At 36.5% G+C, this 72,089-nt stretch overlaps 2 protein-coding genes and 2 pseudogenes across 2 annotated transcripts; all 4 read right to left on the minus strand.

The window, feature by feature from the left end:
- Positions 1 to 132: 132 nt before the first annotated feature.
- LOC131166491 (uncharacterized mitochondrial protein AtMg00810-like) lies at positions 133 to 4,414 on the minus strand. The gene is made up of 2 exons (XM_058125093.1): positions 4,336 to 4,414; positions 133 to 1,064 (listed from the first exon to the last, which is right to left on the minus strand). The coding sequence occupies exons 1-2, from the start codon at positions 4,412 to 4,414 to the stop codon at positions 133 to 135; spliced, it is 1,011 nt and encodes a 336-aa protein (XP_057981076.1).
- Positions 4,415 to 20,728: 16,314 nt separating this feature from the next.
- Positions 20,729 to 38,465, minus strand: LOC131166492 (scarecrow-like protein 14; annotated as a pseudogene).
- Positions 38,466 to 54,368: 15,903 nt separating this feature from the next.
- Positions 54,369 to 55,886, minus strand: LOC131165307 (uncharacterized). Its single transcript, XM_058122967.1, has 2 exons — positions 54,777 to 55,886; positions 54,369 to 54,643 (listed from the first exon to the last, which is right to left on the minus strand). Exons 1-2 carry the CDS (start codon positions 55,106 to 55,108, stop codon positions 54,622 to 54,624), a joined length of 354 nt encoding a protein of 117 aa, XP_057978950.1. The 5' UTR covers positions 55,109 to 55,886; the 3' UTR covers positions 54,369 to 54,621.
- An 8,832-nt stretch (positions 55,887 to 64,718) lies between these two features.
- LOC131166493 (scarecrow-like protein 14) lies at positions 64,719 to 66,806 on the minus strand (annotated as a pseudogene).
- Between the last annotated feature and the right edge of the window lie 5,283 nt (positions 66,807 to 72,089).

Consider the following 72,089-nt stretch of genomic DNA (forward strand, 5'->3'; position numbering starts at 1 on the left):
AAGAAGAAACAGAAGGGGAAATAGAAAACAGAATACCAGAAAAATAAAACTAACAAACTAACTAAACTAATTAAGGTTTTGTAATAGTACCCCTCAAGATGATGTGTAGATATTTTGCACATTCATCTTGGATCAAAGAACTTCAAAAATCTTAGAGCCTAAGGGCTTGGTCATTAAATCTGCAACCTGATGAGCAGAAGGAACATGTAGAGTGGTAATATCGCGAACCAAATGGCAGTCAATTTCGATATGTTTCGTACGTTCATGGTAGACTGGACTGGCTGCTATGTGAAGAGTTGCTTGGTTATCACAGAATAAGAGAGCTGGTTGATGATGTTGGTGATGCAAGTCAACAAATAAAGCTTTGATCCAGATGATTTCGCAGACTGTGAATGCCATGGATCTATATTCAGCCTCTGCTGAAGATTGTGAGATCTTGTGTTGCTTCTTAGATTTCCAAGATACAAGAGAATCCCTAAAAAAAATGCAATAGCCACTTATTGATCTTCGAGTATCAAGACAGCTTACCCAGTTTGAATCTGAAAAAGCTTTAATATGAACCTTTGATGAATAAGGAAAAAATAAACCTTGTCTAGGAGCAGATTTGAGATATCTCAAAATTCTCATAGCAACTTCTAAATGAGGCATGCGAGGGTTATCTAGGAATTGAATAAGATGATTAACAGAAAAAGTAATGTCATGTCTGGTGTGAGTCAAGTACAATGATCTACCAATGAGTCTTCTATAAGCAGAAACATCATCTACTAATTCACCATCATCTTTAGATAGCTTTGTATGAGTATCCATAGAAAATAAAACTGATTTAGTAGCAAGTAAACCAGACTCTAAAATGAGCTCCAAGCAATATTTTCTTTGAGATAAAGAAATACCCTTCTGTGATCGAGCTATCTCCAAACCAAGAAAAAACTTCAAAGGCCCCAAATCCTTCAACTTGAACTTGACACTTAGAGAACTTTTAACCTTCTCAAGAGCAGTTGTATCACTACCAGCAAGTAGGATATCATCAACATAAAGCAACAAGACAACATAGAACCTCCTTCTTGCTTGGTAAACAAAGAATAATCAACCTTTGATTATGAGAAGCCCATTGTAAACAACACAGAAGTGAATTTTGAGTTCCATTGTCTTGAAGCTTACTTCAAGCCATATAAAGATGTTTGCAATTTACATACTCTTTTGTCCCCCTTGCTGAGATGACCTAGAGAAGGCTTCATAAAAACTTCCTCATCTAATTCCCCATATAAGAATGCATTATTAACATCTAGATGAAAGATATGTCAATCATATATTGCAGCAAGTGATAAAACACACCTCACAATGACCATCTTTGCAACAGGTGAGAAAGTCTCAAATAATCTAAGCCTTCCATTTGAGTATAACCAACAAGTCTAGCCTTCTGTCTTTCTATTGAACCATTAGAGTTATATTTAGTTTTATATACCCACTTACAACCTATAGGAGTTTTATTAGGACACAATGTAGTAAGAACCCAAGTTTTATTCATTTCTAAAGCAGATAATTCTACAGACATAACAGCTCTCCAATGAGCATGCTGAATAGCTTGGTGATAAAACGAAGGTTCAAAATCAAAAGAAATAGCAATAGAAAAAACTCTATGTGATTCAGATAATTTGAAGTAAGAAAGGACATCAGATATACTATGTTTATTACCTTAAACAGGAGTAGGATCCCTGGTAGATGATTGAGAAGTAGAAGTAGCTAGGTTGCAATGATAGGATTGCAGATAACCAGGCATTCTGTGTTGTCGAGTTGATTTTCTCAAGGGTGGAAATTGATTTTCATCATGTAAAGGTAAATATGTATTAGGTGGAACAATTGGAATAGGAGGAGAAATTACTGAGTGCAATGGTTCAGGATGAATTATATTCTCACTATAATCTAAAACTGGTTTTGGAATAACTAAAGAACTCTCTAAAGTGGTATTTGACTGAGAAGAAATTTCATGTCCAAAAATCTTATTGAAACTAGATGCAAAAGGAAATACTGATTCCTGAAAAAATGACATCTCTAGAAACAAAGAATGTTTTCTGTTCCAAATCATAAAGTTTGTAGCCCTTTATGCCAAATGGATATCCTATAAACATACATCTTCTTGCCCTTGGAGGAAATTTTGATGTGTTTGGCAAGTGTTGATGCATAACATAAACACCCAAAAACTTTTAAATGATTATATGCAGGAACTGAGTTGTATAAAATTTCATGTGGAAATTTGTTATTCAAAATGAAAGATGGAATTTTATTAATAAGATAAGTTGCAGCTAGTATACACTCTCCCTAGAAAATTAAAGGTATGTTTGATTGAAATTTTAATGACATTTAATATATGCTGATGTTTTCTCTCAACTATAGAATTTTGTTGAGGAGTTTCTACACATGATACTTGATGCAAAATTCCTTTTGATTTAGAAAAAATTTGTCATTTTGAATTTTAAACTATTGTCTGATCTTACACATTTATTTTTTGTCTAAAATTGTGTTTCAACGTGATTGTAAAAGGCAATAAAAATATTTTGGACTTCAAATTTTGTTTTCATTAAGTAGATCCAGTTAAATCTAGAATGATCATCCACTAAGGTAAGAAAATATCTAGAACCATTATGAGTTGGAATAGAAAAAGGCCCCCATATATCAACATGCACAAGATTGAAAGAAAAACTTTTATTATACGAATGAATCTCAAAAGGAAGCCTTTTCTATTTGGCTAGAGGACAAAATGTACAATGATCATCAAGTTTGTCTGAAAAACTAATATCTAATACATTTCTTAAAAGAAAAAACAATTGAGACATAGAAGGATGTCCTAATGTACTATGTCAGATTTTAGAATTTGTGATAGAATTCACAATGTTTGATTTTGGTGAAAACTCAATAGCATGAACACTTGATTGTTGTAATATGTATAACCCAACAAATTTCCTAGCAATCCCAATCATCTTCCATGGGGTAAATTTCTGAATAAAACAAACATCAGGTAAGAAAATAACAATGCATTTCTGAGATGAAACAAGCTTGCTAACTGAAAGAAAATTATATGAGAAAGATGGAATGCAAAGTACATATTTGAGGATTAAATTTTCAGATAATTTGACTGTGCCAAGATGAGTGACTAGTACAGTATTTTCATTTGGAAGTATAACAGTCGTATTTAAATATTTTGTTATGGAAGTAAAAATATCAATGGAATGAACAATGTAATGTAGCACCTGTGTCTACAATCCAATGATTCTAAGGTATTGATGAAGACACTTTACAACTTGAAGAAAAACTTGAAAAAACCATACCTTGGGTGTTGTTTTGTGAAGGAATATTAGAAACAACATTGGCTACTTGATGATGGATGATATCATTAGATTGTGAGTGGATTAAGGCTAACAATTTCTGACAATCCTCTTGAGAGAAAGGCAACTCATTATGAGATTCAAAGGTTGTATCAGTAGGTTGGCTTGTGACTTGGTTAATTGATGGAGACTTTCCTTTCTGCCGAGAAGTGAATTTAAAACTTGGAGGATAGCCATGTATTTTGTATCAACCGTATGATTGTTCAATCCACAATGAGTGCAAAATAATTTGGCTCTCCTTTGCTGTTGATTTCCACGAACAAATTTGTGGCCTGATAAAAATGCTTCTTGCATTTTACTCATGATAGCAACTAATCAATTGCTCTAGTTTTGTTGATTTCTCTTTGTTTCACTTCTTGAACCATTAAGGAAAAAACTTTGTTTATTCCTGATAAAGGTTCCGTCATCAAAATCTGCCCTCTAACATGAGAAAAACCTTTATTCAATCTTATCAAGAATTGAATAACATGTTGTTTATCTTGATACTTCAAAAACTCTCGAATGGCGTCACAAGTACAGGTTCTTAAAACACCACAAGAGCAAGTGGGAATTTGATTATAATCAGCCAATTTAGCCCATAAAGACTTGAATTTTGTACAGTAATCTCTTACTGACATATCTTCTTGAGTCAATATTAATAAATCTTTCAGAAGTTGGAAAATTCTTGGCCCATTTCCCTGTGTAAATCTGTTCTTGAGATCTTGCCACTTATCTTTGGTTGTTCTGAAGCAAATGATGTTGGCTCCAATTTCTCTTGACACTGAGCTGATGATCCAAGAAGACACCATATTATTGCATCTTTCTCATAGAGCAATCGAAGCATCTATTGTGGATGGTTGAGTTATTGTACAATTCACAAACCCAATTTTATTTTTTGCCTTCAAGGCCATCATCATGGATCTGCTCCATGTATGATAATTCTCCCCAGTGAGGACATTTGAAACTAACATTATACCTGATGAATCACCACTCTGCAAGTGGTATGGATTATTTTCCTCAATTGTATTATTCATTGAAATAGAAGAAGTGGACATGGCAGTGGCCCTTTTCAATTTTCTTGCTCTGATACCATGAAATAGAGTTCTGGCAGAAAATGAGACTTAAGCAAGAAAATGAGAATCCTTCTTCTTATTCCACACACGAATAGAAAGCTATACATGTTGTATTTATAACCAGAGAAAGAAGAAATAAAAAAGAAACAGAAGAAGAAGAAGAGAGAAAGAAGAAATAGAAGAAGAAATAGAAAATAGAATACCAAAAAAATAAAACTAACAAACTAACTAAGGTTCTATAATAAAGAGAGGGTGTCAATAAAAATTTGGAGAGTTTAGTGGAATAATTAAAGGAGACTAATGGAGTTGAGACTTTAAATGGTCAATGTATCAATGAACCAAAAAATAAATAAATAAATATAAGACGAAGCCAATCTCTAGAAAATCTAGAAAAAACAAGAAAGAAATAAAAGTATACTGAACTAGTCTTTCAAAACATATCACAAAGTGTAGCTATGAGAACTTGAAAAACTCTCAAGATAAATGGAACAAAAGTTGTCTTCTTTTATAGAAGAGGGTCAATACAAAAAAATTGAAAACAAGCTTGAGAAAATCTCATGGATCATTAGAGGATGACGAATAAATGAAAGACGAACTTGATAAGGATGCTTAATATAAATCCATCATATTCTGTCTTTTTTTCAAACTTCGTATGTTAGAAATTTGTACAAGAGGCTACCTTCTAATGTTAAAGGATGACTAATTTGACAAAATAAATCTTGAAGCAAAATTGAGCAAAGGAAGTGTTTTTAGTGTTGGAGTAAGGTTTCTATTTTTATTTGGAAAAAGCATAAATGTTGGAATAGAGTCTTGAATTATGAGCCATTGATAGTATATAAAGGACTTAATTTGTGAAGGGGGGCGGCAAACATGATTGCTCTCACAAAGGCAATTGAAAGTAAAGTTTAAGAGTGTGGCTCTATGAATAAGAGTTGAATGCCTAACATAAGGTTAATCTAGGATAAAAGTCACATAAGAGATGCAAACACATGTTCCTAAAATGGTTCACTCAATCAACAGAAAGAGTAAAAAGGAAAAAGTAGTTTTAAAAGTATATATGGCAAAGGCTTATGATCAAATTGACTAGAGATTTTTTATTTAGTTGGATAATGGTACATGTTTTGATAGGCTTGTATTGATTTTGATGCCTGAAATGGTTTTGATAGTTTATTTGTAAATCTCATGTGTCATGTTTGTAACCACGATATTCCTCCACCATAAGTGAAGGTTATCAATAATATTGGAATTTTTGTTATATTAAAAAAAAAATGCACTCACACACATACGCCTTGTCATCAATAGGTTGATAAGAAAGAGGACTAATTTAAAAAGGTAAAAATGATTTCTCAAGCATAAATTAATATTGAACTATTGACAATAAGCTTCTTTCTAAATGGAGATTAGATGTGAGTTACACGGATCGACTTCAAATATGTGACATTCAACCAGCATTGCTATAACTATGGATTCATTGAGAATTTGGAGAATACATGCTGAGTAGAGTCGAAGAAAGCCACAAAAAGAAAAATGTAAAATCATAATAGATTTAATGAAGACACAAGTAAGTTAAGCATGGTGCTCGTTAAAATTTGATTTGAATTTAAGTGAATTTAAACAAAATTCAATATAATTGTGTATCATATTTGTTTCAAATTCACACAAATTTAAATCTAAGACCTCTTCCAAACATAAGATTAATATTTATGATTATATTTTTGTTATTCTAATGTTACATTTGAAAGCATGAATTTCAAATTTTAAATTTGGATTTCAATCGATTTGAACAAATTTCAATACAATTTTGTATTACATTTTATTTAAATCCAGTATAAATTCAAATACAAAGACTATCCAAAGATAAGAAAAAAATATATTTACAGCTTATTTGGTTTGGTGAAATAGCTATTCATTAAAATAAGGTAAAATATAGTTTAAATTTTGAGAAGCAAAGGAATAGCTATTTCTCATACAATTATTTTATCTAACATGTAATAAGAAATGAATAGACATCCCATGATGAAATTTAAAAATAATTATTTCTTATCTATTCATTATTATGGACTCATAAAATATTTTACATTCTTATTTGTTTTATAGTAATAACAATATTTCTTGTAAAACTAATTGAATCTAACATACTAAACTAATATATTTCTGAAAATTAGCATTTTACAAACCAAACGTAGCCTTATCCTTCTATGTGCTCCTTGTATGTATCAACACAACCTTGTTCAAAGGGAAGAATAAATTAAACCATTGAGTACATTTGCGATTGAATTCTTCCCTTCGTCTATAGTATAGAATCAGGGTCTTCAAAATTATCTAAACAAATAGTTTTCAAGGGGAATCCTTTTAGAAATCTGTCATTCAAATTTCACCAAAATCAAATTTGAATTTAGCCTACCAGAAAAAATGTATAAATGACAGTTGCTCAATGTCATCATCCATGAACCAGTATTGCACATTAATTAGGAATGGAGCTACCTAAACACAACCAGCAGAAAATGTAGGAAAAGCTAACACAGTGAAGAAGACATTTTCTTCACGCAATTCAAAGTAAATAACTTTCATAAAAGCAACTTACAAACTTAAACTGGATAAAATCAATTTCATTGTTTTGCGATTCAAACATTAGCCAGTTAACGATTCTACTGTATTATTTTCACTTTAAACACATTGCAATTACTAATAATATGGGGTATTGCATTGAAAAGTTTGCAAGAAGAAAAAAATTATAAAAATCATTCAAAAATAAAAAGATTTTAAGTTATGTTCAATTTGTCTCTAAGACCAAATAATCAAGAAAACTTTCTAGAATGAGTGCATTGGACATGCGGAGAGCCAAAGTACCAAAGAACTCATCTGTGTTTGGAAAGTTCTTGGATTTGAAGTTTTATATATATATAAAAGCTCATTCCACACTTATTTGGGTATACAAACAATCTCATATTAGGCATTCTAAAAATACAATTTAAGATAATCGAAGGTATGGTCATCCCTATATTATACTTTAACCAAATATATAGTTTTCCAATAGAAACAAAGATAATACCCGAAACTTCTAATTTTCCCAAAAACTGTAAACTCGAAAATCCCGTAATTTCGCTCAATAGATTTTCCCAAATAAGTAGCCAAAACATTTGTAATATCGTAAACCACAATTTTACCAATTCAGATTACAAAAATAACTGATATAAAGAGAAACCCCTTACCTTTCCCCGAAAACCAAAACACGAACTAGACGGCTCCAAAACAACGAACCAAGTTCCCAAAACTTAAGAATTGAAGAACAATACTTCAATATAATCCCACCCGCTACAAATCTACCAAAATGAAAATGAAATCGGACCCTTATCTCGATTTTAGAACAAAACCAGAAAATCCTCGAAACGAAATTCTGATCTACTTTAAACATAGAGATTCTCCTTCTGATCCATGTGGTAATGTCGGATCGTTGATTTGGGTAACAAACGACCTGAAACTCTAGAGAGAGAGAGAGAGTGGTTCGAGTTCTAGAGAGAGAGAGAGGATTTTTATGTTTCTTAACAATGAAGCAACCAAAAATTCAACTTATAGAACTTTGACCCGACCAGACTCGTCGACGAGACAGCGTCCTCGTCGACGAGCATAAGAAGAGAATTCGTTGAAGACAGCGTGGCCTCGTCAACGAGCCTGAGATTTCATATTTCTCAAAATCTCACAGTATTCACTCGTCGACGAACCTCTGAATTTCGTCGCCGAGCTGTAGAAGGGACTTCGTCTACGAGCCCTGCTGATTTTCCTTTTTTAATTTCCTTCTTTTCTTATTTATTTAATTTGAAATTCTTAGGTCGGGTTCTTACAGTTAAAATATAGTATAAAACTGCATTGAAAATTTTTCACATCAACCCAAATCCAAATCTAAGATTGATAAGCCCAGCATAAATGCAAATAGAGCACTAACGAAAATATTCTCTTCGAGTGAGAATGTACCACAATTTCCGGAATAATTTTTCTCTGCAATAATTTTTCTACCCTTCATTGATAACCCACGACTGCTTAAATAGCCAACATGTTCAGAATATAGAGAATGCCGAAAATAGAGGAACAACCTAAGGCCACTACCAGTAATCGACGCCTACCAGTAACCGACACCTAACAATTGAATTAATAGAAATTGACTCCACGTACTAATTGAAATAAAATTCTGAAATAAAATGCAGAAAGATAACATCAAGCATAAATTTCTCCAACTGTTGTGACCCAGTCCCTACACTCATGCAAACCATCCCCCTGCACGACGTCAATACGTCAGTCCATGCGTTGCACATCTAACCTCCTCCCCCCTCTCAGGCCTAACAAAGACCCGAAATCTATACTTCCAAACACTACCTCAATTTTTTGGCAACTAATTCAATTAATGGTTCTTTAGGAAATGAAACAATCTATTGCGTGTGCTCTGAATTTATTGTAACCAAAGAGATTAAATAGTATGCAGCCATGATAGAATACATCTTTCCATAGACTATACAATTACAAACAATATTCACTTATCCTATGTTTGGGGAGGTCTTGAATTTGGATAAAATATAATACAAAATTGTATTGAAATTTATCTAAATCTACCAAAATCCAAATTCATCCAAAATCCATGCTTCCAAACACAGCGTTAGAAAAACAATTGTTGAATACATAACTGACTAGAAAACACGGTGCACACAGCTTAAATAGCGATCAAAACTTGCAATAACAGAAGGGCCGAAATTCTACAACACAAATGGGGAGAGGCAGAAAAATATTGATAGGAAATGAGTTTTCGTGTCAATGCCATTGGCTTAGTTTTGTAACTAAACTAATATGATAACAATTTGCTTTAATGACTCGATCAATTATTTACTATAAAATTTAATAAATTTAATTGAATGTGAAAAACTAAAGCATTTTGTAAAGGGGAAAACACACATAGCATGACGAAAAATGTGGAGGAAAATTTTCCATTTCCTCACTACCTAGCAACGCCATATCAAACATTTTTTATCTCGCGGTTGGTTCAATATAAACAGCTGACTGCTTGGAACTCCTCAGGATGCTGATGATTCTCAACCCATCCAGGGAGTACGCGCACTCACCCTTCTCCTCTACCACCACGTTTTTAGCCTCTTCCTCTAGCTTCTCCTCCTCGTGAAACAAGACACTAGTCTCCAAATTGACAAACAAACCACCATCATCTGGAGGGAACTCGTAGGCTTCCTCAACTCCTCTCTTGAGCTGCAAATTCAGCTCACTTCGCCCCTAAAACATCATAGAACGATTTCACTGCAGCTTGAAGTGCTGCTAAATTATACTCCTGGGACATGCAAATACTCTCACCCATATCTTCTTCCATAAGCATCTGGCTTATGTAGTTTAATTCTGTATCACTAGACTCATATTCTTCACACAATTCCCCTTCATGAGTCACAATTACCAGGGCCTGTATCACGTGGAAGCACAGAAGGATTGACAAAGGATTCGTCCCTAAACTTGCTCCCGCTCATAGAACCATGGCATCCACTAACTTTTGGATCAATGATCTTAAGTTTCATGAAAATTACTCAACGAAAAAGCAAGATTTTCCCCTATATAACAGTTCTTATGAAATCAATATTATCACATATACCAGCTCACTTCATGCATTAGTATGATCTTCATCGCCTTCATCACCAGCACCGTCGTCATCAACAACAACAAGAACATCAACAAGAAAAAAAAATAAAATTGTTAATGCCGGACTCCGGGGTGCCAATAAATGGAAATGGGCGATCCTCAAACAAGAAAGAAAGAGTTTCAATGAAAAATGATGAGTCACATGGCACGGAGTTACTACCTTATTATATATTTGTGCGAAAATTAGGGTTTTAAGCTCGAGAATAATTTGTGCGTTGAGAATGTGATTGGTCAATGACCCCAATGATAACTAGCCTTTCAGCAACCCTATACGGGGGAGTGACCCCATTGAGGCCCCACTACTTGTCCTTTCCAAAAAATGTCCGAAAATTTCTTCAAGAAAAAAAGGAGGAATAGAAAATTTTAGACTGAACCTTCCCCTTTCGGAGTAAGTTGCCTACGTATCCAATGAAGGGAATTCAAAATTTTTAAGTTGTGGTCACCCCGAGTTTTTGAAAATATGGAAACGGTGCTTGATTTTAAAAAGGAGAAATGACCTCATTTCGAGAAACAATTCAGGAAAACCCAATTTGAGAGAATCCAAAAGACTTTCAAGATAAAAAAAACATTTTGGGACGAAATCTAATCTTGGGAAACAAAACCAAGATTTATTTTCACGAATGAGGTGAAATCGACATTAACTTTTTTTGAAAGAGAATTTTGTGAGACCCATGCAAAAAAATTAATCCTACAAAGTTTCCATTACTCCCTCAAAGACAAATATCTTTAAAAAACCAATAATCATTTTTCCAATTTTAAAGTTGATGGAATGAGTTCAGAGGATTTCGTGGGATCCATGTGCGAAAATTAATTGTCTCATTACTTCCTCTTCCTCGAGAACATAATTTTATTTTTTTTTAAATGACACTCATTTTTCAAATTTCAAAATTGAGGGAACAAGTTCATAGGATTTCGTAAGACTCATACAAGGAAATTAATCCCACAGGGTCCATTGCTTCCTCAAGGACAAAAAATTTTAAAAAACAACACCTATTTTTACAATTTCGAAACAGGAACTTTCCTCCCCCCCCCCCCCCCCCCCCCCCACCCCCCTTTTTTTAAAAGGAGGCTTCATGGGGCTCACATGGGAAAATTAATCCCACGAAGGGGAGAGAGATGGTGAGGAAGAGGATAGAGTTTAAGGGGAGAAATATTGGGAGAGATAGTCCCAATACTGTAGCTCCTTAGGGAGCTTTATAGAGTAAGGGAGATGGGGAAGAGTGGGAGAGAAGGAGAAAGTGGGAAAGATGAGAAGTTCAATTTTTTTGTTTTCTAGATGATTTTTAGGGATTTTAGGAGAGTTGCGGTTAGTGGGAAAGTTAAAATAGAGGGTGGGAAGTTGGGAAATTAAGAAAATATTTTTCTCAAATTTTTTGCTGGACAAATTTAAAAAAAAAAAAAAAATTTGACAAAAAAAAAAATTTGAGGTTGAAGACAGCCCTTATCCAAAATGATAACATTTTAGAATTTTTAGTTTTTTTTTTCAAAAAAGCAACACGATTTGCATAAAAAGCGGGTCAATTGTCAAATGCATACCTCAAGATCAATTTTTTTTGAGTGAAAAGAAGTTTGAAAAGGAAGGTAGGGTATCCCTATTTGCACGACCTAAGATTTCAATAGATTAGAAATGGTTAAAATTCAAAATTATGAAAGAATTTAAAGTCAGACATTTGAATTTTAGAAAGCTCTAAAGTCGCAACTTCCATTTGGCCAAGAATTCTTCACATACAAACCAAGCAAAACTTATAACATAAATACCTATATATAAGTTCTGCAGAGCTGAAAAAAAATGTTAGCACACATGACAAGCAAGGGAGCATAACCAGAACTATACCAGTGAAGTAGTAAACCCACTAGAGACGCCACAACACTCTTGGTCTGAAAAATACACCTGCCGTGCACAAACTTCATCATCCCCGTAGTCAAATTTCCTACTTTTCTTTTTTGGCTTTATCATATTTGATTATGCAGTCCTTCAAATTTAAATTATGCTCTGGTCATCCTCGGAGAAATGCAAATTATATCCCCCCATAGACGCAATCCTTTAACCCACCAGAGACGCAGCTTCTAGTGCATACCCTTTGGCTTGTGAACCTCATTCTTATTGCACATGCTGGTTGTAGGAGCCTTTTGCCCCTGTGAACACATTGCACATTAGAGGCAACTCCACCACACAAAAAAAAAAAGAGACCTAAACAAAACAAAATGAAACAAAACCAAACAATACCAGTCAGGATTCATTCCAGTTACCTGGTATCTGTGAGATTCATGTTGGGCGGATCCTAGGAAAATTTAGCAAATACATTGACACAAATTATTACATGGGATGTCTATGTTTTGCATAAACTTGTTCCATACAAGTCGTAGAATTAATAAATTGTGGCTTGAGGCAGGTCACAAGTCTTAAATGCTAAGAAAGGGTAAATTTTGCCACCGTTGTGCTTACAGCTCTGGAAGAATTGAACAAGCACACTTCCTCCACTTTGTCGAAAAAGAACTCATTGAATATAAACTTTGCCAATGAGAAAAAAAGGAGCAAAGAGACATACAAAGTGAAGCAGGATGGAGCTGTTTATTAGTGATCCCTGGGTACCTAAAACATCGACGCACATACCCTTTGGCTCGTGAACCTCATTCTTATTGCACATGCTGGTTGTAGGAGCCTTTTGTCCCTGTGAACACATTGCACATTAGAGGCAACTCCACCACACAAAAAAAAAAAAAAAAAAAGAGACCTAAACAAAACAAAATGAAAAAGGAAACAAAATGAAACAAAACCAAACAATACCAGTCAGGATTCATTCCAGTTACCTGGTATCTGTGAGATTCATGTTGGGCGGATCCTAGGAAAATTTAGCAAATACATTGACACAAATTATTACATGGGATGTCTATGTTTTGCATAAACTTGTTCCATACAAGTCGTAGAATTAATAAATTGTGGCTTGAGGCAGGTCACAAGTCTTAAATGCTAAGAAAGGGTAAATTTTGCCACCGTTGTGCTTACAGCTCTGGAAGAATTGAACAAGCACACTTCCTCCACTTTGTCGAAAAAGAACTCATTGAATATAAACTTTGCCAATGAGAAAAAAAGGAGCAAAGAGACATACAAAGTGAAGCAGGATGGAGCTGTTTATTAGTGATCCCTGGGTACCTAAAACATCGACGCACATACCCTTTGGCTCGTGAACCTCATTCTTATTGCACATGCTGGTTGTAGGAGCCTTTTGCCCCTGTGAACACATTGCACATTAGAGGCAACTCCACCAAAAAAAAAGAGACCAAAACAAAACAAAATGAAAAAAGAAACAAAACCAAACAATACCAGTCAGGATTCATTCCAGATACTTGGTATCTGTGAGATTCATATTGGGTGGATCCTAGGAAAATTTAGCAAATACATTGACAAAAATTATTACATGGGATGTCTATGTTTTGCATAAACTTGTTCCATACAAGTCGTAGAATTAATAAATTGTGGCTTGAGGCAGGTTACATGTCTTAAATGCTAAGAAAGAGTAAATTTTGCCACCGTTGTGCTTACAGCTCTGGAAGAATTGAACAAGCACACTTCCTCCAATTTGTCGAAAAATAACTCATTGAATATAAACTTTGCCAATGAGAAAAAAGGAGCAAAGAGACGTACAAAGTGAAGTAGGATGGAGCTGTTTATTAGTGATCCCTGGGTACCTAAAACATCAACACATAAGACCAATACGATTTTCGAAAAAGAAAAAGAAAAAAAAAAAAACTGTGTCAAGATCTTAAAAGAGCGTGACAATAAATAACAGTAATAAAATATTTTGGAGTGCTATGTACAAGTCATCAATCTGTCTTTCTAATTAGAGTTGCCACTTAAAAGTGGGAACATTGTTTTTGGCTCCACTGGAGGCTTGGTGACCCTGAATAACAAAACAATATCTCTTATCCTATTCCCTCCTCATCCCTTTCTAAGGTTTAAACTTGAAGATTTTATCATGCAAGTTTCAAACTCAACAAATTAAAATATCTCTTAAAGACCATATAGGCACTATTTGGCTAATTAAGTGTGCTCTAAAACCTATAAAAATTATTCAAAAAAGAAGTTTTTTCTTTAATCACTTCATAGTGTATGTGACGCCCCGATTTTCGCACAATTTTTTTTTTCTTTTAATAAATAAATAATCACGTCATAAATCCACAACATCCACAAATCGGCCACGTCAACAATCCTAGTACCATTCATACGACCCGACTCGCATTGAATACCGGGTAAAAAGTATTTTATTAAACAACCTAACAACGGAAGCCAGTATATACACATAAGTAAGAATACAATACCCAGAGTATCAACATACATAAATACACAACACTATCTCATACCCAAAAATAATACAATCCTAGGAAACCACACCTCCCTAGTCAAAACTCACCCTGTATCTCAGGGTCCCAACTCCCTATGATCACAGAGCTCTACCACCTGACCTATCTCTGTTCCCTGAAAAATTTAGATAATTTGGGTGAGACACATCTCAGTAAGAAGGAATAGATTATTTACAGTGTGTGGCCAAATGAGTACAATTATAATACACTTTACTTTTCAAATCACCATTTCATTTGAGAAATTACACTGATATTCACATACACATAATCATATAGATATACAACACAAACTTTTATAAGCTTAAAAATCATTTATCAAATTTAATGATTTCTAACACATATTTACACGCGAAGATCCTGAGAATAGGGAAGATTACCCGCCCATACAGGTAGCTTCCCTCTGCCCTAACACGTTATGCAGCCGGGTATGGCCACATCTGATACCCATCAGGGCACTCACCTTACTCAGTAAGCCCTCAGGCGGAGAGTTTCACTTCTCCTTAATTATTTATATTATTAACTCACACTATTCTATTTCTCAATTTTATCATTCTTTATTTCTCAATTTCCATTCTTTCTTTCATTTCTCATTTTAGCCAATTTTATCATTCTTTCACTTTTCATTTCCACTTTATTTCCGGCTCATGAGTATTCTCGGTATCAAATACCAACATCGCGTCTGTAACTCATGGCTACCCTGAGGATCTTTCTATACACGCCATGCTTCCCCCCATGGTCAAGATTGTGCGGCCCGAAGGCTGGATCTAACCGCGGTTGGCCGACCCGGTTAGATCAAATATCATATCACATATCGCGTCTGTAGTACGACTGGCCAGCCTAATACCCTGATCCGGACTCAGGGGACCCAACAACCCTACACAATGGCACAGTCGACTGTCACGCCACACGCTCCAAGAGCCCATGTGGTTGCACTAACACCACTCGCAACGATACCGTGCCAAATATCATAACTATATAACAGGGTTTACCACCACATACCCGCAATCATTATGCGGTATTGGCATTTCATCAATTATATTCCAGTATATCACAATTCAGTTCAATATAAATATTCTCATCATTTTCTGTGCACATTTTATCATCTCGTAATATCATATCATATTTCATGTATTTTTCACATTTTCCCAAAATACTCATTTCTCATGCAAATAATTTCCACTCACAAATAAATACCATATTTCATTATTTTCTAATATCAACAATTCACAAAATCCCATTTTTCAGGCAAAACATTTCTACTCATATAATAATACCATATTACATTATTTTTCACTAATCAGATCAGTAATTCTCATTTCAATATTTTCTCAGAAATTACACATTATTATATTTTACACTCCAAAATATCACAGTTTATAATTACTCAAATGCCACACAATTTATCTGATATTTATATCATATTAATTTTCAAACAAAATATCATATGCTCAATTTCACATATTCGTTCAAATAATAATTCTAAAAACACTGCTATAATTTATTCCCCTTACCTGACTTCCTGAGAGTCTCCCTAGAATCCCAAATTCTACGCCCTTGGCGTCTGAAATTCAACTCCTGCAATTTATATTTTCCCCAAATTAATTAATCTATTTCTCCAAAATAATACTCATCTAGCCTTCCCTAGACTCCATATACCTCAAATTAATATTTAAACTATTATTTAACACCCTCACTTAATTTTTTAAATTTTGCCTGTGGGTCCCAAAATTACACCTGCGGCGCTCACTCGGGCCCAAAATTCCAGAAATCCTACTTCAACCCAAAATGCTCAATATTTTAGCATTTCTAAATTAATGCTAATTAATTAAAAATAAGCCCCTTAATAATCGCCGCACCCCAAATTTGGAGTTTTGGCCCGACACCCCCACGAGAATTCCGTCCCACTAGACTTATAGAGAATCATCCCTAAATTCTCGTGGTGGTGTCCATTCTTCAATTGGGCTTATATTTTGTAAGAAATTAAAGAAAAATGGGGAAATGGCTTACCCCAGGAATACGCTTACGCCGCTCCTACCACCAATCCGCTCTGGTAGAAATGATGGTAGCGGCGAATGGAGTCCAGTGGTATTTTCGGATTTTCGATCGGGCGAAAATCCGTCACGAAATCGAGGAGAGAGAGAGAGAGAGAACGTGAGGAGAGAGAGAGAGATGCAGAGAGTTACAGAGAAAAGAAAAGAAAAGAAGAAGAAGAAGAAGAATATAATAATAATAATAATAATAATATTTAATTAATATTAATAATTTTTTTTTATAAAAAAAAATTAATTTTAATTAATTATTTTTTTTTTCTTTTTAAATTCGTTTAATTAATTAATTAATTAATATTTTTTTAAAAAAATTTTTAATTTAATTTAATTTATTTATTTATTTTATTTTTTTTGAAATCACTCTATTAATATTTTATATCTCTTTTTTGGGATTTTTACAGTGTATGTAGTTTTTCATAAATTAACTAAAAACCTAAAAACCATTGTTTTCCTAAGGGATGCTGTATCTTAAGTGCTATTTAGTTGAAAATATTTTTTAAAATAAATTACAAAAATATCACATTGTTTTTTTCAATTTCAATTTTTTAACATTTATGTGAAAACTAGAAGTAACATGATATTTTTGGCAAATTTTGAAAATTTTAGATAATTTTTTTACGACTGAATGAACTCTTAACAGTTTTGAAGATGTTTTGTAAAATTATTTAAAAATTTACATCCTTTTTTGTATTTCATCACAGTGTCTGCCTTTGACTTTTTTCAATGATTCATATCAACATGAACTTGTTCAAAGGCTGGGAAAAGGTGAAAATTAAACCATTGATTACATTTGCCATTGAATTCTTCCCTGTGTCTGTAATACAAAATCAGGGTCTTCAAAATTGCCTAAATATATGGTTAGCTCAATCAAACCATGAGGAGAATTCACATAATTTTCAAGGAAATCCTTTTGGGCATTGGAGCTAGACATGCACTTGTCATTCAAATCCTGCCAAAATCATATTTGAATTTATCTTACCTTTATAAATGACAGTTGCTCAGTCAGAACATAGATGAAAAGCACTTGTGTGAGTAGTATGCACTACCTCTATCCTTGGTGCATGGCTCCACGAGCCGAGCTTGTTCAGAGTATTATGCTTGCCTATGACCGCTTGTCTCGTGCGTTTGGGATGGATTTCCATCATATAAATACTAGTGTAGGTTTATTTTCTAGTAGTAGTTTCTTTCTATGCCAAATAAGGTAGTATGACTCCCCAATCACTTTGATATTTCCTAGTGCCCGAGTGAGAATTGCATAGAAAACTCTTTAGGGGAGGGTGAGTGTTCATCCATCTTGTAAAACTCATTAGCTATCATAGTAGTCAGAGGCGCGAGGCGAGCTGAGGTGCAAAGGGTATTTGAAGCCGAGGCATGAGGAACGAGGCGAAGGCACACGCCTCACGAAGATGAGGCGCACAACTATTAAAATGCTGTAAAATGCCTATTTGGGGTAATTGATATATGAATATATGAATATCTAGTAATATTAGAATTTAAAATGCCAAAACATTCAATAGCAAAATTGGATATTTAATGAAATTGCCAAGGCCAAAAGCATCAACAATTCAACATAGTTCAACATCAAAATAAAAGAGTACAATAAAAGATTTCAAAGCAATAACCTAATAAGATTTCAAAGCAATAACCTAATAAAACATTAACATACTCATTTTGTAGTAGTAGCTAATAGCCTAATACAGGCAATAATCCATTTAAGATTTAAGACTTGTATAATGCATTTCCAAGCAAATTAAAAAACAGTAGTTAAATTCAGTAAAAAATAATATTATGTATTAGTTATAAACTTACATTAAAGATTAAACTACATATTTAATTACATATAATATTATACGAAGTAGCAACAGGCAGTAGAAAGAAGAAGAAGAACTAAAAAAGAAGAAGAAATAGAAAAAGATCTAAAGAAGAAGAAGAAGAAGAAGAAGAAAAAGCAGGCAGCAGGACGCAGGCAGCAAAAAGAAGAAGAAGAAGAAAAAGAAGAGGACGACTTACGAAGGTTCGAAGGCTCAAAGACGAGCTCGCTACTGGTTCGAAATGTCGAAGATGAAGTGTCGAACTCACGCTGCTGATTCGAAGGCTCGTAAACGAATTCGCGAAGGCTCCTGCTGGTTCCAAATGCGGAAGACGATGTCATGAAGGGTCATTCTGGTTCAAAATGTTGAAGACGAACTCACGCTGCTAGTTCGAAGGCTCGCGAAGGCTCCTGCTGGTTCGAAATGTGCAAGACGAACTCGCGAAGGGTCATGGGGCTTCAAAGGGTTGAAGAGGGCTAGGGCTTTGGCCTCTGGCCATTTCTTCATTTAATAAGCTCAAAATTTGCAAGGCGCGCCTCATAGAGCCTAGCACCCCTTTGCGCATCATCGCGCCCAACTGTGCCTTTTGTAGGTCACCTCGCCTTGCATGGTATGAGGCGCTGGCCTCCTCACCTCTCTATGCCTCGAGCCAAATGCTTTTAATTACTATGCTAGTTATTGTCAACGTATTTAACCTACTTGCCTCCCTCACTAAACACACAATGTTAACGGAGGTATTGTTAATAAATTACGTTGCTTCAATGTTTACTATTTGCTTTCCACTGCTTTCATAATTTCTTATTGCTTCCGCTGATATTTGATTGAATGATAATGAAAGTGTTTTGTGAATGAATTGTGGTAAACGATAGGTTGGCTAGTTAAGCAAGAGTCATTTAGCTAGCGCCGCACGGTCCGTTCACAAAGGTGTGAAATAGTCCATCTGTGACACATGGCATCAGAGCTCGATTAGTTGCTACGTGAATTTAGTTCCCTTCGTTGTAGGATTGGGAAAGCATTGGTTAATGACCATGACACCAACCAATGTTGAGAGAATTAGTGTGCTGGAAGCACAGACTGAGACGACAGCCAACAATGTGGCCACGGAGATGGCTTAATTAAAAGAACTTGTTGATGAAGTGATGGAATCACAAAAGCATCAAGCAAGTTTGATAAGTGAAATGTCCGAGGACTTTCACCATACTGTGGAAACTTTGCATTCTCGGATAACTAATCTGGATGCAAAGATGAATCTAATGGTTCTTGCCAAGGGAAACTCTAACACTCCAGGGTTTAGCAAAACCAAGGTACCAGAACCCACGATGTATGGGGGTGCCCGTGACGCCAAGGAGTTGGAGAACTTTCTGTTTGATATCTTCATTCCCTTCCATTTATAGGCTTGCCTACGATAAAGATGCTCTCATATGCCATCACCAGGAACAAACTAATCATGGGACCTTTTGGAATGTTCCCTGATCATGAATGATTATGATTGGCAGATTGATACTCTTATAAGCTTTTATAGTAGCCTTTACAATATTCAGTGTCGATCCTCTTCCAATAAGCTTGTTCGAGCACTAACCAAGGACGGTATTTTCATGCTCAAGTCTTATTATAACCATCTTAGCAGCCCCACACAGTGTGTGAACAATTTTCCTTGGAAGCTCATTTTGATAACAGCAGCTCCTTCGAAAGTTGCTTTTTTCACTTGGGAGGCTACACTGGGGAAGATCTTCACCTTAGATAATCTGAAAAAATAAATAAATAAATAAAAATAAAAATAAAGGCTTGACTATTGTGAATGTGTGTTATCTTTGCCTTGAAGAAGCGGAATCAGCGAACCACATCCTTCTCCACTGCCCTTAGACCGGGAATCCCTGGAGCTTGGCCATTTCCATGATCAAGCAGAAATGGGTAATGGCAGCCATGCGTAAATGTGATAATTGGGCTTGCCAAGGGATCCGCTCCAACAAGACCAAAAGGAAGGTTCTTTCCCCTATCCGCTTTGCTATATTTCGAGCAGTTTTGGAAAGAAAGAAATAAAAGGGTTTTTTATGGATAACTAGACTTCTATTACCTCTAGTTGGCATAGTGGGATGCCTGGCCGGGACTTCTGATTTCCCTGATGTTCTTCCTTAACCGGTGTATTTTTTGTTATTTTTTGTTCTCTCTGTACTTGATCAGTATCCCCTTGATGCCCTGTTTTTTCTATTAATAAAATTTCTTTGCTGATATTAAAAAAAAAAAAAAAAGCTATATGAGAGAGAGAGGGGAGGGAGGGAGAGAGAAAGTTCATTCCTTGACAGATTCACATGGCAAAAATTGCACAAAATCTGCATTGAGGAATTCATTATCTTGCCCTACTACCAGTAACAAAATGAACACGTATTGGATTAATGAACAGGCTTCCAAGAAGAGAAACCATATAAAATTTGCCCTTTCCACGCCTACAGTAACCACTGGCTATCTTCTTCAACTACAAAATCCTTGTGATAGCCTGATCTAACCCTCTCCTTCACTACCCTCATGAGCTCCTTATTCAAAGGCAGCTGCCTAAAGCCAGCTCTCAGATTCCGGGCAAGCCACTGCTTATATGTGTCTGGCCTTTCAATTCTCTCTGATCCCTCACATGCAATGACGTTCATGGCCTCCCATGCAATTAGCTCCCTTTCCATCAGCATCCACACTGGAGTCTAGCGAGGCATCAAGCATATCAAACAGGGCAGAATAATGGAAGACAGCCTCTCGGAATTGCATAATAAAGAAAGGAGCACCACAGGCACCATTCACAAACCCAGTATGAAAAAATCTGGATTCATCTTCCTAATTAGGTTCAGTAACAATACTCCTAGTACTCTTCACCGCCAGAGTCTCATCAAGTAAGTTTCTAAACCGATGAAAACAAATTGCCACACAGACCTCATTGCTATCAAACTTTATATACTCCATTTGGATTGTTTCCTATTTTTTTGCTATGGCGCTGTACTAAAATGGAAAATTAAAACTTTCAGGATAATTTTCTAGATGACGTCCCGTCTCCTCAATCCTTTTTTCTGGTCTGAAACCTGGCAGTGGAAAATCAATACCAGTAATCCGAAGCTTTGGAGGTCCACCAGGCCTAAACGAGAGTCGTTGTATGAAGGCAGGCCAGTGGAAACCATAGGAAATACCAAAATAAATAATGTGAAGCCTCATTGCTTTCTCTACTACATTCATTATTGTGTTGTTTGAAAAGAAGTCTGTGAGCTTCTTAAATGGGCATGCAGCAAGAAATAGATGGTAAGCTTTCAAGAAATCAGCAGCTGTTGTTGACCTGCCAATAAGAGCAGTATATGTAACGACCCCGGCCCATCACGTGGGCCCGGAGTACTGCTTTAGTGACGTCTATGTACCTAATACCTTATTCATCATATATAAAACACATATATGTAGAGAAAATAAAATACAAAACGCTTAAAGTACATTACCTCAGTTCTAACTATCTTTATACACAAATATCTTCATTCTCACATAATTACATCTCATAAAACTAAACAAAAATAAAATTTCTATCTACACACTACCTACATAAATTTACACCTCTAACCTGACTCCTCTAGCCTGCTAGACCCGATCTTTAGGATTTCCTGAAAAGATAGTTTGCAAAGTAGGCGTGAGGCACAGCTCAGTAAAGGAAAGACTAAATTAATGTCAATGTGTGGCCAGCATGCATTTAGTGTATAGAAAATAAGCAGTTCACTAAGCAGATAAACACATTTATGAAAACATTCTTATTTTACCCTCACACACACAATTAGCCGAGGATAGGAAAAATTACCCGCCCATACAAGTAACTTCCCTCTGCTCTAATACCATTACTGCTATTAAGGCACTCACCTTTCTCAGCAAGCTTTCGAAATTATCTTATTAATTATTCATATTCACATAAATTAACAGATATGCATATAAAACACTTCCTGTGACAAACAAGTCATTTACTTCCCCCATGTGTCATGGTTATGCGGCCCGAAGGCTGGACTAATGTCCTGGGGGATCCACCTAAACAGTAGTCATATGTACTCTCCGCTAACATACTCTGCGGGTATACGCAGTTCCAACTGCTGGTCCGATTGCCCTCACCCAGGGAGATGCATTCACCTCATGTAGGCAAATCGAACAAGGTCACCTTACACCTCTCAGCACAGGTGTGGGCACACACAGCTACATAACAAATCTCTAGCAACAGTACCATGCTCACAATACACTGGTCTCCGAGGTTGTTAAAGCATATCATGTAATTTAGATAATAGAAAATACCATTTAAAACATTACTTCACATATATTCCCTGTTATTCCAAAACCTGGCCCCCAGCCACAAAATACAACCTAATTCAAAGCCGTTTAAACAAAAACCCGACCCTCGACCGTCAAATCAAAGTCCTGCATTTTTCACAAGCAATTCCAGTATTTTTCACAACAATTCCAATATTTCTTAAACAATTCAGTATTTCACAAACAATTCAGTATTTCAAAATCTCAAATCTAGATATACAATAATCTATATAAATTAAATCATCTGCCACACAATTTTCCACATTTTAACATATTTATATAAACAAACAAACTTTCCACCATTTTATTCAAAAATACCATACCATATATCCTAAATTTGTAAAATCCATTTCGAACGGTTGGTTTTCAAAATAACCTTTAAATTCTTAAATAAATAAATAAATGTATATATATATATATATATATATATATATATAAAACATAACAATTAAATTAATTCAATTTTCATTAAAAAACTGACTTAACTTAATCCCCTTACTTGATTCCTGAAAAACCCGCTAACACCCCAGCCTACGCCCCACGGCGTTTAAAATCCCTAAAACTCTGAAATTCAAATTTCACTATATTACTCATCACAATCCTTAAAGTAACTTTCCCTAAAATTACCCTAAACTCTAAATACCCTAAATAGCCTAATAAATCCTAAATTTTTAAACTTACCCCCAATTTAAGATTGGTACCCCGAAACTCCAATTCGAAAACCCGCTCTGGTTAGATTGTAGAGAATCTCCCCACGAATCTTATAGCAATTTCCGTTCGTTAATTGGGCTTATAGTTTAAGAGAAATTGAGGTAAGTTTGAAAATTGACCTTACCCCAGGAGATATGTCTACGCCGCTCGCACGACAGATCCGCTTCAGTAGAAGTGTCGATGGCGGCAAACAGAATCCAACAGTATTTCCGAATTTTCGATCGGCCGTATATCAGAGGCAAGATTGAGGAGAGTGGGAGAGAGGGGACGGAGGAGATGTGGGGGCGCTGTCTCTGTTCTTTATATATCATTATAATATTATAATATTGTATTATATTATTTAATTAATAAAAATTATTATTTAATTACTTTTAAAAAAAAATAATTTTTATTCTAATTAACTTTTTTTTTTTTTTTTTTAAGGACCACTACATTTCTGTGCTAGCCAAGTATGCCGCGATACCATTGGCAAAATAACTAGCCAACCTCTAGACTCCATCTCCAATAGGAGAAGAATGCCGCTCGATCTGCTCCAGTAGATCATTTGCACTCCTGCGATCATCAGCTACAACAACCTGTGCACAGAGGTTTAGAAGAGTTCTCAAATCTACCAAATCCCTCCTGCTTCCTCATTATTATTTCTTACCCCGACTCTTTCTACCTTTAGAACCTTTCAATTGAATGTTTTGATGGACATCCTTGCTTACTTCATTCCGCAAAGGGACTTGAGGTGCACAATTTTCTTCACTACCTAGCAACACCATATCAAACATTTCTGATCTCACAAATGCTTCAGCATAAATAGCCAACTGCTTAGTACTCCTCCCAGACACTAAATCCACATCCTCAGGATGATGATGATGATGATGATTCTTTCCACCTCTCGACCCATCCAGGGAGTACTCCCTCTCATGCTTCTCCTCATCCACTACCACATTGTTAGCCTCTTCCTCTAGATTTTCCTCGGGAAACAACACATTACTCTTCAACTTGATAGACAATTCACCATCATTCGGAGGGAACCTGTACGCTTCCTCAATGCCTCTCTGGAGTTGCAAACCTCAAGTTTGCTACCAAATGGAGAATCCATAAACCTGTCTACCACATTATCACCACCATTTGATGAGCCAAGTAGAAGTTGATAGGAACACTTTGCCCATAACAGGGAACTTCAAAGTTACCATTGCCATTTCATTCATTGTTATTCCCACTATAGTTCTCAAAATTCTGATCCAAAAAATATGGAACTTGGTGATTGGGAGAAGGGGGATACTTCTTCACGAGAATCTCATAAAATGATTTCTCAGTAGCTTTAAGCACTGCTAAATTGGACTTCTGGAACATACAAATATTCTCATCCACATCGTCTTCCATAAGCATCTAGTTTATGTAGTTGAATACCTCATCACTAAACTCATATTTGATGGGGATCAACATGCACCTCGAGTATCTTTCGCAGATATTGTGACATGTGAATGACCACCCGAAGTTCACCATTGGATGTGAACTTTATTTGCAGCAATTGAAGCTTCTCTTGGAAGCTAGCTTAGAAAGAGGATGACAACTTGCAAGTCAAAGAGTCCTTTTTTTTTTCAAAGAAGCATTTATTTCATTTTAAGTTCCCCAGGACAAGGCAACAAGTCAAGCCTCTGCTTCTCCAGAAACCTCACTGCAGACCACAAACACTCAGCGTCCCCTGTCAGTCTGAATGTGGCATATAATATTCTTTGCTCATCAGTGCAGCACAATACTGTTAGGATCTTTTCCATCTCCTGTATCCATTTCTCTAGCATGATCGGGTATGTACTCCCTGAGAAAGTCGAGGGATTTATCTTGGTAAACTGTTCAATCGTGCAGCCTTGGTCTACTGATGGACTTCTTTGCTGCCAAGAACTTCATGCTATCTCAGCCATGACCTGCTGAGCAACACTGCGCAAGATTGCATCATAATTGTTGCCACCCATACTCTAGGGCCTCGCATCATCACCACCTCCAGCATGAGCGTTGCTATTTCCAGGGTCCATCTTGAAAATGGAACAGAAGCAAATTTACAATCCTATCATCATAACACGCCTATTACATTTATTTATCTAAGAACCATAGTATATACTCCAATACCAATTGCCTTTACATCCTCATTCCTAATTTAAGATTCAATTTTACCACTCAGAAACAAAAACCAGCAATAGTTTACCATGATTTTCCTGAAATCGCCACCCTAGGAAAATCACGGAAACCGCCATAGAATTTCCTGCCTCCAGGTAAAGGGACAGAACCCTAAATTCTAATCTTAATCCTCCCCAATATTCATTCCTATACTCTCGTATTGTTATCTGCTATATCCTAGAGTCTGCAGAACCTAGCAACCTATGCTCTGCTACCAAACTGTGACGCCCTGATTTTTTTTTTTTTTTTCTTACAACCAATTACCTTTGATACCATAATAAAAATAATAACAATAATAATAATAAAGACAACCAAGTCAACCCGAACCCAAAGTGGGGTACTGGGGACACATCTGTCCATACACATACTTTATCTATGTAGCAGAAAACATAACACATTTAAACTTTATTTACAACACCAGAGTACTACATGTCTCCAAAATGTACACATAACCCCCAAAAATAAATCAACTACTATTTCAAGGTTTATACACCCATAATCTTTTTTCCAAATTAAACCCACACACCCTACACTACAAGGCGACGTATCCTCTATCTCGGAGCTCGCTCCGCCTGACATCCCAAATTTCCTGAAATATTTAAGTTCTATAGGGGTGAGACACCTCTCAGTAAGGATTGAATAAATTATTGTCAGTGTGTGGCAAATGAGTTTTACTGCAACAACTATCTATACACTTTACTTATGCTATCCTTAAATAAATAAGACTTCCATATAATTAAATCGAACTATAGAATTCAAAACACATATATCATTACAGTTTATAATAAACTCACAAACATGTATATATATACTTATAACAGCATATCATATATAGTATAACGCAGTTTAATAATTCCAGACTCCACACGTTCCATTCACAGTTCACATTCGTTGGGATTGAGGCATTACGTCTCGCAGTCCCCCAATCCAGCCATACACATCAGGCACTCGCTGAGAGGCATTACGTCTCGCCGTCCCCCGGGATCTTTCTGTAATTATTATCATCGGGGCATTACGTCTCACCATCCCCCGGGATCTTTCTGTACTATTACTTTAACACCACCAGTATTTTCCCAATTTTTAATTATTCAAGCAATCATACCAGAACATCCCATCCATAAAGCAGTATAAATCTGTCATTTCCATAATTTGGTATTAAATCACATTTCACAATTCAACGCGGAATCTATCATCATAAAATAGTCTACTGGTTATTCTTATGCCACACAGTTTGAGTATAATTATTAATACAATAATTACCCTATAACATTATAAATTTTGCTGGTGATATTGTATACCAAGGTTTTTCTCAAACTCATGTTACCAAGGTTTTTCTCACATACCCATTTAATAAATCAACCATAATTTCCATACCCATAAAATTATTTAGAAAACCATAATCATTATTCCAATATTCACATATTATAATTTATTCGGTCGAATTTCTAAAAATTTCTGACATAAATAATTCCCCTTACCTGATTTCCAAAGGAAACGCTAGCAGGGATCCTAGCCAGCGCCTACGATGGCCGCACAAAACGTTGTATTTCACAACCCTAACTTCATCATTTCAACCCCAGAATACCTACGTCCTAACATTCCCCAGTCCACACAAATTAAATAATTAATTATTATTAAAAACAACTCTTTTGTCCTGGTTTTGGGGTGGTGCCCAAGAACCCCAAATCACGAATCCTCTCCGATTAACTTGGAAAGAATCACCCCTAGAACTTTGTGGTGGTTTCAATCGTCGAATCAAGCTAAATTCGGGCCAGAATCAAAGAGAGAAGGCAGTGGGGCTGTAGCCCTAGAAAGAGAGAGAGTGAAGAGAGGAATTTGTTTTCGCGGATAAAATGATCCATGGCCTATTTATAGGTTGCACCCGTCAACGTGTATAAAAGGTTCGTCAACGAGTCAAAGAAGGATGATCGTCGACGAGAACAACGGGTTGGTCGACAAGTCTATTAAAACCTGAAATTCGCTGGCTCTCGAGATCTCCTCGTCGACGAGTCCCTGCTATATTGAATCGTCAAATTTTCCACCCTTCTTCTTTTCTTTCTTTTTATTTTCTTTTTCCTTTTCCTTTACTATTACTTTTTTCGGGTCTCTACATCCTCCCCTCCTTGCAAAAATTTCGTTCTCGAAATTTGCTATCTTTAATTTGCACCAATTCTCAAAGAAAATCATCAAAATTTTATTAATTACCCTCACTTATAGCGAAGGAATACCGTGGTTACAAAAGAGGGTCCTGGGAGATTACAATCATCCACATAAATAAAAGTTCTCCCAAAACCATTCATAACCTAAAACCAAAATATATTTCTATAATTAGCTATCCTACACTGTACAAGTCTTTACACAAAACAATCAACTCCTCTCTGGGTCCCACTAAATAGGTGCGGATATCTCTGACCTATCTTTTCCTCCAATTCCCATGAAACTTCTTATAATACATGATTGCGCCAGAATACTTTCACTAGTGAAATCTTCTTTGTAAGCAATTCCTGTTCCTTTCGATTTAGAATCTGCATTGACACTTCTTCATATGACAAAGTATCCCTAAGCTCTAGTGCCTCATAACTGATAATATGAGAGGAACCTGGGACGTATTTTCTCAACATAGATACATGAAATACGTCATGGATTCTGGACAATGCAGGAGGTAACGCTAACATAGGCAACTAGACCCACTCTTTCTAAGATCTCAAATGGTCCAATATATCTAGGGTTTAGCTTACCCTTTTTCCTAAACCTCATTATTCCTTTCATCTATGCAACTTTTAAGAACACGTGATCCCCTGCATCAAACTCCAACTCTCACCGGCGTGTATCTGCATAACCTTTATGCCGACTCTAAGTTACCTTGATTCTATCTCTAATAAGTCTGACTTTATTGTAAGTCTGTTGTACCAACTCCGGTCCCAAAACCTGTCTTTCACCAGTTTCATCCCAGTACAATGGGGATCGACCCCTCCAACCAGGCTTCATATGATGTAATCCCAATGCTGGCCTGGTAGCTGTTCTTATAAGCAAATTCAACCAGTAGCATGTACTGGATCCAGCTCCCACCGAAGTTTAATACACAGGCCCGTAGCATATCCTCCAGTATCTGTATCGTTCTCTCTGTCTATCTATCGGTCTGAGAATGAAAAGTTGTACTAAATGTCAGCTGAGACCCCATAGCCCTTTGCAAACTCTTCCAGAATTGTGACGTAAACCGTGGGTCTCGGTCAAATATGATGGACACTGGCACCCCATGTAATCTCACTATCTCCTATACATACAGCCCCGCCAACCTACTCATAGAGTAGCTAACTCTGATGGGAAGAAAGTGGGCAGTCTTCGTCAACCGGTCTACGACCACCCAGATGGCATCCTGACCATGCAATGCTAGCAGCAATCTCGTGACAAAGTCCATCGAAATGTGCTTCCACTTCCATTCAGGTATATGGAGGGATTGCAACTATCCCGCCGGTCTCTGATGCTCAGCTTTCACCTACTGGCATGTCAAACACTGTCCCACGTAGTCAGCAATCTCCTTCATATTTACTCTTACCAAAAAGATTCCCGTAGATCCATGTACATTTTGGTGCCTCCCGAGTGCACTATATACAAGGATTGGTATGCTTCCTCCAGGATAGTCTTTTTAATTTCAGCATCTGCAGACACACAAAGTCTAGTACGGAATCTCAAAGCTCCATCATTTGAAATACAGAATTCTGCTCCCGGACCACTCTGCACCTTATCCATGATCTTCATCAATTCCGCATCTTTCATCTGAAAAGCCTTAATTCTTTCCTATAATGTGGGTTGTACAACCAGATTAGCGATAAACGCCTGATGATCACCCTCTACAAGTTCCAACCCGAGTCTTTCCAAAATCCATTCTGATCTAATGTTGCACTACCACTACTGTGACGCCCCGATTTTCATACCATTTTGTTCCAATAAATAATCAATATTCATATCACACATCGGCCACGTCAAAAACTCTGATACCATTAAGCATAACCTGACCCAAAGCGGGTACTGGGTAATCAGTCATACAAACAACCCTAACAGCGGAAGTCAATATTTATAATCATTCAGAATACAAATAACCAGAGTACTAAACATTCATATTCATATATATACATATCTAACATATTCCCAAAAATAAATCAAAACTCTAGGGGATTCACACATCCCTAGCTCAAACCACTCACCCTGTCTAATCGGGGTATCAGCTCCCCTCTATCTCGAAGCTCTATTACCTGGCCTGTCATGGTTCCCTGAAATATTTAGATATTTGGATGAGACACATCTCAGTAAGACAGAATAAATTACTTATAATGTGTAACAGTATGAGTTTCATTATATCATAACATATATTCATTTCAATGATAATACCATCTGAGAAAAAATATACCAACTATACTCATAATCATATAGATATAAAACACAAGCTTTTAAAAGCTTTAATTCCATTTTCAACTCATTCACATGCAACCCATATTTATCAGCGAAAGTTCCTAAGGATAGAGGAGATTACACGCCCATACATGTAGCTCCCCTCTACTCTGATATCGTTTGTAACCTTCCCCGATTAACTCGGGTATGGCTACAACTGATACTTATCAGGGCACTCACCTTACTCAGTAAGCCCTCAGGAAGAGAGTTTTACTTCGCCTTAGTTATCTATGTTATAAACTCGCACTCTTTCTTTTCACTTTCAATTTCATTTCATCATCTAGCACAAGAGTGTCCTCGGTAACTAATACATCCGCGTCTGTAACTCATGACTACCCTGAGGATATTCTTCACACCATGCTTCCCCCCATGATCGAGGTTAATTCTCTCCACGCCATGCTTCCCCCCATGGTCGAGGTTGTGCAGCCCGAAAACTAGATCTAACCGCGGTTGGCCTACCCAGTTAGATCAAAATAGGAAATCCATTCATGCTCCTGTAGTACAATTGGCATGCCATATAACCCTGCTCCGGACCCAAGGGGCAAAACTACCCTTCCCACTGGCTCAATCGACTGTCAACACCACACTCACCATAAGACCGTGTGGTTGCACTAACACCTCACTAGCAACAGTACTGTGCTCTATATCAACAATTGTCCATCGGGGTTCTCATTTCCACATTACATCATTCACATTTCACATTCACATTTCAGTATTCATATTGCAGCATTCACATTACAATATTCACATTTTCACATTCTCATTTCAGTATTCACATTGCAGTATTCTCATTGCAATATTCACATTTCTAGCATTCACATTTCAGTATCCACATTGCAGTATTCACATTGCAATATTCACATTTACATTTTCACATTCCAATATTCACATTTCAACATTCACATTCCCATATTCATATTTTCATATTCATATCTCACGTCATAATGATATACATCACATTTCAATATTCTCCCCATTTTCTGTTTCTTTCCCATCTATTCAATTCCCATTCCATTCTCATAATACTATAAATATATATATACCTTATTTTGCAAACTTCCACATTTCTCAATGAAACATATCATATTCCCACATTTCCCCATTTATTAAAGAAAACATTTCCATAATCGCATTTCATATTTCAAAACATTACAATTCAGTATTACTCATATGTCACACCATTGCATCTATTATTCATATCAATATATACAGTTAAAATATCATATCACAATTCACATATTCATTCAATCCATAAATTTCTAAAATACTGCTATAATTTGTTCCCCTTATCTGGCTTACTGAGAGGTCCATTAAAAACCCAAATCTTACGCCCGCAGTGTCCGAAACTTAAAATCCTAAAAATCACAATTTTCCCAAATTAGTAAACCCAACTCCCAGAACAATTTTCTTTTAGAACTTCCTAAGTTACGAATACTCCAAATAGCCTGATTTTAGGATGGTGCCCCAGAACTCCAAAATAAAAATCTTGTTGACCTTACTAGATTTAAAATCTTGTTATCTTGTTTTGATACTAACAAACAAGTGAAATTTAATGTATTTGTGTGAGTAATGATATTTCAGGGCTTATATATGAGAAAGTAAGGTAAAAGTGCTCACAAGGATCAAATGAAACTTAAATGAGTCAAAGCATGGATTTAAAGATGATATATTAAACCTTGAAGATTATGAGGACATGAATGAGTTGTTGAAAGTTAAGGAATATTAAAGTCAAAAGAGCCAAAGAAAGGCAAAGTGAGAAAGCTCAAAGAATATGGAAGCTTAAAGAAATGATGGACTCAATCCAAGGACAAAGCATGAAGACTCAAGAACCTAGAATGTTAATGTCTTAGAAGTCTTATGTAAGTGCTTTAATGTTTAAAAAATCGTTTGAAATATTTTGAAGCTCTTAGGTTAACTTCTTGGACCTAGATACCTTTTAAAATACTTGGAAGATATTTTTATAAGGTTAAAAATTATCTTAAAAAGGTTAAAATCATTTTTGGAAGGAAAAGCACCAAAAAGAGTTTTTCCAAATGCTATCAGTTTTTATACAGCTGCATTGAGGTGAATTTTTCTCTATCAAAATCGCCTTATTTTAAAATGTGTTCACCATGAAAGTTGTAGGATTTTCTCTTAGCTTTCTTTTGACACCAAGAACACTTAATTTGGAGTTATACAGAAAAAGTTATGGCCAAAACACTGAAACGGGGTCACAGCTGTCAGACATCTAAACACTGTTCACGGGAGGGACTTCAGCTATCTGAAAAGCACACACAACCACTTCAGACATCTGAACTTGACACTTCAGACTTTTGAAGATTTTCTGGGACAAAAATACAGCAGGCAGTAGCTGTTCAGACATCTGAACTCGCGACTTCAGACATCTGAACCTAGCACCTCAGACGTCTGAACCCTACTTCACCTCAAACGTCTGAACCCTACTTCAGCCATCTGACCCTGTCCAGTTCATTTTTTAAGGGATTTCAGGAACTTTAGATGACTAAACTCGAATCTTCAAACATCTGAACATTGTTCAACGGGCAAATTTTTAAATTCTAATATTTTAAAATATAGCCATTTTGAGCTCCAATTTTTCTAACAACTTGGGAAACTCTCTAACGAAACTTTTGCAACATGGAAACAAGTTTGAAAGCCTATAAATACATGATTTTGCAAATCAAAATACATCCAAGAATTGAAAAATCTGTTTTGAGAAGCTAAAAGCCCTCTTGTTCTTACAAGTTCTCTTGCTCACTCATTGCAAAACTCTTTTGCTAGGATATTCTGAAGTGCTAATCCTTCCTCCACTGAATTTCTACTACTAATCCTCATCTAAGAAGGATATTGATGAATTCTACACTTGAGCTTCATTCTATTTCATATTGATATTTTACATTGAAGTATATAGTACTGAAATTGTACTAACTTGTTCTTTGAGAGAGTATACGTAGATTTTATCTTGTTTTCTTGTAGTCCTTTGACGTTACAAGGATTGTTTGGATCGTTGGCTAAGCAAGGGGATATTGCTTAGAGAGGCGAGCTCTAACCTAGTTAAGGAGTGACCGAACGAGGGGATATCGTTTGGAGAAGGCAGGCTCTAACCTTAACAAAAGAGTGTTGTAAAGGTTTGTTCCATCCGTCAACGGAACAAGTTTAGTGAATCCTTTGGTGGTTTTGCCAAAGGCGAGGACGTAGGCTGTGTTGAAGCCGAGCCTCGTAAAAATCTCCGTCTCACTCTCTCTTTCCCTATTCTTTATTTTCAGTTCATATACAACTGCGTGGATGTTCTAAATATCTAAATTATACATACTACGTATATTTGGAAATCAAGTAAACTTAAGAGTCTAATTTTGATTTGCGTTGCGGAAACCGAAAGGGAGTACGTTGGTTACATCATATCTTGCAGAAACCATACGGGAGTACGTTACTTGGTTAACATCCCAAAGATAAATTTACCAAGAGTTTATTTGAATTCTAAATATTTGAAAAGAGTGATTGGATTCATTTATACAGAGCTTTGTATCAGCAAGCATAAATTCTCATTCACTACAGGGCTTGGTTCAAATTTGGCTAATATCAACAAACAACCATTTTGAGTTTTTATATTACATAAGTGTTGTGTATTGGCTTGTTTGTTTGCTTTTTAATTATAGTTGTCTGGTTTGGTTGAATGATTGGATGTTTGTATGGTTAAGGATTAAATACAGAAACTAAGTTCTTGAGTGCTTAACAAATTAAACAAATAAGTCACAAATTGGTTAAAAGAAATAAAATAAGTTTAAGAATTCTAAAAAGGAATTAAAAGAAATTTTTAAAAGTCAATTCACCCCCCTTTGGGAAGCTATTCCTAATTTCAAATCTGATCCGGTTAAGTTGTAGAGAATCTCCCCACGAACCTCGTGGTTGTTCCTGATCGTCAATCTGGGCTATAACGAAGCTGGAATCGAAGAGAGGGGGAAAACCGTAGGTTTAAAGAGAGTGAGCGAGAGGAGAGAGAAAATCACATTCAAAATGAGGGTTTACATATTTATAGGTCGACGTTCGTCGACGAGTTCAAGTAATTCGTCGACGAGCCCATGAAGGCACTTTGTCGATGAGGAGGCTGGTTCCTCGACGAACCTAAAATTCCCTGAAATTTCCTATCTCTCGATATCTTCTCATCGTTGAGACACGTGTACTTCGTCGATGAGACCTATAGGGGCATTTGTAGACGAAGTCCTTGGGTTCGTCCACGAACCCCTGCTGATCCCCCTTTTCCCTTCTATTTCATTTCTCTTCTTTTATTACTTTCATTAATTTAATTTTTCGAGTCTCTACATTCTCCCCTCCTTATAAAATTTCATCCTCGAAATTACTACTCATCACCTTTTCATTCTCACAGAAAACATCCTAATTTTATTAATTACCCTCACTTATGATGGAGGAATATCGTGGTCACATTTATGGTCCTAGGAGATTACAATAATCCAAATAATATTCTCCCAAAACCATTCATAAATAAAATCAAAACATTGCCTATCTTATACTACACTTTACAAATCGAAATACATACCTTCACTTTTACTTGACTGGCTCAGCGCTAAACTCCACTCAAGAGATGTGGATATTTCTAGCGCATCTGTTCCTCAAATTCCCAGGAAGCTTCCTCTATTGCATGATTGCGCTATAACACTTTTACCAATGGAATCTTCTTTGTACGCAGCTCTTGTTCCTTCCAGTCTAAAATCTGCAATGGCATCTCTTCATAAGATAAGCATCATCGAGTTTCAATGTCTCATAACTAATCACATGGGAGGGATCTGGGACGTATTTCCTCAACATGGAAACGTGAATTACGTCGTGGATTCTAGATAAGAACAGTGGTAATGCTAACCTATAGGCAACTGGACCCACTCTTTCAAGAATCTCAAACGGTCCAATATACCTAGGGCTCAGCTTACCCTTCCTCCCAAATCTCACAACTCCTTTCAGTGGTGTCACTTTTAGAAATACATGATCTCTTGCGTCAAACTCTAACTCTCGTCAGCGAGTATCTGCATAACTCTTCTGCCGACTCTGTGCTGTTCTAATCCTGTCTCTGATGAGTCAGACTTTATCATGAGTCTGCAGTATCAATTCTGGCCCCAAAATCTGTCTTTTCCCAATCTCATCCCAGTATAACGGGGATCGGCACCTCCTGCCATATAGCGTCTTATATGGTGTCATCCCAATGCTGGCCTGATAGCTGTTATTATATGCAAATTCAACCAATGGCAAAAACTTTATCCAACTACCTCCGAAACCCAGCACACAAGCTCGTAGCATATCCTCAAATGTTCCTCGTGTTCCTATGGGCTCTTTGAATACACTAGTATGTCATCAATAAACACTACCACGAACCGATCTAGATACCAATGAAAGACCTTGTTCATCAAATCCATAAACACTGCAGGAGCATTTGTCAACACAAACGGCATTGTAGTAACCCGACCCCGAGAAAAAAATAATAATAAAATAAATAAAATTAAAAAAAATAATATAAAATAAATAATAATAAATAATAAATAAACATAACATAAATAAATAAATAAAGAGATATTTTGGAGAAAATATTTTGAAAAGAGATATTTTGAGATATTTTAATATAAATATCTTGGAGGAAATATTTATTTAGATTACTTAAGGGCTAAGTTAGGATTTATTCTATAAATTCTCTTATTCTCTCTCTCTCTCTCTCTCTCTCTCTCTCTAAGATCCTTCGCCGTTCGTCGTCCGTTTCCAAAAACGGAGGGTACTGCGTGGATCAGAAGAGGAAACTCTACACTTATAGTGGATCAGATCGTCGTTTCGGAGAGTTTCGGGTTTTCCCAAGAATCGAGATAGGAATCTGATCCTAATTTTGATTGGATATTTGGATAGCAGTAGAAAACATAGTAAGGTTATGTTCTGTGGTTTTAGGTTTTTGGGATCTCAGGTTGTCGTTTTAGACCTTTTTCGTATGAAATTTAATTTTGAATATAAGATAAGGGGAACTTAATGATTTAACTGCTTATTTGTGAAATTCTACCAAGTAGAAATGCCGGCTTGACGATTTTACGGTTTTTGGTAGAAACGAGGATTTCGACGTATGATCTCCAAATTTTACAAACATCGTTATTTGTGTTTATACTATAGTAGCAGAGGCTCAATTCCTTTATTTATTTAGTTAAACTATGTATATTGAATTTCTATCATTTAGCGGGTTTTTGTATCAAACTTGTGTGATATATGTTGATATGAGAATGAATGGATTTTCTATACTATTGATATAGAATATGGGAACGAAGTTCCATATTTGTTATACTGAAAATGTGATTAAACAAAGGCTGGTGATACGCCGAGCCGCATCAATAAACAAAGAGGGGTAAACTGAGTGGAAAGACGCCGGTTTGAACCCAATGCTATTATGTGAATTTGTGAAAAATACTGGAATTGCGCAAGTTATCATATTTGTATAAATTGAATTTATGATACACGGAGCCACAGCTTGAGAGTCCCGGGAGGGTTGAAAAATACTTTCTTTGCAGAGTTGAAATAAACTACTGTTATATGATACGGCACGATATCGTAGCTAGATGTACACGTGCAATCACACGTATTAAACGATGTGGGTACCAAGATGGTCGGCTAGTAGGGTGAAACCATTGGCTGATATTGGGCCAATGGAGGCATTCACATCGTATGTAGGTACTCGGCAGTGTCTGCATGAACAGGGCATTGGACAAGTATCAGTGCACAACCCGAGCCACGGGGTAAAACTGGTTATAGGGATATTTTGTTGTTGGTCATCTGATAAATCATAAAATGGTCGAAAGACAGATGTGGGAATTTTGTAATATGAATAATGATATAACTGGTGCATTACTGTATTGAAAATATTTGATTTATATTCCAGATATTGAATGAAAATATGCATATACGCAGTCACACACTGTTGTAACTCCTTCTTCCTTACTGAGAGGTGTCTCACCCTATCTTACAACCTTTGTTTTCAGGTCCATTAATGCGTCAGTCCTAATAGCTAAAAGGACTAGGAGATTGTTTTTGAACAGGTTACGTAAGCATCTGAATCATGTAGTAAATCTTAGATGAAGTTCCTTTTTGGAGGGTTGTAATAATGAGAATTGTTTTAAGTCCGAAATATGTAAATTATGGATATATTAGTGAACTCTAGTAGAAGTCTAGTAGAAATCCCAATGGATGTTTATGTTTTTCCGCAACATTTACATCATTATTATGTATGTTTTACACCTGTATGTCTCTGTTTAGGGCGGGTTGTTTCCATATCTTGAACAAGTATAGATATTATGTATGAAAGAGTGACACTTGGGTACGTATAAAGGGCCGGGTCGTTACAGGCATAACCAGAAATTCATAATGGTCATACCGAGTCCTAAATGTTGTTTTCGGCACATCTTTCGCCCTGACCTTCACCTGATGGTACCCAGACCGTAGATCTATCTTCGAGAAAACTTGTGTCCCCTATAACTGGTCAAATAGATCATTGATGCGGGGAAGCGAGTATTTACTCTTGATAGTTACTTTATTAATTTCTCTGTAGTAGATGCACATTCTCATCAACCCACCCTTCTTCTTCACATATAATACCGACACTCCCCAAGGCAACACGTTGGGCCGAATAAATCTCTTATCTAACAGTTCCTACAACTGTTCTTTCAACTCCTTTAGCTCTGCCGGTGTCATTTTGTACGGCGCTTTAGAAATCGGCGCTGTCCCCGAAACTAGATCAATAGTAAACTCTACCTCATGAACAGGAGGTAGTCCCGACAAATCCTCGGAGAAAACATCTAGAAAATCCCTCACTATCGGGATATCCTCAACCCTCAACTCCCCTTCCAACACCTTTTTCACACTGGCCAAATATCCTTGACAGCCTTCTAGCAATAATCTCCTCGCCTGAATGGTGGATAACAACCATGGTGGGGTGCGCACACATGACCTCACGAATCTGTACTCCTGTCCTCCTGAAGGTCTGAACACTACCTCTCTCTGATTGCAGTCAATACTGACATAGTGGGCAGCTAGCCAGTCCATCCCCAAAATTACCTTGAACCCATGCATATTCAAAACCACCAGGTTAACTGATAAAGACCTCCCCTGAATATAGACTGAACAGTTCCTAAGTACTTTCTTACATATCTCTACAGCCCATATCAACGTAGTCACTGACAAACTGATATCTAACGACTGAGTTTCTAACCCACACAACTTAACAAATTTTCGGGCGATAAAAGAATAATTCACCCCTGAATCAAACAAAATAGTAGTTTTATATGACAGTATTAAGACAGTACCTAGCACCACATCTCCTGCTACCTCAGCATCTCCAGGTGCCGGCGCATATCGTGCCAAGGCAGTATTCCTTTGTTGTCCCGCTCGAAGGGCCTGGTGACCTCCTCTGTATGGTCTAGGAACAGGCGCAACAACTGGCAGTGCTCGGCAATCTCTCACCATATACCCAAGCTGATGGCATCAGTAACAAACAATCCCCTAAACTCGGCACTCCCCTGAGTGTCTCCTGTAGCATATGGGACAAAGAGGGGGCATCTATCCGCCCTATACTGCCCAATTTCCCACTCCCTGTCTCCGTCCTCTATTATCCTACCTTCTTCAAGGCTCTCGGTTGGACCCTGCCTGAAAATCTGGAGCCACAGGCCTCTTTCCTTAGCTCTGTAATGCAGCACCTCTCTGGAGGTTATTCTCAATCACTGCAACTCTATCCACTACCTCTGCAAAAATCTGGGCCCAGAAGCCTATGACCTACTCAAACAAGTTCTGTCTTAGGCCCTCCTCGAACTTTCTCGCCTTCTTCTCTTCATCTGGCACCAAATATGGAGCAAATTGGGACCCCATTTATCAAAGAAAACATTTCCATAATCGCATTTCATATTTCAAAACATCACAATTCAGTATTACTCATATGCCACACCATTTCATCTATTATTCATATCAATATATACAGTTAAAATATCATATCACATTTCACATATTCATTCAATCCATAAATTTCTAAATTACTGCTATAATTTATTCATCTTACCTGGCTTACTGAAAGGTCCGTTAAAAGCCCAAATCTTATGCCCGCAGCGTCCGAAACTCAAATCCTAAAAATCACATTTTCCCAAATTAGTAAACTCAACTCCCAGAACAATTCTCTTTTAGCACTTCTTAGGTTACAAATACTCCAAATAGCCCATTAAACCCTAAAATAACTTACTCTGATTTTGGGATGGTGTCTTGAAACTCCAAATTGAAAATCTGCTCCAGCTAAGTTGTAGAGAATCTCCCCACGAACCTCATGGCGGTTCCTGATCGTCAATCCAGGCTATAACGAAGCCGGAATCGAAGAGAGAGAGAGAGAGAGAGAGAGAGAGGAAAAACCGTAGGTTTAGAGAGAGTGAGCAAGAGGAGAGAGAAAATCACGCTGAAAATGAGGGTTTACATATTTATAAGTCGACGTTCGTCGACGAGTTCAAGTAATTCGTCGATGAGCCCATGAAGGCACTTCGTTGATAAGGAGGCTAGTTCGTCGACGAACCTGAAATTCCTTGAAATTCCCTATCTCTCAATGTAGTAACCGGGAAAAAATAAAATAAAATTTAATAAAATATATATAATAATAAAATAATAAAATAAAATTAATTAATTAAATTAACAAGTTATGCTAAGGAACAAATATATATATATATATATATACATAAATATTAAAGCATGTATATATATATATATATATGTGTGTGTGTGTGTGTGTGTGTGTGTGTGTGTGTGTGTCTATATATATATATAAGTTATTATGATATACATTTAATATATAGGTTAACGGTATATATATATAAGTGTGAAAGCTTCTTCAAGAAGCTTTACTTTAATTAATGATTATTATGATATTAATATATATACAAAATGGTGTGCAAGCTTCTTCAAGAAGCTTGCTTAGATCTTTTTTTTTGGAAGTGCTCTCTCTCTCTCCTCTCTCTCTCCTACGACTCTCTCTCTTCGATTCCGGGCTAGTTTTACGCCGGATCAACAAACCAAAGCCACCACGACGCTCCTGGCGAAGTTCTCTACAAGTCTGCCGGAGCGGATCGTCAGGAAAACGAAGTTGGATTTCATCCCAAATCTAAGGTAAGGCTTTATATTCAATACTTAGATTTTTGACAGTTGAAGAAAGTGATATACGTGTAAAAATACTGAACTTTAATACAGGAAATTTTCAGTTCCAGGGTGTTGATTGGGAACGTTGGAAATCAACCCTAAGTTGAGGTAAGACTTTTTAAGTCGAATTTGACTTAGTGGTAGTTATAGAAAATGTTGTATGTACGAAAATACTAAACTTTAATTCTGCGAATTTTCATTTTCAGGGTGTTGAGTTGAGAACCTTGTGGATACGGGGAAGATTCTCTTAGGGGCTTTTCAGGAATCAGGTAAGGGGATAAACTAAACTAGTTTTGTTTTGAGAAAATGCATGTACATATATGTAACATATGGTTTCAGGAAAAAAATAAATATATTTATATATATGATTTATATTTGGAAAATACTGTTTAAATGATGATATGTTGAATACGTGGAAAATTTGTTTAGTATGGCATGAGTATAAAAATGTTGTGGAATACTATTTTCTGGGAATGGGGACGTTATGGATTTCTATGATGAAAAACCGGCGTACGGGCCGAGATATTTCTATATATATATATATATATATGTGATTTGCCGGCGTACGGGCCGTGCTATGTGGATGAGATTTGCCAGCGTACGGGCTGTACTACGTGATTTACCGGCGTACAGGCCGAGCTATGTGATTTGCCAGCATACGGACTGTGTTATGTGATTTGCTGGCGTACGGGCCGAGCTATGATAAAATGTGAAATACCGGCGTACGGGCCGATGATTTTCATGATATATGTATATGTGAAAAATGATATGAATGATTTGATAATTAATGATATGAGTTATCCATGTATCACGATTTTAGTATATGTATATGATATCAAAACCTGGTTGGCTTGGTCTAGGCTAGCACTTGCACGGTACCGTTGCTATGTGTCCATGGTCCTCATGATCATGATATCTGTGTTAACGCCGCTATACGGAGTAGTGTGAGATTGGATGGTCGATGTGGTTATTTTCAAGAAGTGTGCTGTTATCGCCCCTGGTGTACGGACCTACAGACTACTGTTTGACTTGGCAGTGGTCGGCCAACCATTGTCAGGTCCCGCCTTCGGGCCACATAACCCAGTCATGTGGGGGTAATACATGACAACAGCCAACTAACCTACCAGGATTGTTTTTATATTATTATTATTATAATATAAGATGAGAAATGTTTATGAAAATGCAGTATGTTCTACCATGTTTTGATATGCATATGTTTTCCCAGATTTGATAAACAGTATTGAATATGTTATGTATGGTATATGTAGAACACAGAATACTCATGTCGCCACACACTGGTATTAGTTTATTTCCCTTACTGAGAGGTGTCTCACCCCTAAATCTTATACATTTTTTAAGAGCCCCTAATAGGAGAGCGGGAAAAGCCCCGCTGATCTAGATCAGTTGTTTGCCCTCTTTGGAAAGGTAAGTTTTTGGTAGGGACAGTTAGGTTTTGTGAGGATTGTCCCTAAATTTCATTTTTGAGATGTATATACTGTGAGATAGTAATTGTAGTGACTCTGGTATGTGTTATGCACATTATGATGAGATGTATATGATTTTATACTTTCTGCAAAGTAGGCTTCTGCTATATGTTTTGTTATATCCCTGGTGTCCACGGGCCCAGGTGGATTATGACCTGCTGAGTTGGAACGTATGATGTAATGATAATTTATTTATATATAAAAAAAAATATATGTGAAAAAGGAGCAGGTCGTTACAATATCTTCTCGTCGATGAGACACGTGTACTTCGTCGACGAGGCCTATAGGGGCATTCATCAACGAAGTCCTTGGGTTCGTCGACGAACCCCTGTTGATCCCCCTTTTCCATTTCCTTTCTCTTTCATTTCTCTTCTTTTATTACTTTCATTAATTTAATTTTTCAGGTCTCTACATTTTTGGTAATGCCCCAACCTGAGTCTGTCAGGGAGCACTGCGTCTCTCCTCCTCCACCTAGACCAGACAACAAGGGGAGCGGGCCTTATCAGATTAATGACTGGCCTTACAAACCAACAAGTGTCATTTTCAGTGTGTTTTGTCCTCACTCATACACTTCCTGAGAAAACTTCTAGAAGGTCACCCATCCCAATATTACTCCGAGCCAAGCACACTTAACCGTGAAATTCTTATAGGAAGGCTCCCGAAAAGAAAGGTGCACCTTGTTGATATGGGTAGTAACATCAAATCTTTTTTAAGCCTTTCTTCCACGAGGTATCACATTCTCTCCCACTTATAGAACGCAACGTCCTCATTATGAACCCACATTTCCAAACTCAGGCGATGTGAATCTCATCACACTTCAAGGTGGTTAATCGGCTCTAATACCATTTGGTAACGCCTCAACCTAAGTCTGTCAGGGAGCACTGCATCTTTTCTCCTCCACCTGGACCAGACAATAGGGGGCGGGCCTTATCAGACTAATGACTGACCTCACAGACCAACACATGTCCTTTTCAGTGTGTTTTATCTTCCCACACTTCTTGAGAAAACTTCCCAGAAGGGCACCCATTCTAAGATTACTCCAAGCCAAACATGTTTAACCGTGGAGTTCTTATGAGAAGGCTTCCGAAAAGAAAGGTGCACCTTGTTGATACGGGTAGTAACATCAAATCCTTTTTAAGTCTTTCTTCCACGGGATATCACAACTACTGATACTAAGGCACTCCCCGATTTTTGACTCAAGGCATCAATACCACATTTGCTCTTCGTGGGTGGTAACTGATGGTGCAATCATAATCTTTAATCAATTCTAACCACCTTCTCTGCCTCAAGTTTAGCTCTTTTTGTGTGAAGAAATATTTAAGGGTCATGTGATCTGTGAAAATCTCACACCTTCCCTCATATAAATAATGCCTCCAAATCTTCAGCGCATAAACCACCACTGCTAAATCCAAATCAAGGATAGGGTAATTCTTTTCATATTCTTTAAGCTATCGTGAAGGATAAGCCACAACTCTTCCCCACTGCATCAGAACACAACCGAGCCCTTTATATGACGCATCACTATTGTAGTAACCCGACCCCGAAAAAAAAAATAATAATAATAAATAAATAAATAAAAATAATAAAATAAATAAATAAAAAGATATTTTGGAGAAGATATTTTGAAAAGAGATATTTATATATAAATATCTTGGAGGAGATATTTATTTAGATTACTTAAGGGCTAAGTTAGGATTTATTCTATAAATTCTCTTATTCTCTCTCATTCTCTCATTCTCTCTCTCTCTCTCTCTCTCTCTCTCTCTCTCTCTCTCTCTCGCTAAGATCCTTCGCCGTTCGTCGTCCGTTTCCAAAAACGAAGGGTACTACGTGGATCAGAAGAGGAAACTCTACACTTTTAGTAGATAGGATCGTCGTTTCGAAGAGTTTCAGGTTTTCCTCAAAATCGAGGTAGGAATCTGATCCTAGTTTTGATTGGATATTTGGATAGCAGTAGAAAACATAGTAAGGTTATGTTCTGTGGTTTTAGGTTTTCGGGATCTCGAGTTTTCGATTTGAACCGTTTTCATACGAACTTTCATTTCGAGTATAAGGTCAGGGAAACTTGATTACAACAACTATTTTGGAAAACTAAATCGCTAAAAAGTTAGTTTATGTTATTATCTATGATTTAACTGCTTATTTGTGAAATTCTATTGAGCAAAGATGCCAATTTGAAGATTTTACGGTTTTTGGTAAAAACGAGGTTTTCAATGTGTAATCTCCAAAATTTTACAAACATCGTTTATTTGTGTTTATACTATAGTAGGAGAGGCTCGAATCCTTTATTTATTCAGTTAAACTATGTATATTGAATTTCTATCATTTAGCGGGTTTTTATATGAAACTTGTGTGATATATGTTGATATGAGAATGAATGGATTTTCTATACTATTGATATAGAATATGGGAACAAAATTCCAAATTTGTTATACTGATAATGTGAATAAATAGAGGCTGGTAATACACCGAGCCGCATCAGTAAACAAAGAAGGGTAAACTGAGTGGAAAGACGCCGGTTTGAACATAATGCTATTATGTGAATTTGTAAAAAATACTGGAAATGCGCAGGGTATCGTATTTATATAAATTGAATTTATGATACACGGAACCACAACTTAAGAGTCCCGGGAGGGTTGAAAAATACTTTCTTTGCAGAGTGAAATGAAACCACTGTTATATGATACGGCACGATATCGTAGCTAAATGTACACGTGTAACCACACGTATTAAACGATGTGGGAACCAAGATGGTCGGCTAGCAGGGTGAAACCATTGGCTGACACTGGGCCAATGGGGGCAGTCGGATCATATGTAGGTACTCGACAGTGTCTGCACGAACAGGGCATTGGACGAGTACTAGTGCACAACTCGAGCCACGAGTAAAACTGGTTATAGGGATATTTTGCTGTTGGTCATCTGATAAATCATTAAATGGTCGAAAGACAGATGTAGGAATTTTGTAATATGAATAATGATATACCTGATGCATTACTGTATTGAAAATATTTTATTTATATTCCAGATGTTGAATGAAAATATGCATGTATGCAATCACACACTGTTGTAACTTCTTCTTCCTTACTGAAAGGTGTCTTACCCTATCTTACAACCTTTGTTTTCAAGTCCGTCCGTGCGTCGGTCCTAGTAGATAAAGGGACTGGGGAGGTTATTTTGGTTAGCTTACGTAAGCATCTAAATTTTGTACTAAACTTGATGAAAGTCCTTTTTGGAGGGTTGTAATATGACGATTACTCTAAGTCCGAATGTATGTAAATTATGGATGTATTAGTGAACTCTGGTATAAGGCTAGTAGTAATCCCAATGGATGTTTATGTTTTTCCGCGACATTTACATCATGATTATGTATGATTTACACCCGTATGTCCCTGTTTAGGGCGAGTTGTTTCCATATCTTGAACAGGTATAGGTATTTGATGTATGTGAGTGATACTTGAGTCCGTGTAAAGGGTCGGGTCGTTACAACTACAAATTACGAAACTCTCTTCTCCCGAAGGAATCATCAAGACTGGTGCAGTGATGAGTCGTTGCTTTAATTCTTGGAAACTCTGTTTGCACTCATCTATCCATTCAAACCTTATATTCTTCCTGGTCAATCTGGTAAGAGGACTTGACAGTTTAGAGAATCCCTCCACAAATCGGCGATAGTATCCTGCTAATCCCAAGAAACTATTGATTTCCTACACATTTTTCAATCATGCCTAGTCCTCTACAACCTCAATCTTGCTCGGATGCACAAAAATGCCACCCCTAGATACCACGTGTCCGAGGAAGGTGACTTGCTTCAACTAGAATTCGCACTTCTTGAATTTTGCATACAACTTTCTTTCTCTCAGTGTTTGTAGAACTGTCCTCGGATGATCCTCATGTTCCTCGAGGCTCCTTGAATATACCAGGATGCATCAATAAAGACTATAACAAACTGATCTAGGAAATGATGGAACACCCAATTCATTAGATCCCTGAATACCGCAGGTGCATTCGTCAATCCGAATGGCATAACTAGAAACTCGTAGTGGTCATACCAAATCTGGAACGTTGTCTTCGAAACATCTTCTACCTTAACCTTTGCCTAATGGTACCCGGATCGTAGATCAATCTTCGAGAAAATCTGTATTCCCTTTAGCTGTCAAATAAATCATCAATATGGGGAAGATATTTATTCTTAATCGTCACTTTATTTATCTCTCTATAGTCGATGCACATTCTCATCGATCCATCTTTCTTTTTCACAAACAATACCGGCGCTCCCCAAGTTGACACACTGGATCTAATAAATCCTCTGTCTAGCAAATCTTGCAACTGTTCTTTCAATTCCTTTAATTTTGTCGGAGCCATTCTGTACGGAGCCTTAGAGATCGACACCGTCCCCATTAGATAAATCAATCACAAATTCAACTCCTCGATTAGGGTGCAATCCAGGCAAATCTTCTGGAAACACATCAAAAAAATCCCTCACTATCGGGATATCCTCTAGCTTTAATTCCCCTTCTGGTGCTACTTTCACATAGGCTAGATACCCCTGGCACCCCTCCAGAAGCAATCGCCTCCCCTGAACTGCTGATAATATCTGCGAGGAGGAGCGCATGCACATCCCCACATATCGGTATTCCTGCTCCCCTGGAGGTCTGAAAATTACCTCTTTCTTATGTTAGTCAACACTAGCATAACAGGCAGCTAACCAATCCATCCCCAGAATCATGTCAAACCCATGCATATCTGAACCACCAAATTAGCAGGCAGCATCTTTTCCTGAATACTAATCGAAAACCGTCTAAGTACCCTACTACACACTACTACAATCCTCGTCGGTGTAGCCACTAGTATCCAGCGATTGAGCTTCTATCCCACATAATTTAACAAATTCCCAGGTCATGATTACGCGTCAAAACTGCGTAATTGGACGCTTAACCCAAGCTTTACCGTTTATATTTTTAATTAAATGTCCAAAATTGTCCAATATTTTAATAAAATGCCAAAATCATCATTCTTGAACTTTATTACACTATTTATGAAGTTTTGGTAATTTTTTATCGCAAGAAAATTCCCGAGAATCAAAACTGACACCTGTTCGTATTTTGTGCATAACTTTTCTGTCCGAGCTCCGATCGAGACGATTCAAATTTCTAGAGAAAGAGGAAAGGATTATCTACAACTTTAGTGTTTTGAGTTTTATGAGATACGGGCTCCAAAAGAGTCAGATTTGCGATGAATAGAGAATGAAAAAAATGAAAAAATATAGCAATTCGGGTTTCCTATTCGGGTCTAGGGCTTTCCCCCTCTATCCTATTTAACCCTTCTCTTTCTCTTCCTGCATAGGCAGCCCCCATGGCTCCCCATTCTCCTCTTCTCCTTCTTCTTCTTTTTCTTCTTCTTCTTTAGTTTGTTTTATTTGTTGTTTTCAATTCTACTTTGCTCTTTGTCTCTTCTCTCTTATTCTTCCCTGCTCTCCTTCTTCTCTTCTCTCCAATTTCTTTGCTTTCTCTTGCCCAACCTCCAGCCTCTCTGCTGTACGTGAATCAACAAACCACCCGTGAGCTTCCACAAGCTACTGCACAGTCCATAGCACAGCACCCTGCTGCCACGGCCTAAAGCTTTCATGGCTTTTCTTTTTCTCTTTCTCTCATCTTTTCTTTCTTTTTATATAATTTTTGGTTAGTTGAATAAGTGTTAAATGTTATCTTTTGAAGATTATTTAAAGTTTTGAATTTGAATATTGTGTTAGTCGGATAATTGTTAAGTATTAATTTTCTTTGGGTTATTTGAATTTTGAATTGCGAATGTTTTTAATTTTTGGTTTTTTTGAAGCTCAGCTTAATTAGGGTCAGATTTTTCAAAGTTTGCATTTTTATTGTGTTTCGATAGCATTTAAATTTAGGTTTTTGTTTGTGTTTTTTTATTTTGGTTCGAGTTCTTGAATTTTGTTAAAGTTTCGATTTTTAATGTGTGTGTGTGTGTGATTGAGTTTCCATTATGTGCTTTAATTCCATGATTAATGTTACCATTTTTAATTAGTGCGTGTTTCGATGTTTCCTTAGGTAGATTAGAGTTTCCATTCTTGCATGTTTTAGTTCCATATTTTAGGTTTCCAGTTTTTATTAACGCGTGTCCCAATGTTTCTTTAAGTAGACGTAGGGTTTCTATTCTTGTTTTCTTTTATTTAGTGAATGTTAGTTTAGAGTTTTAAATTACGTGTCATTTAATTTATCAAAAGTGAAATTGAACCATCTTGAAAACCCGAATCTGAACCGAGTTCAGTGCAATTTAATTTTGATTGGAAGAACGTAAAATCTGAGATTAAACGCATTCCCTGAGGAGACGATCTAGCCCTTGGGCTTAATATTACACGACAGAACTCCTATACTTGGGATAGCTTTCGAGCTGCTCATTTTTCGAGTGAGTCAGGTCACAAAGGAATGTGTTGCCCACGAATCAAGCAAAACTATAGCTTTATATGACGGAATGTAAACAATACCTGTCACCATGTCGTCTGCTACCTCTGCCTCTCCCGGGGTCAATGCATATACTCGCGTCGGGGTGGTAATCCTCTGCTGGTCGCCTCAAGGTGCTGGATAGTTTTCTCGGTACGGTCTGGGAACTGGCACAACATTCAGAGGTGCACAACAATCCCGCACCATATGGCCTGACTGACTACATCGATAGTAAGTGATCATCCAATCGGGCATTCTCCAAAATTTCTCCTAGAGCATCGCGGGCAAGTAGGGGGGGCTGGACCGCCTGCGGAACTCGGTGTCCTCCTACATGCTGCTAACCCACATCATGTCTCCTCCACTGACCCTGACTTGTACCCGCCTGAAAATTAGGAGGTGTCGGCCTCTTCCTCTGACTTTATCCTCTTGCACCCCTCAGTCGACTAGTCTCAGCTACAGTGGCTTTATCCACAAGTTCGTAAAAATCTCGTATCTTCAATAGTGCCACTTGCTCATAAAGCTCCTGTGCCTCAACCCTCTCTCAAATTTATGGGTCTTCCTAAATTCATCTGGTATTATAAAGGGAGCAAAACGCGATATTTCCACGAATTTAACCGTGTATTGTGGCACTGTCAAATAGCCCTTAGTCAAATTCAGGAACTCCTCCATCTTGGCATCCCTAACCGAGGAGGGGAAATAGCGGTCGAAGAAAATCTCTTCAAACCTTCCCCAGGTCAAGGCTACCTGTACCAGCCTCTGCTCCTCCAGGAGCCTCACTACAGACCACCAACGCTCAGCATCCCCTGTCAGTCTGAATGTGGCATATAGTACTGTCTGCTCATCAGTGCGTACAGTCATGATTTTTGCATCTCCTGTATCCAGTTCTCTACCATGATCAGGTCCGTACTCCCTGAGAAAGGCGGGGGATTCATCCTGGTAAACTATTCAATCGTGCAGCCCTGGTTTACTGACGGACCTCTCTGCTCCCTAGAACTTCGTGCTATCTCAGCCATGACCTGTTGAGCAACACCGCGCAGGACTACATTAGAATCGCTGCCACCCATACTCGAGGTCCCCGCATTGTCACCACCTCTATCATGAGAGTTGCTATTTCAAATTCCAAGGTCCATCCTGAAAATAGAACAGAAGCAACTTTAAAATCCTATCATCATAACATGCCTATTACATTTATTTATCTAAGAACCATAGCATATTCTCCAATACCAATTGCCTTTACATCCTCATTCCTAATTTAAGATTCAGTCTTACCACTCAAAAACAAAAACCAACAATAGTTTACCATGACTTTCCTGAAATCGTTACCCAAGAAAAATCATGAAAACCACCATAGAATTTTCTGCTTCCAGGCAACGGAACAGAACCCTAAATTCTAATTTTAATCCTCCCCAAAATCGATTCCTATACTCTAGTATTGTTATCCTCTATATCCTAGAATCTGCAGAACCTAGCAACCTAGGCTCTGCTACCAAACTGTGATGCCCTGATTTTTTATTTTTTTTTTCTTACAACCAATTACCTCTAATACCATAATAATAATAATAAAGACAACCAAGTCAACCTGGACCCAAAGTGGGGTACCGGGGATCCATCTATCCATACACACACCTTATCTATGCAGCGAAAAATATAACACATTTAGACTCTATTTACAACACCAGAGTACTACATGTCTCCAAAATATACACATAACCCCCAAAAATAAATCAACTACTATTTCAAGGTTTATACACCCATAATCTTATTTTCCAAATTAAACCCACATACCCTGCACTACAGGGCGACGTATCCTCTATCTTGGAGCTCGCTTTGCCTAACGTCCCAAATTTCCTAAAATATTTAAGTTCTATAGGGGTGAGACACCTCTCAGTAAGGATGGAATAAATTATTGTCAGTGTATGGCAAATGAGTTTTACTGCAACAATTATCTATACACTTTTCTTATGCTATCCTTAAATAAATAAGACTTCCATATAATTAAATCGAACTATAGAATTCAAAACACATATATCATTACAATTTATAATAAACTCACAAACATGTATATATATACTTATAATAGCATATCATAAATAGTATAACGCAGTTTAATAATTCCACACTCCACACATTCTATTCACAGTTCACATTCGCTGGGATTGAGACGTTACGTCTCACAGTCCCCCAATCCAACCATACTCATTAGGCACTCGCTGAGAGGCGTTACGTCTCGTCGTCCTTCACAGCAAGCCCTCGGGCTAAATCCCAAAGATCGGGGCATTACGTCTCACCGTCCCCCTTTGCCATTCTCAATAATCATCATCGAGGCGTTACGTCTCGTCGTCCCCCGGGATCTTTCTGTAACTATTATAATCGGGGCATTACGTCTCCTCACCTTCCCCTAGGATCTTTCTGTACTATTACTTTAACACTAGTAGTATTTTCACAATTTCCAATTATTCAAGCAATCATACCAGAACATCACATCCAAAAAGCAGTATAAATTTGTCATTTTCATAATCTAGTATTAAATCACATTTCACAATTCAACGCGAAGTCTATCATCATATAATAGTCTACTGGTTATTCTCATGCCACACAGTTTGAGTATAATTATTAATACAATAATTACCTTGTAAAAGTATAAATTTTGCTAATGATATTGTATACCCTATTCTAGGATTTTCTCAAACTCATGTTATCGGGGTTTTTCTCACATACACATTTAATAAATCAACCATAATTTCCATACCCATAAAATTATTTAGAAAACCATAATCATTATTCCAATATTCACATATTATAATTTATTCGGTTGAATTTCTAAAAATTTTTGACATAATTTATTCCCTTTACCTGATTTCCCAAGGAAACACTCACAGGGATCCTAACCAGTGCCTGTGATGGCCACACAAAACCCTGTATTTCACAACCCTAAATTCATCATTTCAACCCCAAAATACCTACATCCTAACATTCCCCAGTCCACACCAATTAAATAATTAATTAATATTAAAAACAACTCCCTTACCCTGGTTTTGGGGTGGTACCCAAGAACCCCAAATCACGAATCCAATCCGATTAACTTGGAGAGAATCGCCCTTAGAACTTCATGGTGGTTTCCGATCGTCGAATTGAGCTGAATCCGAGCCAGAATCAAAGAGAGAAAGCAGAGGGGTCGTAGCCCTAGAGAGAGAGAGAGAGAGTGAAGAGAGGAATTTTTTGCCGCGGATAAAATGACCCATGGCCTATTTATACGCTGGCACTCGTTGACGAGTCAAAGAAGGACAATCGTCGACAAGAACAGCGGGTTCATCGACAAGCACAGAGCACTCGTCGACGAGTCCCTGCTATATTGCCTCTTCAAATTTTCCCGCTTCTTCTTTTCTTTCTTTTTTTTTTCTTTTTCCTTTTCCTTTATTATTTTCTTTATTATCACTTTTTTCGGGTCTCTACAGAATACCTCATCACTAATCTCATATTTGATGGGGATCAACAAGCACCTCGAGTATCTTTCGCGGACATTGTGACATGTGGACGACCACCCGAAGTCCACCATTGGATGTGAACTTCATTTGCAGCAATTGAAGCTTCTCTTGGAAGTTAGCTTGGAAAGAGGATGACAACTTGCAAGTCAAAGAGTTTTTTTTTTTTTTTGAAAGAAGCATTTATCTCATTTTAAGTTCCTAGACTCCACTATCATAATTATTCTACTTCCTAAGCACCTATTTCCTAGGAACTTCATTACCTGTGTTTTAAATTTTTTATTTTACTTTTGTACTTTCTTTAATATTTTAAGAAGTCATGTGCAAGTCATGTGTAGGTAAGGCTATAAATATGTCATCACTTGTATTGTAAAAGGCATCTTGCATTATCAATTAAAAAAAAAAGCTTTTGCTTGAACTTGTGAATCTTGTTCCTCTCTTTGTGAGTGAGTAGTGTGAGACTACGTTCTGTCTCCCTGGTGATTGGGTGGTAAGAGACCACGACAACATCAACGTCATCATCAACACTACACACCCACTCCTCTTTCATAGCTCACAGCCGCAACGACCTCAAGCCTCACTCTTGTCTCAAGATTCCTAAGGATCAACAAGCTTGTTCGTGATCAATCGAGTACTTGTGTGTTTTGGTGTTTGACATTCCGAACCTTTTGGTAAGCTCATTTCAATTCCTTGTTTGTAACCATCCAAAACAGCCCCTAAAAGTACCTTGTAAGCCTTGAAATTCTACCCGAATCCTTGATTGAAAAATATTGTTCATTCTCTTTGAATCTTCCTAGATTTTCAACATGAACATGTTTGCTAGTATATTTGATTTGTATGCTAGAACTTGTTATCTAAGACTTTTAAAATAACATCCTTTAAGTGAACTTGATTATTTGAATGAAATGATCAACTAAGGGCTTTTAACCAAATCATATACGTCTTCAAAATCTCAACAACTTGTGATCATTAGAATATGTTTGTGATGTTCATGCTTGGTTAATTCAATTCTTCCCATAGATTGTGATATTGTGTGTGCTAGAAAGAGGGTCAACCGTTAGGACTAGGGCTAGTTAGAACCATCCTACATCAATATTCCTCACAAAATCCTCCTTCATTAGTGACACTTGGGATTGAATTACCTCCAGGGCCCATATCAGATGGAAGCGGAGCAAGATAAGCAGTGGGTTTGACATTAGATTTGCACCCGCTCATAGAACAATGTTTACTCTAAAATTTGGATCCTTGAACATATGTTTTATCAAAATCACTCAAGCAATACAAGACTTCTCCCTATGTGATGCTATTACAACAATCAATGGTATAGCATGAATTAGTTCTCATCATGCATCGTCGTGATCATTAGCACCACCACCATCAACAACAACAAGAAGAACATTGACAACAAAATATTTAAATCCTGCAAGTACTTGGCCTAGCCATCTTCATGATTCATGTTCCATGATTGTTTTCGTCTTTTGACTTTTTTCATGATTCATATCAAAAGATTCAAAACTATGTTTTTGATGAATGAAAGAATGTATTAAAAATAAAAAAAGAAAGAAAAAATTGTTTGGGTATTCTGGTTACACGCAGCAGTAAGGGGTTTCAGTCAATATTCGTTGTTTGGTCTATCCAAATGATGTCGTTTTAATGACTCCAGTCTCCCTCGTTCAAATCAATTGAACAATCTTCTCCCCCGACATTGACATGTCTACCATACTTTTTCCCCTCTTTATTTCTTTTTTTATTTATTACAAAAAGCCATTTCCAAGGCACAAGACTGCAATTGAGATGGCGACAAAAATAATAATCTCATTCATTAATTACCTCTAAAAACCTAGGTATTAAGAAGAGAGAGTTAAGAGGATCTTATACTAACTTTGGAACTGCTCACAGAAACGATGGGGTGAGGGTGAGGGTGGCGGTGAGGAGGCCAAGTCACAAAGAGGGAGAGATGAGGGGCTAGGGTTAGGTGTGGTTGATGGAGTAGGTAAAGTGTAGGAAGGATGTATATCAGGAATGGGAAGGGGAAGGACTAGAGGAGATATTGGAGTTGGAGATATGAGATGATAGGGACAAATATTCTCTTCAAAAGTGACATCACGGGAGATGAAAATTTTTTTGTTTTCAAGATCGTAGACACGATAAGCTTTTATGATGAGCAGGATAACCTAAGAAAACACATCGAAGAGCACGGGGAGAGAATTTATCGCGGTGTTGTCGAGCAGTTTGGGCATAGCACAAGCACCCACACACTCGCAAGCGTGTATATGATAGTGGTTTCTGAAAAAGGAGTTCATAAGGGGACATATGATTGAGGTTGGGTCAAGGGGTGCAATTAATTAAATAAGTGGCTGTGAGAATGCATTCACCCCAAAGAGAGATGGGAAGATTAGCTTGAAAACATAAGCACCGAGCCACATTAAGAAAAGGGTGATGTTTACGCTCGGCTACACCATTCTGTTGAGGTGTATCCACATATGTGCGCTCATGAAAAATGCCTTGATTATGGAAAAAGGTTTGAAGTGGAGTGAATAGAAATTCTCTACCATTATCAGTGCACACGTGCTTAACAGTGCAATTGAAATGATTTTTAACCATGGCGCAAAAGTTCATAAAGCAAGAGAAAGTATCAGACTTCATACGTATAAGATAGACAAAGTATCAGATTTCATGCGCATAAGATAGACCAATGTAGCACGTGAGTAGTCATCCGCGATTGTTAAAAAATAATGTGCACCAAAAAGTGAAGTTGTAGGATAACCACCCCATATATCACAATAAATTCGATTAAAACAAAATGTGCTCTTATTTGTATTTAAAGAAAAAGGTAAACGAGTGTGTTTTGCTCTAGCGCAAACATCACCAGGCAAATGAAAAGAATAAATATTTAAGGTTTTCGGAATACATGAAATAGAAGGGTGACCAAGACGTTGATGCCAAAGAGTAGTATCAGAAACACGTTGAGAGTGGAAAACTGAGGCGGAGGGAGGTTTATAGTGGTAAAGCTCATCCCGTACTTCACACGTTCCAATCAGCCTCCTCGTTGATAAGTCCTGAAAAACACAAAAGGTGGGAAAAAATATAGCAACACAATTGAGATCCTTGGTAAGTTTGCTGATGGATAATAAATTAAATTTAAATGAAGACACATAAAGAACATTAGAAGGAAAGAAACTAGGAGAAAACCGCATAATGCCGGTATGAGTTACAGAAACGATGTCACCATTTGGAAGCTTAATAGGGCATGGCTCATTGAGAAGCTGAATATTATCAAGAGAAGACAAATTGGAAGTCATGTGATCGGAGGCACCTGAATCAACAATCCATTCAATGTTAGAAAAAGAAGTAGAATGACAAGAGGCAAGATTGCCGGCAAAATTGGCAGAGTTGGTGTTCAATGGCGATAAAAGATCCAGTTGACGGTATTGTTCACTGGTAAAACCAGGGATAGCAATCTCAGAAGAGGTTGGAGAACCGGTGACAGTATTTGCAGCCATTGAAGAATCAGATGCTTCCATAACGTTAGATCAATTCAGATGAATCAAACCTCCGAATTGGGTCAAATCCAATCTCTGCGACGGCCAAAAAAAATACAAATCTTCGAGTTGATAGCCTCGTCGTAAGAACTGAAAGGAAAATACAGCGATTGTTTAATCATAGAAGCCAAAGGTGCCGTCGGAGTGCTGCATGGGAGCCTTTTCATGTGAAGATGCGCTTTGTCGCCGATGCTTGTGAAAGATATCGAGGCTTTGGCGTTAAGTTATTGTATTGTATTCTGTGAATTTTGGGATATTGAGAGAAGATAGTCGAAGCAATTGACGGGATGCTGCTACTACTGCTCTTTTCGGATAAAACGACCACAGACGGAGGAACGCCAAAGATGATCTGCGAATCAGAAAAACTGCCTGAGACTGAGATGTCGGTGGGTTGAACGAACTGAGAAAAGGCCAAACGGAATGCTAAAGAGACAGAAAGAACTGAGATGTCGCTTGCCTGCAAGAGAAAGAACAACAGTGCAGAACTCTGAAAGGACTGCCACTGCTGCTCTCGCTGGAAAAAAATGGAGTTAACGGGGACGACGCCGAAGAAGACGAGAGAAATGAGAGAAGCTACCAGAACTGGGAACAGAGAGGGACTGAGAGATATGGCTGGAACTACGAGACGGAACCGAGAACGTTGGACCGAACGTTGGGACTGCAAGACGAAATTGGGACTACAAGACTGCAAGACTGAACGCCGGAACCGAGAAAGCTAGAGAATTGAGAGAGACGAGCCAGAGAAGCCAGAAACGAAGCCGAGGGATATCGCCAAAAATGACAAGAACTGAGAGGGAGAACGAACAAACCGCCAAAGAAGAAGAACTCGGACGGAGAGCTGCCAGAGTGTTGCATGCGTTCAGAACGGTGGGCAGCGGCAAGGTAAGGAAGGTTAGGAAAAATTAGGTTTTGAACCTGATACCATGCTAGAGAACTCATCCTCAAAACCTAGGTATTAACGAAAAAGAGCTAAGAGGATCTTATACTGACTTTGGAACTGCTCACAGAGACGATGTAAGACTGGACGAACATTAATACTCCCCCTCGAGCCCATAGGGGAAATGAGGCGACGAGAGCCCATGGGGAAAAATGAGACGAGGAGAAATCCAACCCACGAAGGAGCTAAGCAGCTCAAGGCCCTGCTCTGATACCATGTTAAAATTAGAGAAAAAATAATTTTCTCTATTAATTCTTGAATATTACAGGGATATATATATACATGAGAGAATTGAAAAATAAGAAAGTGTATTTTTCTAAAATGGAAAGTATATATTTCTTTAATAAACTCAATTCGGACAACCAGATGCAGTTGATCCAGAGGCGACAGCGTCGACGGTGGGCGGCAGTGACGATGGGATGGACATTCTGTAAGTGGTGGCGACAGGAACAGGCACTGCCCGCTAGGGTTTCCGAATCTTTTTGATGGTTTGTCGTTCAGGAAAGAGAGAGTTGGCTCAGCTTCTTCTGCCGCCACGGCACGACGGCACGTGATTGGGAACTGAATTACCATTATGAAGCTTTATTATGAAATTATAGATCACTAGCTTTACTTTCCAGTTTCCCCAACAACAACAGCAATTCCACTTACAAAATTGAATGTGATCTGTTCCTCCTCAAAAAAGTTAACAGACTGTTCGGATCTTTCAGCAAATAATTTTTACAGTTAACAGACTGAAATTCTAAAAGACAAGAAGTCAGATATCAAATTTAGGAACATATATATGAAGCATTGGGAAACTCAAAAGTTACAGTTGGCCAGCAATTCTTCATACAAAAACCAAGCAAAATAAAGTTAGGCTAAGTTTGGGTTTGCTTTTCAAAAAATATCTTTTTGTTGATAAAAATAAGCTTATTAATATTATTTTATAAATATTTAACTAAAAAATAATAGTCAAAAAGAAATAGTTGATTTTGAGTGTTTTGAGTAAAAATATATTTTGCATTATAGGATAGGGACTAACAAATTGATGCTTAAAAACCTTAACCTAAATTCAATGGGCATGAAATTTATGCCTTACATAATCCATGATAATCCAACCATTATAAATAAAAATAAAATTTAACACACAATAATCCAAGTAACCAAAATAATGGAAGATAACATGATTTCAAAATTTTAACTACTATTCTATTTCTAATCTCTACTGTTAATTAAAAGAAAACAAAGAAATCTAATTGTTTTTCTAATAATTTTTTAATTCATTAGTCCTTCCTAAAATATTAATTTCCTTATTTACAGATTATTTTTAATTATAAAATATTTAAAAACCATCCATATATAAGTAATTTAATATATTAAATTTTGTTTTAAAATTAGAAAAGCTTTACAACTTCCATTATTTTTTAACTCCTTGTCCTCCCTAAGCAATTTTCAACCATTTATTCTTGAATCATATTTCCACAACTCCTTCAATGCCCCCTCAAACTTTACAAATTTTCTTTTTTTAAAATTACAAAAAAATCAATACATAATGTTTAATTTTTCCCAACCAGTTTTTAAAAATCCAAACAATTCACTTCCCTAATATTTTTTAGAGCATCCCAATTCCCAACACACATGAAGGTGCTCAAAATTTTACCAAATATAAATTCAAACTTTATTATAATTATTCAAATCTAATCATGAAACAATCCAACTCTTAACTTCTTTTTTCTATCAAGAAAGTTTCTATTTCAAATATCCATGGTTTTATCTGCTTTTAATTAATGAAAACCTAGATATTTTTCAATCATCAAACTTTTCAATGTAAAGTAATATTTTGATTTCAACATCTACAAGCCATGAATGTATAAATAGTTTGAAAAAATAATTTAAATAGGATAAAATTCAGTAACATCCCTTGAATTTTTCTGAATATAATATTGTACTGCTTGAGATTTTTAAAACTACTGAAAAAAAAACACCCTAAAATTATTTATTGACAAAAAATTTTCTTTAGTTAATCAACTTTTACCCTTCACAATTTTTAATCTTAATTTTAATCAATTGTGATAGACAAAATTAGGAGAATGACATCAATTGAATAAGTGAAGTTGGAAAACTGTCAGACTTGTGAACCCATGAATTGTTTGGGAGTCTGATTTGCTTACTAGTATGGCTTTAAAATTATACTCAATTGATCAATGTTTTCACAAATTAAATTATTAAATTAATATTATTTTCCTAATTCAACTTATTATTTATTTAAGATAATTTCTTTTTTTTATGTAGAGTTTATGATTGACTTTTGTCAAAAGAGATGGTCCATGATCGCATAAATTGACAGAAAAGGATTCATATCGCCGACCCCACCTAATGGGACTTGAGGCTTGATTTTGTTATTGGTATTGTTGTTGTTGTAGAGGTGATGGTTGACTATTGATTGATTACTGAAACAATTAAATCTCAATTAAGGGTTTTTTAGTAGTTTTAAAAGCTCGGGGTTAAGCGTCATATTTAGAAAACACACTTTTAATTTTTAATTTTTAAGGTTCATTCATAATGCCCCCATTATCTTCTTAAAACAACTTTCCTTATTATCTCTTAAAAAATAGTAAGGGGCTGAGGGCACATACTTACGGTGCACTATAGCTAGTATTAATTAATGAAAGAGTCGTTAATTTTCAATCAACATTTTTCCCTATTATTCCTAAAAGTGCAATTTGAAAGATCAAGCCAACGGCCCAAAACCAATTTGTAGGATATGTTTTGATTTTAGAAGACCCTCTAAGTAAAATATAAGTTGCCTGCAGCACACCATCAACTACCTAATTCATTGTTAACTTTTTTATGATTTGTTCAAGTTATCAGCGCGTAACAAGAACTTTTGATGATCTGATTGACTTACCAGCAGTTTTTGTGTTCTAGTGAAATTTCAAAGGAAAGTTTCTACAGAACACATAGAATACGCTCCAACAAGAAGTGGCGCGAAGAGCACTTCAAAAGAAATTTTTGGAAATTGATTAAATTAGCAGTAGTTTTTGTCTTCAATGAATCATAGTATACTGGAGTTGCAATTAAGTAACTATTCAACTTATATTTGGGATTCATTTATTCTGGCAATTTTATCAAATGATGTAAGCACAAAACTCACTTGCCAAGATAAGGCTCAAAGTTAGCATTTTAAATTTACTATACTTTGACGTGTCACAATACTGCATTCAGCATTGGCCAAATTGGTAATAATATTCATTATGTTTGAAGTATTAACAATCACTTTAATGATGTGTGCATAAGCTTTCTTTAAAATCAAATTACAGTGAATCCTACTTACATGAAAAACATTGACGACGATGCGGCATAAGAGATCTTATGTATGCTGTAAATCTTATGCAGTGCAAGTGAATCCTACTTATATATATAACATTGACGCCACATAACAAGATTGCGTGTCTACTTTAAAATATATGCATTACGCTGAGATACTTGCCTTGTTTCTTTCCCAACAAAGTGGTATTAGAGCTAGATTCATTTATTCTTGGTATAAACATGGAGATCAATATAAGTAGCATGATAAGGCACAAATTATCCGTTGTGGGATAATAAGATGAAAGATCTCTTATTTGTGAAAGCTCTACATTTACCTGTTTTTGCTACTCAAAAACCCGAATCCAAGATTGATGAGGAATGGGATTTTGAACATAGACAAGTTTGCAGATTTATTCGTCATTTTGTTGAAGAGAATGTTTTATAATCATATTCAATATGACACACATGCACAAACTTCGTGGGAGAAACTTAAAAATTTGTATGCTTCAAAGACTAATAATAATAAATTGTTTTTGCTTAAAAAGATTATGCAGCTGAAATATAACGAAGGAAGTTCTATGGCTGATCATTTAAATGAATTTCAAGGAGTTATTGATCAATTGTTGAGTATGGGCATTCTATACCTGATCCTTGGGAAATTTTTCAAGTTTCGCTTGTTAATTCTACTCCTAATAGTACAATGACTCTAGAACTTGTCAAGAGTAGTGTTTTGAATGAAGAAATTAGAAGAAGATCTCAGGTTTCATCCTAATCCGAGTTCCTTGTTACAAAAAACAGGGGGAGAAGTAAACACAAAAATGAAAGGGGTAAAGATAAAAGTCAAAGCAAGTCAAGGTCAAGATTTAAAAATCTTAAGTGTCAGTATTGTGGTAAGACTAACCATATTAAAAATTATTGCTATAAATGAAAGAGAGAAAATAAGGGTGGCGGTGATAGGAAAGAGAAGAAAGATCTTGAAAATAATGATCGTATTACCACTACTATTGCAGATGATCTTGTTTTTGTTTATGATGACAATGTGATTAATAGTCCTTGTCATGAGACAAGTTAGGCGGTCGATATAGCAGTGCCTCTTTTCATGTGACTTCAAGGAAGGTTTTCTTCACATCTTACACTCCTAATGATTTTGGGATCCTAAATATGGGAAATGATTCAATGGAACTAGTGATAGGCATTGGCATTGTTTGCTTAAAGACCAGCATTGGAACAAGGTTGGTACTTAATGTTGTCAAGCATACACCTAGTGTTCATCTGCATTTGATCTCTATTGGAAGACTTGATGATAATAGTTATTTCTTTGGCAATGGACAATGGAGACTTACTAGAGGCAATCTAGTTGTGGCCCAAGGTAATAATTTTTGTAATTTTCACTTGATGAATGCTTCTATTTCTATAAATTCTATGAATGTGGTTGAGAGTGACAGCTCATCAGAACTATGACACAAAAGGCTTAGTCACATTAGTGAGAAAGGACTCAACTATTTGGCCAAAAAGAATTTGCTATCAAAGTTGAAATGTGCAAAGCTGAAAAGGTGTGTTCACTGCTTGGCTGGAAAGCAGAAAAGGGTTTCTTTCAAGAACCATATTCCTTCTAGAAAAATAGAGTTACTTAAATTGATACACTCAAATGTTTGCGGTCCGATGAAGGTAAGGACACATGGTGGTGCACTTTATTTTGTTACTTTCATTGATGACCATTCAATGAAACTTTGGGTTTATGTTTTAAAATCCAAGGATTAGGTGTTTGAAGTGTTTAAAGTTTTTCAGGTTTCAGTTAAGAGAGAAACAGAAAAGAAGCTTAAATGTATTCACACTGATAATGGGGGTGAATATTGTGACCTTTTTTTATGTGTATTGCAAACAGCAGGGCATTAGACATCAAAAGACACCTCCTAAAACTCCTCAGTTGAATGGTTTGGCAGAAAGGATGAACAAAACATTGATAGAGAGAGTCAGATGCTTGCTTTCAGAAGCAAAACTACCTAGATCATTCTGGGATGAGGCATTATATACTATTGCACATGTGATTAATATATCTCCCACAATTGCAATGCAGTCCAATGTTCCTAATAGAGTTTGGTATGGGAAGGATTTTTCCTATGACTACTTGCGTGTATTTGGCTTTAAAGCTTTTATACATGTGCCTAAGGACAAGATGTCTAAGTTAGATGTCAAGACAAGGCAATGCATTTCCTTTTGTTTGGTTTGATCTGTGGGGTGTTTTATTGGTTGTTATGTCCTTGTTTAGCTTTGTTTGGATTTGTAGTCCTATTTTGGTTGGATGTTGGTGTTGTTTTTTTTTTTTTTTGGGACACCTTTAATTTTTTCTATCTGTAATCTCTCAATGCTTGTCTTATAACCACGGTATTCCTCCACCAAAAGTGAGAGTATATCAATAAATAAATGGAGGTGCCGCCCTCCTTTGAAAAAAAAAAGACAAGGCAATGCATCTTCATTGGGTATGGTCAAGAATAGATGAATTTGGCTATAGGTTTTATGATCAAACAGAGAAGAAACTTGTTAGAAGTCGTGACATGATCTTCATGGAGGATTAAACCATTGAAGATATTGACAAAACAGAGAATTCAGAGTCTCAGGGTAGTGATGGTCTAATTGACTTGGATCCACCTCCTACTATAGATTTTTCTAATGTAGCTGAGATTAGTAATCAAGATGATGTGGAGGCAAATGTTCATAATGATCATGTTGAGGAAGATCATGAAGTTGTAAACGGGGAAAATACTCCTCTGCATGAGATTGTTGATAATCAATCAGAACTAACTATTGAACAACCTACAGCTCCACTTAGAAGGTCTGCCAGAGACAAAACACACTCTACTATGTACCCATCTAGTGAGTATATACTTTTGACTGATGGGGGAGAACTTGATTGCCATAAAGAGGCCATGGAAAGTGAACAGAAAGAAGAATGGCTTGAGGCAATGAAAGATGAAATGAAGTCTCTACATGACAATTATACATTTGATCTTGTCAAGTTACCCAAAGACAAAAAAGCATTGAAGAATCGATGGGTTTATAGAGTAAAACATGAAGAGAATATTTCACAACCACGATACAAAACCATATTAGTCATTAATGGATTCAGTTAGAAAAATGGGATTGACTTTAAGAAAATCTTCTCACCAGTAGTGAAAATGTCTTCAATCTATGTTGTTTTAGGCTTGGCAACTAGTCTTGATTAAAAGGTTAACCAAATGGATGTGAAAACTACTTTTCCTCCATGGTGATTTGGAGGAAGAAATTTATATGAAGTAGCCCGAGGGTTTTAAGGTGAAAGGAAAATAGAATTACGTTTGTAGACTGAAGAAGAGTTTGTATGACCTAAAACAAGCTCCTAGATAATGGTGCAAGAAGTTTGAGTCCACTATGATTCAATAAGACTACCGGAAGACTACTTCTGATCATTGTGTATTTGTTTAAAAATTTTCTAATGATGACTCTATTTTTTTGTTGTTTTATGTTGATGATATGCTTCGTTGGTCATAGTTCTTCCCAAATTGACAGCTTAAAGAAGGAGCTTTTTAAATCTTTTGCAATGAAAGATTGACGACTAGCAAGTCAAATCCTTGGGATTGGGATCACTCGTGATATAAAGAATAAGAAATTGTGACTGTCTCAAGAGAAGTACATTGAGAAGGTACTTCAACAGTTTTGCATGGAAAAAGCTAAAGTGGTAAGCACATCTCTTGCTATACACTTTAGTTTAAGCAGTAAACAGTCTTCTTCTAATAATGAAGAGAAGAGAGACATGCAAAGTGTTCCTTATGCATTTGCAGTTGGAAGCTTAATGTATGTTATGGTTTGCACGATGTCAGATTTAGCTCATGCAGTTGGTAAAGTTAGTTGGTTTCTCTCTAATCCAAGTAAAGAGCATTGGAATGTTGATAAGTGGATTATGAGATATTTTCGTAGCACTACTGATTTAAAACTTTGTTTTAGGTCTAGAAAACCTGCACTTGTTGACTATATAGACTCAGACATGGTTGGCGATTTGGACTCAAGGAAATCCACTTCAGGCTATTTAATTACCTTTGCATGGGGTGTTGTGGCTTGGCAATTCAGGTTGCAGAAATGTGTTGTTTTGTCTACCACAGAAGTTGAGTTCATTGCAGCAACCAACACATGCAAATAATTACTGTGGATGAAGAAGATTGTGCATGAACTTGGGTTCACTCAAAAGCGGTATGTGTTATTTTGTGATAATCAAAATACTATTCATCTTGGTAAGAATCCAACCTTTCATGATAGATCGCAATATATTGATGTGAGGTATCATTGGATTCGAAATGTTTTGAACTCTAAGTTACTTGAACTTGGAAAGATTCAAATTGATAAAAATGCTACTAATATGATGACAAAGATGGTGCCTTGTGAGAAACTTGAGTTGTGTGTTGGGACGATTGGTATCAATTTTCAATGATAAGCTTGTTGAAGTGTCTCCTTCCTCTCATGGGCTAAAGGGGGAGATTTGTTAGGTCCAGCCCAATTTAAGAAAAAAAAAACCCAAGTTTTTTTTTAAAGCCTATTAGGGCTAACCATTTACAAAATTAATACATGGTCAGAGAGAATTAAAAGGAGAGGCTAGATAATGTGGTAGTTTTAAAAACATATAGAGGAGTTGTAGAACTTCGGTTAGAGCAATTCTGATCAAGTGGTCAATCGGAGAGTCATTTATGGTTCGATTTTACTAAAATTTTGATAGCATGTTCAAGACTCGTCAACCTTCAATTTTAACAGTGGAGATCTATTTTGGAGCTCTGGAGATGGCCGAAACAACAGCTACGTTTTTTGGTGATCTCTTGCAAACTCCTTGCTATTTATTTGTGATTCTTACACACTTGGGAATCTATTTTGCTTTAAGTTTATGAGCATTTAGTGGTTTTTGAGTTGCTATAAACTTACCCTTAAATTATAGTAGAGTTTTTAATTGGATCTCATAGGCCCTATGGTTTTTACCCTTCATATTGGAAGAGTTTTTTACATTAAAATCATGTGTCTCCATTGGGTGTGATTTTTCGTGTGCTTCTGGCATAGTCTCAGTTGATTTTTTTTTTTTTGCTGAGATGATTGGTTGTCATTGTTGGATATTTTGCAATTCACTAGTTTATTGGCAAGGAAAGATTTATCCGTTACGTTGGTTTCATTCATTGCCTTGTTTCTTTCTTAAGAAGGGTAAGGTCCACTTGAACAACCATTAGAGAATTAGGCTTGCTCCGACGAGGTAGACGATTTCTATTCAAGGGGAGTGGGTTGGAACTCACAAGTGAGGGATTCACTTGTGAGTTTGTCCCACATTGAAAAAATATAGTGGAAGATGGGTGCTTATATACATGGTTGGATCCAAGACCTAATTGCCCACCCATGTGTATCAAGCCTACCCATGAAGATTCCCCTGACGCTAACAGATAGAGCATATAAACCCCATCCTTTCCATCCCTGCCTAACCACTAGCCATCTTCATCAACTAAGAAATCCTTGTGATAGTTTGATGTCAGCCTCTCTTTTGCTATTCTCATAATGTCCTCATTAAAAGGCAGCTGCCTAAACCCAGCTCTCAAATTCCAGACCTACCATTTCTTATACATCTCTGGCCTCTCGATCCACTCTGAGATCCCGCATGCAATGATATTCATTGCCTTCAATCCAAATACCTCCTTTTCAATTAGCATCCTCTCTAGAATCTTGCAGGGCAGAGTAGCGTTGAGCATGTCAAACAAAGCACAATAATGGTGGATAGTCTCTCATAATCACATGATAAAGAAAGAAGCATTGTAGGCAGCATTCACAATCCCTTGTATGAAAACATTGGGGTTGATCTTCTTGATTAGGTTCAGAAAAATAATCCTTGGACTCTCCAACACCACAGACTCATCAAGTAGGTTTTTTAAACCGAAACAAGAAATGACAACACATACCTCTTCAGTGTCAATCTTTATATCCTCCACTTGAATTGATTCCCAATTTTTTACTATGGCATTGAACTCAAATGGAACATTAAAAGTTTCAACATAAGTTGCTAGGGGGCGCCCCGTCTCCTCAATCCTTTCTGCTGGTTTGAAACTCGATAATGGAAAATGAATCCTAGTAATCCAAGGCTTTGGAGGTCCACCAGGCCGAGATAAGAGCCATTGTATGACAGGAGGCCATTGGAAACCATAGGAAATACCAAAATCAATAATGTGGAGCCTTGTAGCTTTCTTAGCTACATTCATTATTGTCTTGTTTGAGAAGAAGTTTGTGAGCTTCTTAAATGGGCACACAACAAGAAATTGATGGTAAGCTTTCAAGATATCGATAGCTATTGTTGGCCTGGCAATAAGAGCAATGTAAATTTGAGTTCCGCATCCAACCAAACGTGCCTCAAAACCATCAGCAAAATAATTGGGCAACCTCTGGATTCCATCGCCAATAGGAGAGGAATGCTACCTGATCTGCTTCAGCAGATCATTTGCACTCTTGCTATCATCAACTACAACCGCCTACGCACAGAGGTTTAGAAGAGCTATCAAATCTACCAAATCCCTCTTACTGCCTTGTTCTTGTTTCTTATCACAGCTCTTTCCACCCTTAGACCCTTTTGATTGACTGTTCTGCTGGACCTTCTCACTTGCTCCACTCTGCAATGGTTCTTAAGGTGCATAATTTTCTTCACCACCTAGCAACGCCATATCAAACATTTCTAATCTCACAATTGCTTCCGTATGAACAGCCAACTGCTCAGTACTCCTCCCAAACTCTAAATCCACATCCTCGCGATGATGATGATTCTTCTTTCCTCTCAACCCATCCAAGGAGTGCCAACTCTCATGCTTCTCCTCCCCACCACCACATTGTTAGCCTTTTCGTCTAGCTTCTCCTTAGGAAGTAACACCTAATTCTTCAAATTAATAAACAACCCACCATCATTTGGAGGGAACTTGTCTGCTTCCCCAGCCCCTCTCCTGAGTTGAAAAATCTGCTCACTTGGACTAAAAATATAATGAACCCCAAGGTTGCTACCCGCCAAAGAATCCATAAACACAACTACCACATTAGCAACGCTATTTGATGAGCAAGTGATGACTGAGAACTTGAGAGCAAATCCAGTTGATGGGAGTACTTTGGCCATAACAGGTACCTTCCAAGCTACTATTGACATTACAGCCACTATTACTGCATTCGTTACAATTCCCAGCACAGTTCTCAAAATTTTGATTCAGAAAAGATGGGGGTGGGCCATTGGGAGGAGGGTACTGCTCCCCCAAAACCTTGTGCTGCCAATTTAGACTCCTGGAACTTGCAATTCTTCTCTTCCATATCTTCTTCCATAAGAATCTGCCGCAAATATTTGAGTACCACATCACTAAAATCATAGTCCTCACACGATCCCCCTTCATTACTCGCATTTGGGACTGAATTACCAGGCCTCATATCAAATGGAGGCAGGGGAGGATTCACAAAGAGCTCATCATTGAATTATCTCCTACTTTCCTAACACTCGTTGTACCATTGTATTCTCTAGATTTTGGATCCATGATCATATGTATGTCTTTGTCGAAATTGCTCACAGCAATAATACCCAAAAACCAAATCCAAAAAAAAAGAAAAATCTTTAGTAAGGAGATTTGTCCCAATTTCACTGTTTTTACAGCAGTCAATGATTCAATAGTATGAGTATCATATACAATAGCTCTCATCATGCATGATCATGATATTCATCATCATCAACAGTGAAAACAAAATTAACAACAAAAAAGAGAAAGAAAAAAATAACGTAAACGCTGCAATCACAATAGTACACCAGTTGCATTTGAATCTAGGTCAAAACAATGAGTTGAATAATTCAGAACAGTATCAAGAAGAAGATGATGATAAATAAAAGAGAAATACCTTTCCACCGAGAGAGAGAGAGCGAGCGAGAGAGAGAGAGGGATGGGACAAGGAGGCATAGCTACCTACTCTGCTTGTGGTCTGCTGGTGTTGCTCTTATGAAGGTAGGAGCAATTTGAAAAGAGGCGCTTTTTTAATTATTTTCTTTTGGTTCTTTTTGTTCGGATTTCGACGTAGAATCTGGGCCGTCCGATTGAGACGGTCAGCCATTGGCAATTGGCATCTTCCTCATGAAAGCTGAGTTCTCCCTTTCCTATTTTTTTACTTTACCGATCAAATAAATAAATAAATAAAATAATTGTCCCCACGTCATGGCGTAGTGGAAAGGTATTAACAAGTAAGAAAGAGTATCGGGAGTTCAATTTCAAATATATACACTCACGTAACCAACAGTACTTATAAATGGTGAGAATTTACTTTATGAGTCAGTGGGAACCATGAATTATGAGAGTTCACTCTATGAGCCAATAGGAACCTTGAATGGTCAGAATTTTATGTGAGCTAGCGGGAACTGTAGATAGTAATGGAGATGTGTCCTAGACATCGGGTTGGCCGAACATCCAATTGATGCACAGAAATCGTGTTTGCATCCGAACTTTATCCTGATGAGCGAAACCTGGGGGCTGAGGACCCTAATCCCTAGATTTGGTGCTGCACCCAGGGGTTCAAAGGACTCGTTGGTGGTTTGAGTTCTTATATAATCCAAAATAATAATAATAATAATTATTATTATTATTATTATTATTGGAGTATGTGGCTTGGGTGGAACACATGCATAGGAAAAGCATACAGAGGAATAATAAGGGAGCAAGGCTATAGAAAAAAATAGTCAATGATTTGATTGATGATTTAGCCTCAGAAAGAAATCGTCAACATTTTGTCTGAAATCGTCAACGATTTTATTCGGTGCTATTTGTGAATTTTGAATTGAGAATATCACTAGGTTGGGGATTCGGAGGAAAATCCTCCGAGAATTTATACAGGGGTATTTGGAGAACTTCCTAATCCTCTGTGTACGTATATGATTAGTATATATACAATGTTGTAATCCTAGTTTTAAAAGATAGTGAATTTCAACTGCGTTTACTCCTATAGGCACATTGTCAAACCATGTTAATTCTTGTGTTATTATTTATTTATTTTTCTTATTATTTGTGTGTGATTATAATTTCATATTATTCATCGTATGTTGCTGCATTACACGATCCGGACTTGTTTATGTTGCACATTAATTTGCGCAACAATAAACAATTTTAATTGACACTTTGTTATTTCTAATAATCCAAATTTCTTTTATGATTTTACTAGTCAACCAGTTGCGGTTTCATTGAGGAATGACCTACAAATGTATTTAATTAATTAATTATTTATTTATTCATTCATTTTTAACTATTAAAGGCCCATTCGAACTTGAACTGTGATAATATATTAAAAAAAAGGAAAGAAATATACAGATGTATCTACTTTTTTTTTATTTTGTTTTATGAAATAAAATGCAATATATACACACAATAAAAGAACATAATTTTTAATTTTACATATCATTATTTTTTAATTTTTTAATTTTTTTGAAATAAATTTCATTTTTAATAATATTTGACATATAGAAAAAATACAATAGAAAATAATTTTACTTTCTCAAATAAAATTTTTCATTCAAATTGGACCTAAATTAATTTAAAGCAAAAGAAAACATATAATGCAAAGATAATTTTTTCTTTTCTAAAAAAAACTTCACCCATGTGCAAATATTCAAATCATTCACTGAAATATGATACAGCACTTGGTGCAAGAAAGTACATTTTTTAAATTGATATAAAACATTATAATCTTGGTGTAAATAATATCTATTTTGCTTTTTTATTGTTATTACTATTTTGAATTTATTTTAATAATTTATTTTCATCACAAGGTTAAAATTAGTTATAACCATTAATTACGAATCAAGATGGGAATGGATTTACCTTGCCAACAAAATATTAGGCCGTTGACATTGTTTTTATTATTTGCACCAAAGGACTTTCCTTAAAATATGTGACAATGTAAAGAAGAAAAGTATTGATTATGTTGTTTTTTAAAACAAATATACAATGTATCTAAATGACATCATTTGATGGAAGACATAAGTAGAGACAATTTTATTATAATTAAAAGGTACTACTTAATTAAACTAATCACTTAAGTCTTTTTCGTTAATTTAAATAAGTGATATCATTTTAACCGAGATAAAAAGTCAAAAATAATCTATGATCAAAGTTATGGTTAATTAAACTTGTAGAAATCTGAACCCGGAAAGGTAAAAGGAAATAAATAAGAAAGGAAGAAGGAAATTTTAAAAGGGAAGAGCAGCAGGACTCGTCGACGAATCCTTTGTTTTCGTCTATGATTTTTCTTTTGTGATTCGTCGATGAAATTCAGGCATCGTCGACAAAGAAATCTCGAGAAACGATAAAATATTAGGCTTAAGGTTCGTCGACGAACTCCTATTTCGTCGATGAATTTGTTCGTCGACAAAGGTTCCATTTCGTCGACGAATTGTATCAAGTCAATGGTCTGTAAATAAATTTTGAGTTACTTCTTTATTAAGAAAACAAATCTCTCTCTCTCTCTCTCTCTCTCTCTCTCTCTCTCTCTCTTCGATTTCTCGCCATTCGTCATCCGTATCGACGATCGGAAACCGCCACGAGGATCTAGGAGCATTTCTCTATAAGTCTAGAGAAATGGATTTTTGAACTGGGTATTTCCAGACATCACTCCAAAGTTGAGGTAAGAGTAGAAATGTGCTATCTGTTTAGCATGTAATTAGTTAAATGGGGTGTATGGGCCTGGGGATGTTTAATGGTTGCTAATATGGGATTTGAGTTGATTTAACTGGAGGAAATGTGGTTTCAAGATTTTGAGCTCCGTATTGCTATAGGATGGGCTTTAGGAGAGTCGTAGGAACCTTCTCAGTAAACAAGTAAGGGGATTATATTATGTCAGCTATTTTGTGAGATATGGACCAATTAAAGTGCAGTATATGTTTTGGGGAAATTAATGTGGATGGTTTGATCATCTCATATTTTTATAAAATAAGTAGTTTAAGTTAAATAAAACCCTGGAGATGTTTAGACCCTGTTTTTAGCAACTTATGTCTTTCCCAATCGGGTTATTTTATTTATGATTAAATGAAAATGGTGTGGCATGGGAATAGTTTTTAAATGACATATGAGAACTGAATGCTTTAACTGATTTTTATACAGTATTGGATATAACGGTCAGAGGCCGACTTTTAATATAACGGTCGGGGGCCGAGGTTTTGATATGATGGTCGGGGGCCAGGTTTTACTAAATATCAGGTTTTATATGAAATGAGTTATAATACAGTTTTTATTGTGTAAATCGTCATATATGATTATAGAATCCTGTGGATTTTCGATATGTGATATTGTAATATTGTGAGTTCGATACCATAGCTATATGTTGGCAATGAGTGCAATCACACGGGTATAGAAGTGTGATATGGGATAGTCGATTGGAGACCTGGGCCACAGTACTACTTCGAGGTTTTTGCCGGGAGATCCCATACAAGGTATATCGGGTGACCATAGGTAGGCACAATCGTACTTAAAAGGTTAGTTTTGACTCAGCTGCAAAACCGCCGGCTACGAGTAGAGTCCAGCCCTCGGGCCGCACAACCCGTCATGGGGGGAAGCATGTCATATGAGTGTATGATAGCATGACGACGCTACTTCAGCAGTCCAGGTTGTGTCTTTTATGCATATATGGACAAATTTATTATAAATGAGCTATATTGAACCGATGGATTATTATTCAAAAATTATGTATTTTTATATATACTAATTAGTACAATTTAAATGTCATTTTCATATACAGTTAAATGATTGAATTTTATATTCACACAAGAACTCATCCTAGTCACACACTGATAATAATATAAAATGTCTTACTGAGAAGTGTCTCACCCCATTATACAAATCATTTTCAGGACCTTAAGGGAATCGTGCCTAACATACTATGGGACAGGGATTAGACATTTTGTGGGTACTAGACAGACCTGATGAGTCACCGGTGGTTTTATGTTGTCATTTAGTTGGGTTGTATTAAATAGACAGGTAGTTAGATGTACATATTTTGGAAAAATTATAACTCCGGCAAAGTGTTCGGATGTTCCATTGTTTCATAAATCTTCCGCTGTATGATTTTAATTTCAGTAATGGTAGGTCCACCCGAGATTCCCTACTTAGGGCAGATTGCATTTATATATATGTTTGTGGTATCAGAGAGTATTTATATATTTATAGCTGTTTAAATTTTCGGATCGCTACAAAACTAATCACAAGGTCTTCTCTAACCTATTAAAATCAATAGGATAATTTTTTCCCCATATTCGTATCATTTTATTCTCTATTCTCACTTATGTATAACAAAAAATTAAATCACGAAAAATAGATTTGTTTATGTTATTATTTTTTATTTTTTATTTTTAGTTTTCTATTATTTTCAAAAAATTGAAAATCATATCTTATGATTTTTAATTCTTTCAACAACATATTTTCAGAATGTTTTATTATGAAAACTAATTTTTATAGATTAAATAATTTATTTTATACATAAATTTTAATTAAAAATCAAAATGAAAATGATCATATAAATTTAAAATATAATTAAAATAAAATATCCATACTTTTTTAAAAAATAAAAAATAGTAAAATTTATTTTAAAATTATTTTACTACTTTTCAATTGTCTCATACATTAAGATTGTTTTTTGCAAAGTAAATAATTAAGTATACTAGTTATAATATTTTTTTATATAATATTT

This window comes from Malania oleifera, chromosome 10 (genome assembly GCF_029873635.1).
Source record: "Malania oleifera isolate guangnan ecotype guangnan chromosome 10, ASM2987363v1, whole genome shotgun sequence".
Lineage (NCBI taxonomy): Eukaryota > Viridiplantae > Streptophyta > Magnoliopsida > Santalales > Ximeniaceae > Malania > Malania oleifera.

Bases quoted from the DNA above. Each gene is read 5' to 3' on its own strand.
- LOC131166491 (XM_058125093.1), bottom strand. From the start codon at position 4,414: ATGTCCACTTCTTCTATTTCAATGAATAATACAATTGAGGAAAATAAT. The intron at 1,065-4,335 runs GTATAATGTTAG...TTGTTTACCAAG, and splicing joins GCAGAGTGGTGATTCATCAG to CAAGAAGGAGGTTCTATGTT.
- LOC131165307 (XM_058122967.1), bottom strand. From the start codon at position 55,108: ATGGAAGCATCTGATTCTTCAATGGCTGCAAATACTGTCACCGGTTCT. The intron at 54,644-54,776 runs GTTTTCTCCTAG...TGTGTTTTTCAG, and splicing joins ACTCATACCGGCATTATGCG to GACTTATCAACGAGGAGGCT.